At 41.8% G+C, this 72089-nt stretch overlaps 2 protein-coding genes across 4 annotated transcripts in view; both read left to right on the top strand.

Annotated features, from left to right (window-relative positions):
• Positions 1-2566: 2566 nt before the first annotated feature.
• GUCY2F (guanylate cyclase 2F, retinal) lies at positions 2567-42109 on the top strand. The gene is given in 19 exon segments (XM_027652460.1): positions 2567-3305; positions 5029-5324; positions 7080-7434; positions 11738-11822; positions 16199-16295; positions 16793-16927; positions 18214-18294; positions 19297-19473; positions 20400-20556; positions 21914-22063; positions 23930-24078; positions 25869-26032; positions 26329-26521; positions 26605-26779; positions 31622-31720; positions 33110-33204; positions 34251-34342; positions 39002-39086; positions 41970-42109. Coding segments are annotated over 19 exon segments (3351 nt in total). The 3' UTR covers positions 41997-42109.
• A 14915-nt stretch (positions 42110-57024) lies between these two features.
• LRRC32 (leucine rich repeat containing 32) overlaps positions 57025-72089 on the top strand; it is a 17864-nt gene continuing 2799 nt past the window's right edge. The window contains exons 1-3 of one of the 3 annotated variants that reach the window (XM_027669827.1): positions 57025-57128; positions 66667-66742; positions 71315-72089. The exon at positions 71315-72089 is cut by the window's right edge and continues 2799 nt beyond it. In XM_027669827.1, coding sequence (XP_027525628.1) covers positions 66671-66742; positions 71315-72089 — 847 coding nt within the window. In that variant the 5' untranslated portion in view covers positions 57025-57128; positions 66667-66670. Of the gene's footprint in view, positions 57129-58671; positions 59306-66628; positions 66743-71314 lie in introns of those variants that run through there. The other 2 variants (XM_027669906.1, XM_027669985.1) reach the window with 2 other exon arrangements.

The raw sequence follows: 72089 nt of genomic DNA on the forward strand, positions 1-72089 counted from the left end.
CCTGACCACATATTTTTCAACAAATTAGGTTTTAAGATGCCCTAGAAGTGAGTCACTGGAGTTTTGCAGCTACTCCAGGAGACTTTGAGACTGCTGATCTGAAGTGGAATTAAACTGTGCAGGCCCAGTGTTTATACTGAAAGAAATGAGATAGCAGTGAGCATATGATATATGGATAGAGATATAGGTATATCTGTATATGGATAAATCAAACTTTCAGGTTCAAATAATAAAAAAGAAGACTCCTAATTGAAAAATCTTTATTTAATTTTTTGAGTAAAACCTGGTGACAAACCATAATGAACTAGTAGCATACAAAGCAGTGTTCTGAGTTTAGACTTGATATTAGAGTGTGTTTTAGGCACTTTCCAAAGAGGAAGCTATATGATAGTCCCTGATGACTATCTTGAGCTGTAACAGTCCTCAATGAAGCACATGTCCAGGAACCTTCCTGGATCTGGGCCTGTGCAAGGAAATGAGTGAATGAGAGGAAACCGATGAAATTAATGGAGAGAGCTGAAGTCTTTGGGGCTTCCCTCAATCATTAGTTACAAAGAACTGCTCTTGAACACACACACCAATGACGTGTATAATTTATATGATATACTTGAAGTTAATACTGCTAGAAGGTTAAATCACAAATTATTCCCTCTAGACCACAAGCGCTGGTCCTCTGACCTCAGCTAAATTATTGCAAGGGGCTTCCTAGCTAGGACAGGCATGGAGACATCTGAGGTCTTTGCAGGATGACAGATTTATTTCCAGGGTGTCTGGGAGTGGTTCATTGGAGGGCTCAGCTCTAGGGAGGTATCTAGAGAACCCAGAGAAATAACCAAGAATCTTAGAATCATAGATTAGTTTGTATTGGAAGAAACCTTTAAAGGTCACCTAGTCCAACACCCAAGAAGGCTTTGATGCAAGTGTGTGTCATGATGGGTACAAAGGAAAAAACAGGAAAAAGGAGAACATAACACATCAGCAGAATGGTAAAGCCAAAAATCAAATATTTTACTTACCCCAAACCTAAAATAGCTCTTATCTCAGCTGATTATAAGGCAGAAGAGGAGCCATCTCTCCTGAGCTGCAGAGACTTAAGGAGCTGTTCTGCAGGGGCAGATCCCAGGAGCTAAATCCCACTAATCCGAAGGCAGAGCTTTAAGATGCTATCCCTACCGTTAGTGAGTTAGATAGGAGTACATCTCTGCACTGAGACAGTTCAGTGTGAGGCAGCCTTGGACCTTTGCAAGATCTTCATCAAGGCACTAAGGTGTTGGGATGTTATGCCCCAAGTTCTGAAGCCCTCAGGAGGAGGATGGCCCTCACCAAAAGTGACCTAGGAAGCTTTTGACAAGGCACAGAGGGTCCCAGAGCACCCACCCAGCTGGAATGGCCCATGCACACAAGAAGTTGACGGAAGTGGGCATCAAAGCAGGGGAAGCTGATTGTGTATCATCTATCCTTGTGATGGTACCCACATCCAAGGACAGCCACTGCTGAGAAACTGCTCTGCTAGTGGGTGGCTCCTTCTGGAGGTCTCCCTCCATCAGGCGAGAGGACCTGTGAGTGCATTTACAGCACACACTGCATTGCAGTGCTCTGTGTTGCATGTCTCAGTGGCTGAGGATCCAAGATACAAGTACTTTTCCAGTACTGAACAGGTAAGCTGATGTAAGGGGCCTGCTATTCTTAGAGCACAAACTTGCTGGAATCAGCAAAGTTTTTTAAGCCATGGGGTGACACTGCAGAGAGTTGGGGAGCCTGTTGTGGCTTTGCTATTTCTGTGCCTGGCTGTGAAGGGTTAGATGGCTATTCCAAAAAATCCCTCTATGGCTCCTCATATTCAACCAAGAGTATTTTAAGCCAAGAGCATACACAAAGTTTTTAAACTGATAGTTATATAGCAGTTCTTTATCCAAATTCAAATAATAATCCTACTTTTCCCTCATTTTCTGGTTACCTGTTTATCCACCTTTCATTTTGCCAGGTTTAAGAGTCTCTGCTATGAGTTGTTCTTGAAAAATTTTTTCAGGAAGTTTTAAAATCAAATGCATGTACATAAGTATCCCTAAGTATATGAACATAAGGGTCTGTGTGTGTGTGTGTGTGTATATTTGTCTTCATATGGGCTCTAATTAATATTCAAAACTCACTGTGGATTTTTGGCAAAAGTTGATGGCTTAATGTGTTTCACTTTTTTCTTTTCTTCTATGGGTGTTTGTGTGATTTTGAAATTATCTTTCTTAAGAACCAAACCCACAGTGTATCTGCAAGTTGTGCTTACTGCTGCAAACAAAGCAGACTCATTCTTCACTGCCTGGTGTAAGAATATATTGCAAAGCATATTAAAATACATGTGCATGTCCACGTGTCTGTGCATGGTTTTGGCTTCTCACAGACTTGCACCTTGAGAATGGTTGTGCAATTTGTGCTGACTCAGATGTATCTAAGCGCAGTGAACAAATACGTACGCTAAAAGGCGAAAGTAATCTGCTTTCCTTCCAGCCACTGGTAATGCACTGCCTGGCTTCCTCAAGAACTTGGTGCAGATCTACCCACCTGTAATACAATGTCGTTTCTCCTACGGTGCCCTAACAGCTTCTTCTGGGTGCTGTCGAGGCACATTAGCTTGCATCACCTCAACACTGGAAATTCATTCAAGACATTTTTCTGGGCTCTCTGGTGGCCGCTGTTTGGAATAATCCTACTTTTCTCTCCAGCACATTGTTCTGTCTTTAAAATTGGACTGCTTGGACCCTGGAACTGTGACCCCTTCTTTTCCAAAGCCTTTCCCCATGTGGCTGCCAGGTTAGCTGTGGGACGAATAAGCCAAGATCCTTCACTAGATCTTGGCCACAGGCTGGATTATGTGATCTTGCAAGAAGAATGTGAGGCACCAAGAGCTCTGGTTAGATTCATTGACTTTGGAAAGCTTTCCTCAGCTTTCATAGGCCCTCTGAACCCTGGCTTCTGTGAGGTGGCTACACATTTAGGGGAAAACTGGAATAAAGCTATCTTCTCATGGATGTGCAACAATTATAAGCTGGATTCCACCATCCACCACCCTGCATTTGCAAGGACTCTGCCCTCTCCAACCCACGTTTTGTTTACAGTAATGAAATATTTTAACTGGGCTCATGTTGGAATCATTGCGTCCTGTGAGGATATTTGGATGTACACAGCCAACGAGTTAGCAACTGCGCTCAGGAGTCAGGGGCTACCTGTAGGCATTGTTACATATGTGCATAAAGGAGAAAAAGGCATTGAAGACACTTGGAACAAGATTAAAGAAGTTAATGATGTCAAAAGTAAGTGCTTTAAGTCTCATTCATTTTTTAATTATCATGATTTTCTCTAGGGTGGTACTGCATTGTTATAGTTTAGAGAATGGAAAATTTAAAGTGGTTTAAATCAAGAACTTTACCTCTAACCTTAATGGAACCAGGTCTTCACATACAAGAGTGCTGGACATTTTATGTTTGATGAAGATAGAGCAAAACAGTCTCCTACAACAAGAAAGATTAGTTCCAGCTTACCTGAAAAAAATGATATTTAGTAGAGGATTGTCTGTACTTGACTTGTGTAAAGAGTAGTTTATAGGAAGGTTTTATATTAATAATGATTTGTATTCTGGATTATCAAAAATCTCACCCTTTGACACTGTGTCTTTACCACCTGTGTTCAGTGAAGATATCAGAATGGAAATTCAGTGTTACACAACAGTCTACTAAAGCAGAGGAAGGACTCTTTTTCATGCACAGCTTGTGGTAAAGAACGATCTTCTTTCTCTTGAGAAAATGGGTGGGGGGAAATGTCCTGGTTTTCTGGTTCAGAGTCTCATTAGGAAATCTGTGATGGAGCTCTGATCCTGGATGTACACCTCTGCAGTCATCATTGGGACTCCAGTGAGGATGCATTTTAGCTGACTTTGGATTTTACACCAAAGAATAACAAGGGTAGCAAAACGCTGTCTAACTTCAAGTTTTATCAGTACTCAAATCTGTGCTTGAGACCAAATCCACCTTGAGTTCATCTCCTCAGCAACACAGCTCTCCATGCGAGTTACAGATGATGGGCTCCTTTCATAATAGATGGAGAGAACCAGTCCCTTTTCAAATATCATTCATTTGACCAACTTAAGTTCTCTGCTACAGTATGGGATGAACCACTGTCAATAAGTACAGGTTTCTTTCCTGTGATTCAGAAACCTGGAAATACTCTTTTTCGTTTTAGCTTCTACTTTTCCAAGGATACTTTTTCTCCTAAGAAGAGAGCACAGCTACTCTAGGGATCCTGCTCTCTCCTGGTTTAGTAGCCATCAGGTCTCCTTTGCAACTTCCCTTTACATCATTGACCTATTTTTCTTCTCTCATTGACTTAGTCTTGAGATGCTATCTTTGATCAAATATCAGGAGTGATTCCTTTCCTGAAGGGCCAGTGAGCACCCAGAAAAGCCTGTTAAACAGATACACCTGTATTTCAATTCTCCCACCAGACATGGGGACATTGGTTCCATGGCATTTTGCGGGCAAAGACACAGACTTTGGGACAGTCAAGCATGAACCAGATGTTTAAACACAACACAGTGTCCAAGCTAAAATCTGTATATTTGGTGACAGGGTGAATGGGTGGAGGTTGGACATTGCTTGCAACGGTGTGGTGTCTGTCAGCTTAGGGCACACAGAGGGAAAGCTCAAGTCTCATGGTCAGTGACGACAGTGACCATAACTACCCATCATGTTAACCCATGCCTCACTTCTGTCAGAATTTCTCTCCATTCTTTCTTCTTTACAGTTCCAGAAATATGTACTACTCACAACCTTCTTTACTAGATATTGCAGACGTCCAAAGGCTGAACAAAACAGGTGTAACTCCCAACTTCCTTGAACGTAACATAGGAATCTGACCTGTAGCAGTCAGGAGTAGAGTAGTTCAGACAGCTCTTTTATTGGGAGGGGAGGGAGCTATTTTGTGTTGAAAACCCCACATAGATTAACAACACTCTCTGCTGTCCTTGTGTTCCAGTTATAGTCCTGTGCATGCATTCTGTTCTCATCGGAGGGGAGGAACAGGCCACCTTACTTACAAAAGCTCTGGAAATGGGACTAGCAGATGGAAGATACATCTTTGTTCCATATGACACTTTACTGTACAGTCTTCCTTACCAAAACAACTCATTCAATGTCTTTGATAATGACAGCAAGCTCCAAGAAGCATATGATGCTGTGCTGACTATCACACTGGAGTCTGGAGAAAGGACTTTCTATGAAGCATTCAGCGAAGCTAAAGAAAGTGGTGAAATAACCAGGGATTTGGAAGCCACACAGGTAAATATTCTTTCTCTTGGGCTTTTCTGGGACCTGTCAACAAGAGACATGAGACAAGCAATCATGGCTGGACTTCGCGAACAAAGATTTGGGAAGGGCTCTACCCACATTTGTTACAGGCACGTTGGTGGCTAAAAAAGCCAATACGAGACAGGCATGTCCAGTTGCAAAAGGCACAGCAGAAGGGCTCCTGAGGTGGTATTGGCAAGACACGATTCTTTCTGCGTTGTCTTTTCTCCTTGAGAGTGATCCTGCGTGTGTTCTCAAAGGAAGCAGCAGTGTTATAGATAGAAGCAATAGTTATAGAGAAAGCACAGGGGAGAATCAACCCAGACTACATGCTTTCGTTTTGAGAAAAATATGGTGAAATTTGAGTATGGTCTGCATTCATTTGGAAAGATCATTTCTCCTGGATGTCTGGCAATATAACTCGGTTCAATTTGCAGGACCATGCTGGGAATTCAAGAGAAAGAGGTTGTCTCTGAGCTTCTCAGATTTGTTTTGCTGTGTGCTAACTGCAGTAGATTCAAGTTGAAAAGGTGTCTCCTAAATTGGAAAAAGTCCATGGAGTTTGTAAGGAACCAAAATAAGATGTCCATATGCCTGAAAACTTGAGGGGATGAGACAGACTAATGAAATACTGGATGTTTAAGATGTTTAAGAGGGAAATGTTTAAGATCTTGCTGCCTTGTTCTTCTTAGCACTATAGTTAAAGTTACTGTTTGTCAGCTCAGTTATCTAAATGTCACCAGTAGCCTATTAAAAACTAAATCAGTTGCTACCTTGTAGACATTTACAAGAAGAACTGGGGAATCTCACACTGGTGAAGAGATGCAGGATTCAGCTGAGCTGATCTCAAATCTCCCTATGACCTTTGAAAAAATTACAAGTACTTTTAAGGCATGATTTATGGATGTCTACTTTAAAAGGAGATGAATCATGCCTTGAAAGCATTCATTTCTTTCCCTTCAATATAATGAGAGCCCAGGTTAACTATATGGAGTGTCGGGTTCTTCATTGTAGATATCTACATCTGAGCAACAAATCCCTCCACAAATGTCAAATTCTGTGGCTCCCAATGGCACTCTTCATTTTTTTTCACAGGTATTTGCCTCTAATCCCTCTTCACCTACCAGTTGTGAATGTCCACATGATTTCAAAAGTCACCATTTTTGTTAAAGGTTCCTAAATCAAGTCTGTCATGGAAGGGAGCAATGCAAAGAGAAAAGGCTCTGTTACCCAACAAAACAAGTTTGCCATGGCTCTGCTTTGGGATTTTAATATTTTAGGAATAAGTAATTTTCTGACAGAGAAGACCAATTATTTAGGCAATGACACTTTTCCTGTCTTGGTAGGGAGGGAGGCGAGCCTGTGACTTTGAACTTCTATTTGTAGAAGATGTTTAGCGTAGTGTTTTGAGGCAGGTTGTGATAAATTTCAGGTGAACATCAGGCTCAGAGTCCAGGCTTTTACCATCCTAAAGCAATTTTGCATGGTTTTAAAAATATTTTGAAATTGTATTTTGGGAAGCAACGGTAGGAAAAGACAGGTGTTCAAAGTCATGCATATATTGAGTCTATCCAGAGCTACCTTCGACCTGAGATTCTTCAAACCCTTTACTCTCAGAGCCTTAACGCTCAGCTGTCTCAGTACTTGACTTTACAGCTTAGCCAGTGGGACAATATTTCGTCACAAACCTCAGACTGGAAGTTGGGAGCAGTCTATCCTGACCTCAATTTCTCCATGTATTTTTAGGTTTCTCCACTCTTTGGAACAATCTATGATGCTATTTACTTCATGGCAATGGCTATAGACAGTACCCGGAAGAAAGGAGGCAGAGCCTCCGGAGCTAACATAGCTGAACACACAAAAAACTTCAGTTTCCCTGGATTTACTCACCAGGTAGAGACAGACAGCTGTGGGAAGGGGCTCAGCAACTATGTGATACTGGACACAGATGGTCATGGGAACCAGCTTTTCCCAACCCACATGCTGGACATGTCTTCAGACTCCGTGTTGTCCCTAGGCCAGGCCATCCACTTTCCCAACGAAGTTCCACCCAAGCCAGACTCCAGCTGTTGGTTTGATCCAGATGTTCTCTGCACTGAAGGTAAGGGGGAAAAAAACCCAAAAGTGTCAAATGTCATTGAGTGTCATTTCTTTCATCTTTCCTCTCACTCCAGGTGGTTACCCCTTTAAATTAGAACTCTCCAACAAGAAAAGTCTAAATTCAAGAAATTAATATAAAGATGTCCAGTCATCATCCTGTTCATAATGGGAATCATACGCAGAGATACCACCGCTGATCCAAAAGACTCTTTTATTGCTTGTTAGGTCATAGAATCATGGAATCATTAGAGTTGGAAAAGACCTTTGAGAGCATTGAGTCCAACCATTAATCTATTACTTCCAAGGCCACCACTACCATATCCCTAAACACCACATCTACACATTTTTTGAGCAGTTCCAGGGACATTAATCCCATCACTTCCCTGAGCCAATAAGGTTGTTGCCACTCCACTGTTGTGGTGTGCTTGAAGGGGTTTTCTGGGTCTAACAGTCAACATCTGCCTGTTTTAATAATAACCATTATATACCAGAGGCTCCACCAAGCACTATGTCCCTGTCCTTCTGAGGGATAGGGCACTAAGAGGATTTGCCTGGAAGACAGCCTTAGAGAGCTGCTCAACAGCAGATGCTTTCACCACCTCTCCTGTTAACCCAGCTTTTTTATCCAGTTGTGGCATTAAGGACATCAGAGCTCACCTCTTCAAGAAAAAATTACAATTATTACTCAAAATAGTCTGAGTCACTGTAGACAACAGAGATAGTAAACTAAGGCTTAGGGGTCAAGATATTTGTTCTGCTTCCCAGGTTGGTAAGATTTGGCACTGTTTTTACTTATTGTTTTTAATTTGAGGCAACTGTGTTGCAGTTTTAAAGTCACAGGGAAGCCAAAATCTCAGGGTAGGATACTTAGCCTCCTCTTGACATATTTACTTATAATATTAAGCATTTACACCTACTGCTCCAGGATATGACTGAAACAGACAAAATTAACCACATCTACGGAATACTTCATTCAGTAGCTGAGAAAAACATTCCCTTTGGCTCAGCCATAGCTGGTTTAAATCAGTGTCACTCTATGAAAATTGGAGATACACTGATCTTACAGCAGCTGGCAAGCTATAGAAGAGATAAATATAATACCATGATAGATCTAATTTTGCACTGCTACTAGGAACCATGTAGCAATTTAGAATCCCCTTCCAGTCTATAGAAAAATCCCACTGATTTTCAGGGAGATCAGATTTCATGTTGACACCTTTACAAAAGTATAAAGCTCTAGGCATTTTTCAGTGAAAGAGTACTTTATTATTATTACTAATATTTCAGAGACTGAATTTTATGACTAAAATTAAATCCAGGACTCACTCTGACTTTTGAAGTTAGGGTTGGAGGGGGATTTGATGTGAAGTTGTCAGGCTGCTGTGGTTCCTAGTTCCAGGTTCACCAGGAGTGGGGCTGTGTTGCTGTTCCCAGTATGTGGACATACACACACACACACACACATACACACTGCAGAGATAACCAGTCACTGTTAAGAGTAACAGATATAAGAGAGCAGTGTTTTCAGAGGCACCACACCTACAACCAGGATTGCTGAGACACGGACAACATAAATGGCCCCATCCTGTTCTCATGCACCACATAATTAGGCTCCAAGCTTGCTACTGGATCTCACAGCCCCAGTTCCTGCAGACTTACAAACGCACCCTCTGGTAGATGGTCCCAGCCTAAATTCCCTCTCAAACCGTTTGATCTCTGCAGAAGGTGACTTCAGACTAGTGGTTTCTCATGGATTGCAGGCTCCAGGACTCATCTTACCTGTTGTTTGATCAGTGTGAAGTCTGTAAACATCACGCGCAGTCAGACAGCACACTCACCCAGAAAAAAAAAGAAGCAATAGGGGTTAAGAAGAAGGTAGGAGAGATTGTGATGATCAGGTGCAAGGTTTGGCTGGAAAAAAGGCACAACATGATTACGTGTAACCAGCATCCCCATCCTCTCCCATACTTGACCATCCCCAGCTCATGCTATCTGTTCCTTTCCCTATTTTTACCCTTCCATCTAAAGATCCCATAAGAAGTTTCACATAGTCCCACAGTTCCCTTAAAGTATTCCCTAATGACTTTAACACAATTCCACAAGTTCCCTCAAGTATGCCGTAAGTTTGCTGTTTCCCATGAGCTCACGATAACCTTGTTTTCACTTCTAGTTAGTTATAAAGATCTGTTTGAGCTTCCTCAGGGTTTGCATGGTCCCTGCAATGCCCCTTCATCACTGACATGAACTCTCTGGTGTTCAGTAGTGCCTTTGCTATCTCTCATTCCTCAGGGTTTGTTTATCTGGCTGTTTATTTTTTACTTTTCTTGTCCTTTCAGTGTATGGTTCACTGCAGTGAATGTTGTGCTCTGACTAGCTCTCATTCTCATCAAATCCTGTTTCAGTGAATAAAATTAGATGGACTTTGGATGTTTTTTAGTTGATTAAGTGTCTTCACATCTGTAATGATGTAAAACTGTTCCCCTACTTCAGCAAGGGACACGATCAGGGAGAGACCCTTTGGTACTCCTTGATTTTCTGCACTGCATTTCAAGTACCACATTGCATAAGGGTCCTCTAAAGAATGGTCAAGCACTTGTAGGTTATTCTAGGCAATGATAACAAACAAAAGAACTTCTCTGGGAGTCTTTCTCAAAGGAGACTTGTTCAGAGAGTAGTCTCTGGGGGCTACCTAAGGAAGTTTAGGAGACAGGACCAGTAAAAAACCCTGATTAAATACAGAAGAGAGCATTACCAAACTCCAAATTATTCCTACCACACTGTGGTCTGGGTTACAGATTCTCTCTGAAAATGTTAGAAGGCCATGAAGGGATGTGAGATGGGACTTTCATACCTTCATCACTGGTTTGTCCAGGAGGCATCCCCTGCTTTGTCCAGCAAGAAAACCAACTCATAGCACTGTGGCTGGGCTATTCAAAGCTCATTCTCTCTTTAAAAATAAGTTTCTTAGCAGGTGACCACAACCCAGAGCACTGGGTTTCCTGCAAATCTGCCTCTAAGTGGATCCAATCCTTCTTTCTCCTTGCACGGATACAGATGAAGGTATCCAGGGCTAGATCCAGGCTGGAGCATGAAAACAGAGTGGCTTCTTTTACAGAATCATAACATCATAGAATCACAGAACAGTTTGTGTTGGAAAAGATCTTCAAATATTACCAAGTCCAACCTCACCTTTTATGGAGAGGAACATCTTTCACTAGAATCATAAAATAGTTTGGATTGGGAGGGACCTTTCAAGGTCATCTAGTCCAACCCCACACTAGACCAGGTTGCACAAAGCCCCACTGAGCCTGATCTTGAACACTTCCACAGATGGGGCATCCACAGTTTCTATGGGCAACCTGTTCCTGCATATGTGTAAGGACAATTAGAGGCTGGGGATCTAGGCTGAACCGGGAAAATTTCACCTAAAATACTCTGTCTTTTCTGAAATGGACACCACTTTTCAAAAATGTCTTCAGTTTTCACTGGGAAGGTCTAGGTTTCAGAGGTTGCAGATAGGGCTGTGACTTAGGTGCAAGTGTGACATAAAGTCATGAACCTTTTATTAACCCAAATTTCTCCATGTTTGTTTGCATTTATAGATCTCTGAATACAAATAGAATAAAATAGAAAAATCAGAAGACAGAAAAGGTAGACACAGCAAACAACTCCCCCTGGAATTCAGCTCATTCACTCATGTTGGCTTCCCTTAGCTCTCCAGTAAACACACTCATGAGCAAAGTATCTGTCTCCAGTACTTTCTGTCCATGGAATGTTGAGGAGAACATCAACATTCTGCTCCTCCTCTTCTGCTCTTTTCAGCATTAGAAATCTGTAGCAGAGAATGAAAAATCCCAGATGGGCCAGTAACTCACAGTGGCCATAAGTTTGGTACCACAAGATAAAGATTTTTCAGCATTTCAGTTCCTGGAGTGAAAAGGGTCAAATGTTAAAAAGTTATGAACTTTGCAGAAACTTTCTCTAAAACTTAATACTTTCCTGTGAGTCTAGTCTTTATTTACTTGAAGAAAAACTATTTTTCCACTGATCCAAGGCTCTAAGTCTGGTTTAGGGAAAAAAAGTGCATGGAAATAAATAATTAGAGCAGTTGCAGTCTTGTGTAAACAAAGTCAGTAAGTACTTGTGTATTCACAAGTTAACATTGCATAAAAATTTTCTTTTGGTATTCTCCTGGCTGAATATTTGGCTTTGTAATCTAAGGGTCTGATATTGATGTTTTTAATATTACTACCTAAATCAAAATGATTTTCTAATTCACTGATTCTTTTCTCCCCTTTGCACAGGGATTGAGACTGAAGTAATTACATTGGGAGTAATGCTGATATTTGCCCTGGTGGTGTGTGCTGTGGGCCTGGCTTCTCTCATCAGGTGAGGTTTGCAGCACATATTTGAGTTGGTGCCATTTTTAACTTCTGGGGGGGTCTCATGCTTTAACCAGCAGTTTAGACCGTGCACACAAAGCAGGTGTGATTGTGCTCTCTGCTCTCTAGCCACAAATCTCTTCATATTTGTAGTGGATTGACCCTGGCTACATGGGAGGCATCCACCAAATCCACTCTATCACTCCCTTCTTCAGCTGGACAGGGAAGAGAAAATATAACGAAAGACTCATAGTCAAGATAAGGGCAGGGAGAGATCATTCACCAATTACCACAATGGTCAAAATGGAGTTGACTTGGGGAAACTAAATTTATTAGCAGTTGAATCAGAGTAGGATAATGAGAAATAAAATCAAATCTTAAAATCAGCTTCTCTCCACCTCTCCCTTCTTCTCAAGGCTTCACTTTGCTCCTAAATTCTATACTTTTTCCCCACCAGTGGCACAGCAGCCAGGTAATGGGGACTGTGGTCAGTTTTTCACACGTTATCTCTGCTGCTCCTTCCTCCTCAAGGGAAGAACTCCTCACACCCTTCCCCTGCTCCATCGTGGGATACCATCCACAGGAGACAGTCCTCTGTGAATATATACAATAGGAGTTCTTTCCATAGGCCACAGTTCTCCATTAACTCTTCCAGCAGTCCTTCAGGGTGCAGTCCTTCAGGAACAGGCTGCTCCAGCATAGGTCCCCCACGGGGTCACAAGTGCAGCCAGCAAACCTGCTCCACCATGTGCTCCTCTTTCCATGGGTCTAAGGTACTGCCAGGAGTCTGCTCCACTGCAAGCTTCCCAAGGGGTCACAGACTTATTTGGGCATCCTCTTGCTCATGGATTGCAAATGGATCTCTGCTCCACTGAAAACCTCCATGAACTGCAGGAATACAACCTGTCTCACTCAAGTCATCACCACAGGCTTGCAGGGGAATCTCTGCTCCGTCACCTGGAGCACCTCCTCCCCCTCCTTCCTCCTTGATCTTGGTTTCTGCAGGGCTACTTCTCTCACATATTCTCACTCCACTCTGGCTGAGTTGCCCAGTTGTTTTTTTCCTTCTTAAATATCTTATCTCAGAGGTGCTACCGCTGTTGCTGATGGCCTTGACCACCAGCAAGTCCGTGTTGAAGCCAGCTGGCATTGGTTCCATCAAGGAGAATCCCCTCCTTACAAAGGGAAAGGTTCTAGCAGCTTCTCACAGAAGCCACCCTATAACCCCCAACTACCAAAACCTTGCCATGCAAACCAAATACAACTTTACTAGGTGACAGTGGCTTGAGTACTGCAGGCATTGGTTCTGCAGTCTCAGGAGCAGCCATTTTACTCTTAACGCAGTCCTGGCTTGGTAGAAGATTGCAGTCTGTTGCTGTAAGGATTAGCTGGATGATGGGTCTGAAGCATCAGGATGATTATCACTTTGGAAATTCAAAGGATGGCATATGAACCAAAGACAGGAATCTGCTATGAGAACATGGGGGTGGAGGCCAACTCTTTTTCTTACTCCAGATCACTCTTCCCCGATATAATCCTGTTTCCTATGCAAGGCTGACCCTCTGTATTTTCTCCATGTACTAAAGAGAAAGAAAATACCTCTAGAGAGGGTTTAGTCCAATTGTTTAGGATGCCTCTTTATTATCAAGCTGATTCATTCTCTGTTTTGAACTGGAGTTCAGATCCCTAATCATTCCCATTGTATAAATATTGGTCTGGGGATAGGACCTTTGGAGCAAATGCAGTAGTCGTCTGGGGAAGGAACCGTTTCCAATAATTGCATAGGTCACACTTGTGTCCCAAGTGTGTGTGTGCGTCCCACTCTATACCCAGGGTAGAAATCAGCCAGAATGGAGTGCTTAGTTCAGAAGCTATGAATTGATGTTTGGCAAGGACACTGGGGCCCCTGGAATAGTCTATCTCTGATTATTGGTGTCTACACAACTGAAATAAAAATGAAAATAGACTGAAAGTAGAAGGCATTTATTCAGCAGCAATGAGTTCAGCAAAGCAGGGTTCCTAGGTTGTTCCATCCAGCCTTGCTTCTCAAATAATTCCCAAATATGTTTTCTCTTCAGTCCTGAATCATCCCTCTGAACCCACATGATACAAGGCCACCCAGTAAGCAACACCCCAAACAGCTCCCCCACTTCAAGCACACAGCTGCTTCTGATAGCATTGCAGGCACTGAGGAGGTTGCCTCCATCCACCCACACTTTGAAACCCAGCTCTATTCCCTGGCTACCAGCCTCTACACTTAAGTAAACAGAAGACAATCTTTCTGCCTACTCTATTTGTAAGTTCTTCCACAAGTACCATGATTGGGAAGGCTCAGTCATGAGTAAAGATGTATGGCCATCTGCATGGCAAGAAAAAAGTCCAGCATGACTCAGATAATAATTTTTATTAGGAAAGGGCATGTCTGGAACTAAATTTAAACCACAGCATAGTCTGTGTTTAAATGTGAAAGCTCTGGTCCTAGCTCTGCCAGGGATCTGCTGCATGACCTCCAATGAGTCAGTCTACTCTCTATGCTTAGCTTTTGGCAGAGGGATGCTTTCCTCCGTGCTTGTGGGAAAGGATGTGATTGATCAAGCAAGGTTTTTCAGGTGGACCAGTGTAAGATACATAAGTTATGAGTTTTTTGCATGAATATGAGTTGGGTGGCTTGGGACAGTATGGTTAGAGAAAGATTATAAAAACATCGTCCCAGGTAAAGTCTGTGGTTACACGGATAAGGCTCCCTCTGAGCTCCAGGAAACTCTCTGTGCTCTTCTAAAATGCCCAAAATGGTACATGGAGTGGAAAAATGAATTGTGGTGATGCGGGGGTATTTTATGGAATGGAGTTCTTCTATAGTAGAGTTAGCAAAAGACATTCTATGGTCCATCTTATCAATATCACAGAATAGTCAATACCAGAGTATATTCTGAGTTGAAAGGGACCCACAAGGATCATAGAATCCAACTCTCACTTGAATGGCCAGGTGGGGATTGAACCCACAATCTTGGCATTATTAACACCATGCTCTAGACAACTGAGCTAATCTCAGTGTCAGAAAAGTCTTAGGAGAGTGCAGAGCTGACATATGCTTTAGTGTTAACAAAGTTCCTTAAACAAGAAAGTGACACTGAGGGCGATAGGGGAGCATTTCCTTCCCTTCTCTGCTCCTGCTTGGAGAGCTTTTGACTGTCTAATAGATATAGTCTGCTTTGTGCTCAGTGTTAGACCTTGATGTCCATTGAAACAGTGGGTTTAAAATGATGAGGTGTGATGTCACATGTGCCATACTGCTCATCCCATGTAGCTTTTCCCTCTGTGTAAGCTTGTGATCATTACAAGAGCATATCTTCCTCTGTGCTTCATACAACACAATACTACAATCTGGATACTCAGACAGCATATTTCAACAGTAACTTGTGTCCAGACAGCTTTTATAAATTACCCACAATTCAGCATCGGTTCCTAAGAAAGGCTGGTGTGTCTGAGAGTGGTTTGCTCACCAGCCAGGCCAGTTGGACTAATAAAACCTGTTTTTGTGTCCTAATGGAGAATGATTTGGGATATGACAAATAAAACTGAGCAGAACTAAACATGAATTACACACACATCCAATTAATATTTGTAACCAGATTAAATCAAGTTGTCTGTTTGTGATCACACCCTTTTAGGTGGTATCTTTTGTAGTCTGTAAAATGGATAACTCTTGACTCAGGGGATTTCAGTCCAAGAAAAGGCATTGTGATTTGTCCCCTGGTTTCACCAGTATCCAACCCCATTGCCACACCATGTGGTGTGGTACCTTAAAGACCATGTAGTTCCAACCCCTCTGCTATGGGCAAGGACACCTTCCACTAGACCAGGTTGCTCAAAGCCCCATCCAGCTTGGCTTTGAACATTTCTAGGGATGGTGCTCCCACAGCTTCTCTGGGCAATCTGTGCCAGTGCCTCTGCACCTTCACAGTGAATAATTTCTTCCTAATTTCTAATCTAAATCTACCCTTTTTCAGTTTGAAGCCATTTCCCCTTGTCCTGTCACTCCATGACCTTGTCCAAAATTCCTCTCCAGCTCTCTTGTATCCCCTTTCAGCACTGGAAGGGGCTCTAAGGTTTCCCTGGAGCCTTCTCTTCTCCAGGCTGAGCAACTGCAACTCTCTCAGCCTGTCACCACAGGAAAGGTGCTCCAGCCCTCTGAGCATCTGTGGCCTTCTCTGAACCTGCTCTGGCAGGTCCACAACCTTCTTATGTTGGAGTCCCCAGAGCTGGAAGCAGTACTGGAGGCAGGGTCTAATACTACAGGGAAGCCAGATGTGGGGAATTCAGAGGTGGTGCAAACTGGTTGCCTACCTAAAAATGATAACCTTGATTCTCCAAACCTTTCAGGCAGAGTATCTTGAACAATCAGCTTTTCAAGGGTCCGAACAAGATAATAGTGACCTTGGATGACCTCATCTTCATCAACCCAGAGTTACATAGGAAGGTAAGTCTTCTACTTGTGAAAGTAATCTGGTGGAACGCTAAAACAAGTTTGCTGTGTGGTATTTTCATACCCATGAAGCTCTGTGAAGGTATTCACTTCTCCATGTCATTTTTCCCTGCATATCAGAAAATTTCCTTATGTTGGGTGGTTTTGAGTCTCAGATTAGATGTCAGAGCTTTTACGATGATGTAAAACAGTATCCTTGATTGTGTTTATTCTAACTACCAGGGCTTATTCTTTGTTCTTGAAGTTGGATGGTGTACTATAGTGCATGTCCATATAGATAAATCATCTTATCCTCTACAATAAAGTGTCTGCATTCAAACCTATTGGAAAATGTTTCTGGTCTGTGCTGGCTCCTACCCAGAGCTGGGGACCTCCTGGGGGATGATCCCATGATTTACTTATCAAGAAATCTGTGGTCCAAGACAGAGCTGGAGTGGAAGTCTATATCCAAAGGTGGTAGCTGTCTTGCACCTGCTTTCCTTGCCTTCCAGAGGCTGACCTTGGACAGTCTGGCTGATGCAAACAGCATAGCAGTCAACTGCAGAAGCCTGAAATCTGTAACCCGCTCCTCTTCCTTGAAAAGCACAGTTGCCACCCACGAAACCTCCAATGTGGCTTTGTATGAGGTAGGTAGAGACCTCATGCAGCCTTCTCCCACTGCTTCTGTTCACTGAACTGCTCTAGTGGGAAAATCTTGGGTTACAGTACTGTAGGTCCCAGAATGGGAATTCTGTGAACAGACTCTAAGCATGAAAATAAGTTATTCCCAAGCATGGACTTACCAGTGATTAAGGTAAGTAAAGGTTGGAATACTCTACCCCAATCCTCATCCTGACACTTGGAGTCGTGTGGGATGGTGATATTCAACATCCATATGTAGCATTGTCAGGTCTGGTCCCTGTTAGAGAAGTCACCATCTAAAGGCACCATGAAGAACCTTTCTTACAAGACCGTCTTTAGCTGGTAACATCTCTAATAAAGAACTTTCTGACAAGACAGCATCCAAATACACAAATAAAGGCTCTCAAATTCCCCTTTGTACCACTAGGTCTATATGGAGCTTAAGCAGAAGCAATGGCCAAGAATTTTCACTCCGTCCATCAGTTCTTACCTGAAAATACAGCTTTTTGAAAAAATGGCACGGTAACTTTACCTGAAGAGGAGGAAAATAAACTGCATCTATCATTAATGACAGAAAAAAGATCTGGCCAGAGCTGCTTTCCTTTTTAATCAATTTATCATTGTTTATCAGATACTAATACACCTTCCAGGCATGAAGTTCTGAACCGGGTGAAAGCTCTGCCTCACCCCTTTCTTGAGGATTTGTGTGGATATTCTTATTCAGGTGCAGTGTAGAAATAATCTACTGCCAAGAACTTAAAAAATCCTCAACCACTTTGAAAGTGAAGGATCTGGAATTCACACCTGGGTCCCAATGTTAGCTGTTGCTCAGAGACTTGCTCTATCATTCATCCACCTGTACTGTGATTAGGGGACTGGAGCATCTCTCTTATGAGGAAAGGCTGAGGGAATTGAGCCTGTTCAGCCTTGAGAAACGACAACAGAGAGGGGACTTCATCAGTGTGTACAAATATGTCAAGGGAGGGTGCCAAGAGGATGAAGCCAGGCTCTTCTTGGTGGTGCCAAACAATAGGACAAGAAGCAACAGGCAAAAACTGATGCACAGGAAGGTCCATCTGAACATGAACTTCTTTACTCTGTGAATTACTGTGCACTGGGGCAGGTTGTCCAGAGAGATTGTGGAGTCTCCCTCACTGGAGATATTTGAGAACTGTCTGGACAAAATCCTGTGCCATGTGATCTAGGATGACCCTGCTTGAACACAGAGGTAGATGATCCATCAGTGTTTATTCCACCCTTACCCATTCTGTGATTCTGTGATTATGGACAGGGAGACTGGGTGTGGCTGAAAAAATTTGAGACGGGAGTGATTCACAATCTGCGGCAAAGCTCCACCAGCATCTTAAGGAAGGTAGGAACAGGAGATAAAGAGATGTGTGGAGGGAAGGTTTCTTTGGGGGGACTTTTGCAGCTTCAGGGTGTTCTTATTCTCCTGTTTATCCATTGAATCACACATCATGGTTGTCAATGAGTCTTGTCCAATCTGGTAGAATGGACCATGCATGACTGCATCTGACAAACTTACCAATGATCAATATGTCAGAGTCAGCAGTTTGTAAAACCTCACCCAGGACCTGCCACTTCAAAGCTGGTACAATGCTAAATGTACAATGAATCCTCCAAATGACCTTGCCTGCAAAGGCAGAGTGGTTTGGGGGAGCTCATCCCTACTCAGTGTGAGGCACTGGTAGACACTTTCATGTATTATATGTTGACAGTGTGACACAGAGACAGTTTTGCATTTCTCTGGTATTTGCTTTGTGTCTCCATCTAAGATGCCTGTTAGAAGTTGACTTTTAGTCTTAAATTTTATTATTGTTACCAAATGACAAGAAAATATACTTATTTTCCAAATCCAAGGCCATTAGTTTTTGACAGCTATCGCTAACATAGCAGTGGCATTTTAATGCATATAAATACAACAAATTTACCAGGTCATATCTCCAAAGGCAGTGTTGACAGATAACTTTGGACCCTCAAGTATGGAGTTGCTTTCCAAATCAGACCAGACCCACAGCAAGATGCCACAAGCTGAACTCAATCTACCCCAGCAAAGCCATTTTGGCCTATTGAAAGATTCGATCTGGCCTGTCTAAAGAGAAGACAAATTTCTGTTCAGTTTGCTTTTGCTATCTTTCTTGCTTTGTCTTAATGGATAGAAAAAGGAAAGCAAAGCTTGAAAAGAGCACTGAGTAGCCAAAAATAACCATCAAAAAGGTTGTTTGCTTCCCCATCCTTGTATGTAAGGCTGTTTGGGAGTACAAGAGTGATAAGGACATCTAACGATATCAAGAAGCTGCTAAGTAGATGTCTGGCTGACTTGGACTAGCTGTGATTCACTGTCTTGTTTCAGATGAAAGATCTGCGTCATGAAAATGTGAATCTGTTCCTGGGCTTTTTCTCTGACTGTGGCATCTTTGCCATAGTGACAGAGTACTGCTCCCGAGGAAGCCTGGAGGACTTGCTGAGAAATGAAGATATGAAACTGGACTGGATGTTCAAGTCCTCTCTTGTGATGGATCTAATTAAAGTAAGTCCATTACTCCTGCTGAGGCATGATCTGCATGTGACTTTTATATTGACTGAGTTATTTGATCCGGAACTTTGGGATTTTTATAGTAATGCAGGGAAAACCAATGTGAATGTAATTATACCGATACACAGCATCTTTAATGGAGAACTCTTACCCTTAATTTGTTACTATCTGAGAGAAGTCAACTATTTAGGGTAACAGGACTACAGCCACACAGCAGGATAAGAGGTTAAAACTATACATCAGGCTGCAACTGATCACCTAGAACAAAGAATTTTGTGACAAATTCATACTTTTCGAAGGCCCTATCTTATTGTAAATCAGAAATGCATCCACCATAGATCCAAACAGTGTCCATCCCCTGCCACAGGATGTCTGCACATATGGTCACTTTAGTAGAGTGTTCACATCCTTCCAATCATGTCCCATGTGTTTTCATCCCATAATGATAAACTACTAATCTGGAACACGCAGTGTTCAGAGGGTAGACTGCCAGAACTATTCTTGCAGCCTGTGATCCACCTTCTGAACCTCCTGCAGGGAGCTGGATAAGGGCATCCAGCTCTTTATGGCTTCCTTTGACCTAACCATTGAGTACTACTTGTGCCTGCTTTCTTACCCTTGCCTAAAAATGAAACTTACGAGTGCACCGAGTCCTAGGGCTACAGAGGGAGGCATCTGACTGTTCCTAAAGCTGTCAGACCTTTCCAATATTACTTGAGGGTGCAGACAATCTAGTTCATGTTCCTAATCCATTTCTGAACCTCCCCCATAGTTTATTGGTTTGATCATGACTGCATCTGACATAAAGTCAATGCTGTATCTGATGCCATCTAAGGTGACAATTTGGCTTGGTGTCTCTGAATGCTGATTAATAATATAAATCCTAAGGAATAGCCTTGGGTTTTTTCTGTGTTTCATAGGGAATTAGATATTTGCATCACAGAGATTTTGCCCATGGACGTCTCAAGTCTCGTAACTGTGTTGTGGATGGCCGGTTTGTGCTGAAGATCACCGATTATGGTTATAACGAGCTCTTAGAAGCACAGAAATGCCCCTATATTCAGCCATCCCCAGAAGGTAGGTGACATGAGGAAATATTCTTTTTGGAAATGTTTTTCCACTGATTTAAGAAATGTTTGTCCTAATACAATTTCAGGCCAGTGGCCACATAAGGATTTACATGCTCAATCTCATGACATCTTGTTTCCTGTATGTCATTGTTATACGAAAGGATAAGCTAAGTTTTTTTCAGACTTCCTAAACATGAATAACAGAGTGTCATTGTAAGGAAAATAGATTTTACTGTAAGTTGTGACAGAATGTAAGCTTTTTGCAATTGGAGAAGGATTTAACTGTCCCTGAAATCTTCTCAGTACTGAATTTCTGTGACCAATAGAATTGGCTTCACATGCTTAGACCCAGTCCTATATTTGAAGTTTTACACTAACCCACATGCAAATAGCCTTTTTGTTAAAAGAAGCTGTCTGAAACACAAAATGATGCAGATGTCTTTGAAATAGGTCCTCTACATGCCATGAGGCTGTCTCATGAGATTCCCACCACTTAGGAAGAACATCTCATGGGACCAGGTCTGGAGACTTTGACAGGATTTCTTTGACATGCCCCTTGTTTTGGGATTCCTCTGATATCTCAATTTATTCTTGAAATATGGTTTCAAGTAGTAGGTAGTGTTTTGATCCTTCTGTTGTGGGATTTGATGCCTTTGCATTTCCAGTGTCTCAGGCAGGGCAGTTACCAGATAGAAGACCTTCTCCTCCCTTATAGAAGTTAAACATTTTGGAGTAGTTGAAATGTTCATTATTCCCATTATTCAGAATGCACGGTTACCAGGGTAACAATAGCACAGTTTCAAGATTCATTTCTTGATGAGGCTGGATATGTTTTACAGCTGTGTTTTTCATCGCTTGAACTATTGGATTACAAAGACTGATTGTGCTTCAGATTGTCATGAACTGCTTTTGCAGAAACTACTTTCATCTAAGAATTGCTACATAAATAATGGTATTAATTGTTTGCTTTTTAAAAGAGCAACAACAATAACAAGAAATCCAGGCTTCAGTGCCAACATTTTGTCTCAAGGATATTTTAAATAAAAAAAAAAATATTTAAACCTTTTGGCAACGGTGAGATGACTTCTTACGCTGAAGTTCAAGGCTGGTGTTATGTGATAAAATTTGTTGGTACTGAACCTTTTTTTTTAAATGTAGAGTGAATCTGGCCAATTCAATTTTTTTGTCAGGATGGAAGTTTAATATTTCTGATACATCACAAGAAGTAAAAGATTTGGTCCAGTAAATAATGAAGGACTTTCCAACCTTTCCTCAAATGACTGAAATAAGGTATTCCCTTAAGCACTTACTTTGCAAGAGTCTGAGCTCAAGTGTAAGAAATGTGATGTTCTGGAATGTTTTAGAATTGCTCTGGACAGCTCCTGAGTTACTGAGGGACCCAGACATGCGCAGAAAAGGCACATTCAAAGGGGACATTTACAGCTTTGCAATCATCCTACAAGAAGTGGTTGCTCGGGGTCCACCATACTGCACATCAGAACTCTCAGCTGAAGGTAGGCAACAGTATATTTTTAAGGCTTTGGACAGAGCACTCAGAAAAAGTCTGGTCAAGCCCCTGGGTTAAAACATTAATATGGTAATAATGTATCAATCTCATGAGTTTTCTCAGTGACAAAAGCTTGTTTTCAACAAAATATTCATAATAAACATCAAACTGTGTAGTTCTGATCACAGCCTTGGGGCTCTGGATACCCCTCAAGATGATTCAGGGCCGGCCTCAGTCAGGCCACTGCAGCACCTCCAGTTCCCTGTCCAAACTCCAGACTTTTTGCAGTATGGGTTGAAATCTGAGGGTAGAATTTTCCATAGCTTCCCACTCCTTAACTTCCCATTTGACAGCCCATTTTTAGGTGCATCATGGGGGTTGAAGTTTTTGAGCTGGACCCCTTGCCAACATCCTATTTTGTCCACCTGCCCATCTATTTTTCCTTAATTCTTCTCCATTTAAAGAGGTTCTCTCTTCAACAGAGTTTGAAGTGATACGTCATTAACCTCTTACTTATATATATAAGGTGACTTCTATCGGAAATAGCAAAGATATAAGCTCCTTGGGAACTATTCATTGGTGCAAACATGTTGTGCATGCATGGAAAGAGTAAAGTCACTGCAGTCTGGGTCACATCACAAGCAGTTGAACAGGGAGGGACTGAGAACAATCTAAATTGAGCTGATTTTAGTGACAACCTGTTCTCAACACATTTTAAGCTGGGTGGTCACCAAATAGGGTATGACCATTCAGTATCTGCCACTTCAGTGCCTGAAAAAACAGGGCCTCGACCTTGTTGTGCTTGAAGATGGTACAACAATGCAATGACAATGATGATTATGGTGTATCCCATCCTGTAAATCAGAGCTGGACCTATGATGTAGCCTATGATGTAATTAGCTCTTACTCCCCTGCAGAATCTCCAGCAAATATGAACACAGTTCAGTCCAATTTCCTAGCCTGATAAAATGATGGATCTCTACTCGTGTTTTAATCCTCAAGGGGCTTTCACTTGTGGCGGGAACTTTAAAACAATCTGGGGAAGGCATTTTCCCTTGGCTGTCTGTCAACTTATTTGGACCGGGTGCTTCGATTAGTTCATTTGGTGGAGACTGGTGGGGTGAACCAAGAGCCTTAAAGTAAACTGTCAACACTGAAAAGCTTTGGGTACTCACAGCAACAGCTGTGGAAATGCAGAGCTCCTGCCAGAGAGAGTGGTTTTCACTCCATTTGACTGCTCTGCACTACACAAAATGAAACTTCCAAATACAATAACTTTGGTGGGGTTTTTTTTTAGAGACTGACTTCTCAGGGCTTAAAAGCCCAAGCCCAGTTCCTTATTAGTCTCATTTCACCTCTAGATAGGGAGTAATTTCCCAGATGTTGTTTTGAACCCAAACTCTCCCCCTTAATATTGTTTCCACTGTCTCCATTCACATAACCTCTTACATACTGGTTACCAGCTAACCAGGAAGTGTCAGAGGCTGCTATTCTTCCTGTCTGGGCTCAACCATAAACCTCTGCTGTTTTAGAAGACTGCCAGTCCTAGTGGAGACAGTCAGAGGGAATTTCATTAAACACAAGCCTGCAGGCTCACACATCCATCTGTCACACATTCTTCCCCCATCCAGCCACTTTATTGCTCATAACCTGGTTCTCCAGGGACAAGAAAGCAGATGAATCTCTTTTAAATCCTTCAAGAGACTCTTGACAGAGTAAAGCAGAAACCTCCAACTTCATTTGGCACAGACATTGGGTGCTGAGAAATAACAGTAATGGCTGAAGAAACAAGCAAGGGACAGGTGAAAAGTCCCTTGCCTCTATCAAGACCCTCCGTCTCACAACATGCTTCCCATTCTTCTCTTTGTCACAGAAATTATAAAGAAAGTGAAGAAGCCCCCTCCTCTGTGTCGCCCAAACATAGCCCCTGAGGTGGCCCCACTGACGTGCCTCCAGGTAATGAAGCAATGCTGGGCTGAAGCACCTGAACGACGTCCAACCTTTGAGGAGATATTTCATAAGGTTGGTGAATACAGCAGTAGGTGTAATTCCTTTGTTTGTACTTGGCAGTGAAGTGTTTTGGGTTTTTTTCTTTAACTGAGTTATTAAAGAATGAAGAAGTGGAAGAGCCCTAGACTTGTCCTGACCTTGAGGTGGTGAAGCAGCCTCGACATGGGCTTGATGTCTTCACATCTGCAGTGTACCTTCACAGATTGTCTCATGGAGACTATGATAGCACATTTATATCTTTTCCCTTTTTTTTTTTTTTATCTGCTGAAGAGTTTAAAAGGTGAGGAAAAGGAAAATTTGCCAAAGATTGTTAAACACAAAGATATAATGTTTGGCATAGGAGGTCTCTCAACTCCAGGTTGGTGGAGGATGGGAGAACATCCCAGGGAAATATGACTGTACCTGAGCCCAGTTTGAAAAGCTTTCTTAGATGTCTGTTACTGGCCAGTCTCATGGGCAGGCACTGGCAAAATAAGCCCTCTTTCTGATCCAGTAGTGCAGTTCCTATGTCCTTATAAGGTCACAGAATCATAGATTTCTTGAGGTTGGAGAAGATCTTCAAGATCATCAAGTCCAACCGCCAACCCAGCACCACCACTATGTTTGCCACTAAACCATGTCCTCAAGGGCCACATCCACAAGTTTTTTGAACACTCCAGGGATGGTAACTGCCACTTCCCTGAGCAGTCTGCCACCATGCTTTACAACCCTTTAGGTGAAAAAAGAATTTTCTTAATATCCAATTTAAACCTTTCTTGACACAACTTGAAGCCATTTCCTCAAACCAAGTGTTAAACCCCAGTCTAGCTTCACTGGGTGCACACTTTAATTTTAGACTTCAAGAGATTTTGTCCATATGAATTCTTGCAAACAACTCTGGTTCTTTGATACTTTGAGTTCATATCCAGAGAAAAGACTACACACTTTTCTCTAAGAGACTTTTTCTTTTTAAATTTTGTGAGAAAATAGGCATTTTGGCAAAAAGGGTTTTACAGAGATTACATGCAACTTCACAAAAGTATTACAACAGGCTGCTAGGACTTGCTATAGAGTAGGGAACACCCAGCAAACACAAACCCCTATACAACTTAGATGAGATACCTACAACTTTAGTGAAATACAGAAAATAGGTGTTTAAGTTACCCACAAGAGGAAGAAAAGAGTAAAGGAAGAGAGATTAAGAGAAGAAAGAATAAAGAGAGAAAAATATAGTTACCAGTGGAAGGTCACATGTTGACAACTTTGAGGAGACCAGGCAAGATGGAGACGTTATGTGTGCCTCTATCTACTGTGGCCCCCTCTCTCTAGGCAGGACCTTTGGTTCACTGACCACTCGAGTGTCTTCCTAGCCAAAGGGAGGGGTTCTGCAGCCAGTCAGGGGCTCCAGGGGGTGTGGTGTGGGCAGGTTGTAAGTGTTCCTAATACCCTGAAATTTGTACCTCTGAATGCAAAGATTTTCAAGTTACTCTAAAGACTGGTCATAGGATAAATGGGGTTGCAAACCTGCAGCCTGATAAGACTCCATAACAACAATGTTGACAACTACTGTAAGGTGATGTAAGGGAACTGTCACTGAAAGTTCATAGATGAGCGACATGCTCCTGGACAGCTTCCATAGGTATTGATGCAAATTCACCTTCTAATTTGCCTTTTTCCTTTATTGTTGAACTCTTCCCATTGATAAAGGAAGTCCTTAGCACTGAACCCTGAAAATAAGTGTTTGCTTTTCATTCCTTTCCAAACTTAGAGTGCTACAGTGGTGTAATGAGATGGACAAATAACTCTCCAGTTTTATTTTCCAGTTCAAAACAATCAACAAAGGGAAAAAGACCAATATTATTGACTCAATGCTCAGGATGCTTGAGCAATACTCAAGCAACCTGGAAGATTTAATCAGGGAGCGGACCGAAGAGCTAGAAATTGAAAAACAGAAGACAGAAAAACTACTGTCACAAATGCTTCCCCCGTAAGTACTGGTACTTTAGGTGGTATAAAAAAACCCCAAACCAAACCAAATAACCCATAGCTTGACTGGATAAAAATCTTCCCCAGAAGTGAGCAACACTGTACAGCTGACCTCTAATTTTGGCCAGCACCTTCCAATCAAAGTAAGAAACTTTAATCAGTACTTGTTACAGCCATATAGAACTTTCTATTAAGTGAAAGATACTCTGAACAAGTAGGACAAAAGAGTCTGAGCTCTTGGGCATGCAGTAGAAAAGGGTTTGTGCCCTGCCAACTTTGCTGGTGTTGTTATTTCAGATCAGTGGCAGAAGCTCTCAAGACTGGTGGCACTGTGGAACCAGAGTATTTTGACCAGGTGACTATCTACTTCAGTGACATCGTGGGCTTCACATCCATTTCAGCCCTCAGTGAGCCCATTGAAGTAGTTGACCTTCTGAATGACCTTTACACACTGTTCGATGCTGTTCTTGGAAATCATGATGTTTACAAGGTGAGAAGTAGTTTTATTCTATGTGTCCTTTCCATCTTTTTCAATTTTTTAATTTATTTTTTTAATGTAATGGTATTTGCTAGGTGGAGACAATTGGTGATGCCTACATGGTTGCTTCAGGACTACCAAAACGGAACGGGAACAAGCACGCGGCTGAGATAGCCAATATGTCCTTGGACATCCTCAGTTCAGTAGGAACATTCAAAATGAGGCATATGCCAGACATTCCCCTCAGGATACGAATTGGCCTGCACACAGGTAAGCAGCAGCACCCACCTGCACCTGAACATCAAAGAACTCCTTCACAATTGTATTTCCAGCTTCAAATGCTTTATTCGCTCCTGCCCCCCAAAAAACACTCTTACAAGACACGTTAAAATCTTCCATATCAACAGGGGCATTAAAATGGAAACACAAAACCCAAAGAGGGTTTGTGGAGGAGAATGGCTAAGTATCATTTCAGGGAGACATTGTGTATTCTGTCCCAGTTAGGAACTGCATCGAGATTATTAGTCACAAGGGTTTCATTGTACAGATAGATCTTTGATGTGCCATAAGATCTTCAGTGGTGGGATACAAAGACATCCAGTGATGTCTACTCTATTCTGAAATTAAAAAGCACAGAAAAACTGGCATATAAAGTGAAAGAATAAAAAATATGGTGATATTTATTACAGGTAGGACATACTGGAAGAAAAATATGATACAGATCTTAAGAAAAAGTTCTGTTATAAAGAAAACAAATTATCTCTAATGTAGAAGTCATAATCTAGTCAATTAACAGAAAAGTGGCTTGTTTAAAAAGAAAAGAGAAAGTTCTTTTCTTTTATATATCTAAAAAATATCATTAAACTCCAAAATAAACAAAAAAACAAACAAAACAAAACAAAAAACCAAGACTGCCGTTACATAGGCAAAAATATGATTTTTAAATGTAGGAAAATACATCTGCTATTATCATAGAATCAATATTTTTACAAGAGATATGAACCTTCATAATTTTATACACTTTGTAATCATCCATTAATAGATTTTTTCCCAGCTGTTTGTCACCAGACTTCTCTCGTCTTCCTCTACAGTATCAGGTAATGCCCATTGTGGGAAGCTAAACAATGAAAAAGACTGCCCAGGAATCTCACCTAATATTACAGGAGGTTTAATCCTCCTACCTATCTCATAATGTCCACATTTTTGCAACTGTGTCATGCAAGCATTTTACAGATGTCAGTATTCTGGTTTCTGTTATACATGTTGGGAGACAGAAGGAGAAGAAAGGAAGTATCTCACCCAGAATATCCAAAGAACAGACCTGTGACTTGAGCAGAGTTAAGATTAATGTTTCATATCTCCTAGACCTTGCAAGATCTTCCTTTGGGGATATCTCTTTAAAAGTCATCTCCCTGCTGTTTTCTTTGAAGTTTGGGAGCCTTAGCTGGCCTTTCACAGAAGTCTAAAGTGTTAAAGGAATGATTGCAGGAGGACTGTGTGTTTAATACTCTATCAGAAATTACGTGAGACTATGGCCCAGGCTTGTCTTGCCCAAAACAGGAGTCTCTGGAGGACAAGGAGCATATTTTCAACATGGAAAGAGAGGAAATTGATGTGCAACATCTGCTACTGCCTGTTGACAGCAGGTCTGCAATGTGTCTTCCATACAGTATGCCAAAAAATCTATCCCTAGGTGATATGTACAGGGGGTAGTTATATTTTTTCTTGATTTTATGAACTCTAGGTAGCTGGAATGCAGAATTGCTAAGAATTGTTGTATTGGGTGTGAGAGGAAGAGGGGGAGGAGTTGGTGTTTTCTTTCTAAAGAAGCAGGAATCAGATCTTGTTTTGCACAGATCTGGCAGCATAGTACTGTCATGGGAGCAACCACAATTCCATGTTCCAAAGCAAACCAGCTCTCTGAGGCACTGAGCTGACAGCAGAGTTTGATTAACCTTAGACCTTATTTCTCCTGAGAAAAGAAGCACGAAGAGGGAATCATCAGCATCATGAAAGCATTGAGGAGGCAGCTGGGGGAGAGGAGAGTTTGGCTGACACTTTCACTGTACTGGAAAGGATGGAGAATGGGTGTGACCCCCCAGTTGTGCAGTTCAACTGCTCTCTGGAAAGTGATGTCAAGAAAAGCTCGTGATCACCTCTTTGAAAAAGCAATAAATGCAACTTGGGCATGGGTTGCCCATGTCCTTTTCAACCCCAATGGAGAGCTGTACCTCTGGGAACTTCTCCTGGCCCATGTCCATGGTCCACTTACGGCAATGCATGGGTGAGGTAAAGAGGACAAGAAGACCAAGGTTTGGTCTGTAGTTTCTCCCCTGCTTTGAATGAATCCTGGAATCTTGTCTCTCCACTCTTGACTTCACTGCATGTCCAGGATAACTCAGCTGACTCAGCTGTTTCCATGCCATCTGTATCTGGGCTGGAGCTGGACAGCTGGGGAGAGTGGTGGTGAGAGGACAAGCTTTTCCACTGAGGCTGAAGATTTGTTTATTGGTCAGGCTCTCTGGCAGTCAGCCCTGTACTTTGCAGCACCACTGATGGTTGTTGCAGAGTATTAGCCAGAACCTCTCATTAACTGATCCTTGCAAGCCCTGGCAAAGAGCCATTTCAAAGCAAACCTGTGAACCTATGTAATTAAATAACTAGGCCATAACATTCTCATCACAGGGTGTCTGGTTTCCTCTGAAACTGGTTACTGTGGGAGATTTACCACTGGAAATTTTTACTAGCCTTTTGCTGAAGCTGTCTAGACAAGGGAGAACACACCCAGGCAGTGAAGGCAATGAGTGAATTAAGTCTTAGATACTTTCAACACAGAGAAGTCTTTTGGGAATGCTTACACTGTAGGGTTGGTTTTGAACTAGGAATTTCCTGCATAGGTACCTCAGCCTAAAAATCTGGCCTCTCCTAGGTTCACAGAAATGGCTAGATGATTGCACTGACTGAGTAGGACACCTGAATTTAGGCACCCACATGGAGGTGTTTCCAGGGTTTTTAGGGAGCCTGCATTCTTTTTGAGGACACATAAGTGAACCCTGGAGAACTGCTCAGGTGCAGGAATAGAAAGGCTCTCACAGCTCAGTTGACCAGATGACTTGTCTCCACTGACAGCAGTAGAAGCTTGACTGCCTTTACTTGTGCTTCTTAAGATGGAATCAAATCCTCTTCAGGGAGGACTGTTTTTTTTTAACAGGAACCATCTTTTTGTGTCCCTGCAACACCTACTACAGAAGGAGCTTTGTTTCTTACTGAGATTTCTGACTGCTGCTGTCATGTCATCACCACAAGAAAAAGAGAGGTGATGCTTTCTGAGAAAGCGTTTTCTCAGGAAAAGCTCTTATTGAAGCGTGAATTAAAAAGTCTCCAACAAGACCCTTTTTTATGTATATGTCACATTAGCATGCACAGATTAAAGACCACTTAGGTAAGTGTTAGGTCCTTGGCCCAGAAGTCTCAACAGTGCCCTTACAGTTATGCTATAGAAGTGCCTATAGACTAAAAACTGAAAAGACTTCCTGTGATGGATATAGCTCCTCTCCTGAAAAGCTTGAAACAAATTAGAATGTACTAATAAGGATGGGAATTAAATTGGAAGGTATTCTGAGGAACAGTGTCTTGTCCAAAGTTTGTTGACGGTTAAAAAACTCCAAACCTTAAATCAGGTTTTTATGATTTCCATCAGTCTCTGCATGCTGTGTTTGATCCAGATATGCTGTTTAAATCCTTGTAACATTTTTGGTATGACCCATTCTTCCTGTCTCTTTTTTTTTCTGATATTTAATCTAGCAGTGCTTCATCAGGTAAGAGTTAAAATCTGTCTCGCCTCTCAGTTTGCATCCTCATAAAGTATATTAAAATCTGGTAATTTTGTGTAGCAACAACTTTTCAGAGGTTACAACAATAGGGGTTCTTGCAAAGTTTCCTGTAGCTTTCAGCTACGGAGTTTCATTGTCCTTAAGATGTATCTGAAAGAATCAATTTTTGTAAATAAGGCTAAAATCACAGTAAAATAACATTGTACTAAAACAAGTACCTGATCACTTCTAAATTAGGCTGCAATTATATTTGTTACTGTTTTAAAAACAAATAATTTAACCCACAAAACCCCCAACACTTTAACATACAACCTTATCTATAGCATCATTTCAGGTACTGTTGATGATGTACAATGTTCCCATCTCTTGCAAACTTGCATGGTAAAAGATTTCCTAGATATCAGTTATACTAAATCTTAACTCAGAAGGATCAAGACATTGAAAAGGCAGAGACATATCTCATAAATGCATCTAATGGAAAATACTGTGCCTCCTGTCTTTTCTTTGCAAGAAACCCCACATCTCCTTACGTTGCTTTTATTTTGCAGGCCTGATATTTTATATTGTGGGTGATGAAATTTAACATCTTATCTTTCAGAGTGCAGTCTAAACATTATCTAAGCCATGTGCCATGGATGACAATTGTCTACGGTGTTTGTCTGTCACACATTTCATCTCTCAGTGTGTGCATGTTCTTGTGAATCCTGCATACACACTTGGCATCAATTCTTTGGAAGCTACTTTGGAAGTGAATGGATTTTGTACAAAAATTGAAATAAAAGAAAAAAACCAGGTTTTGGCTAGAAAGGCAAGCTAATGATGATTTCCTTTCCCAGGAGGGGACACAGGGTGGTCCAGAGTGCTGCTAGCAGCTCTAGGCTTCCAAGGCTGATTTTTAATCCTGTTTCATTGTGATACAGGGCATATCACAGGATCTGAACTTTCATCTTCTCACATGGAAAAAGGTCTTTTTAAAATGAGGTTATGGTAGTCCCTGAGTTTCCGTGAACTCTGGACAAACTTATTCCAGATGATGGTAAACTGAGGTCCTACCACGCATGACCTTTCTCAGGCATAAAACACCAGTGTGCAATCCAGACCAGCGCTTAATTTTTGATTGCTTATAGCAAGCACTAAGGTCAGTGAGATCTTTAAAAACTTTTCTTCTGTATTTACACGTGGCTTTTTGGATATCAGAGGAGAGGATGAGATTTGTTTGTCAGTGAGCCCCAAGATTTGTGCAATACCATCTGGGTTACACAGATGATATGTCTTTCAGGGCCTTGTGTGGCAGGCGTGGTGGGGCTGACCATGCCACGGTACTGCCTCTTTGGAGACACGGTGAACACAGCGTCACGGATGGAGTCCACAGGCCTGCGTGAGTATTTGGGACAGTCCCTGGGGTGGGTGGTTGAACTAACTTCTCAAGAGAAATGCACATCTGTAATTATAATCATTGCAACTGAAAAAGGGTAAGTCAAATGACAAAATTCAAAGCAGTCCGAAAGACAGGGCGTCAGCTTTGCGATTGTAGGTCAGCCTTTATGACCCTGCCTTCAAGACCCTGCCTTCCATCTCCAGTCCTCTAATTTGAATCCCATCAACTAAAATCAACATGAATCTTGCCCTAGTTTTCTCTGACACAGGTTGCATCTTGCTTTCAGTCAGTGCTGAGAACCCTTAATTCAGAGCTGTTCTTGCACAGTAAAATAATGCATTTACCTGTCACGACCAGTACAAAGCAAGGGTTGAAGTACACAAGGGCATTGCTTCCATCATACCCTTGGTTGTAGAAAGTCCCACTGAGATGGAGGCAGCAGGATCAATGCAGATACAAGAGCATTGTTATACATTAGTAGAAATGCATATAGATAAGTAACAACAGGAAAACTGTAGGTTAGTCTCTCAGGAAATGTAGCTCATAGCTATGAGGTCTTCCTCTACATACTCCAACTGATGTTCTTCTTTTAGATTATTATACCAAAAAAAAAAATTAATCGGCTCATCCCCCATCATTCAAGAGGGAAGGGAATTTGATTGACACAATTGAAATAAAAGCTCAATAAAAACAAAAAAGAAAAGTATCTTTGAACTTTTCTTTGAAAAAAAAGTTTTAGAAACATTGCCTGGCTTGTTCACACTAGCATAACAATAACAAATTTCAGGGAGTTCCAGCAAGGGCTGTAAAACAAATTGGGAGAGTTAGGAATTCAGTAAGGTTCTCCACCTTTGCCCTTTTTGTTCAGACTTAATGGTAGCTCTGGGTGGAATCAATTACTGAAAGCCCAGACAGATCTAGATTCATAGCCACATTTTCTTTATGTTCCCTTGCAAACTCTATCTCTCTGCTCTTCATCCCAGCTTTCTATTTATGTTGGGTGTCTGGAGCAGGACAGTTAGTTATTTTAGGGTTTTTTTCCCCATTCCCTAGTTATTCTGTGGCAATAGATAAAAGAGCAATCCAGCTGACAATGTCACTGGAAAATCACTTACTATCTTTGTTGAGCTGGGCTTCTGCAGTTAGTGTGTTTGGTATCCATCTGCAGGAAGCCCCCAGTGTGGATCTCCTCTGCCCCTGTGCTTGTTACAGCCCTGCCTGAAAGGATCCATCAGTCAGCACTGAACTCTATTTAGAGGAGCACCACACAGCTACACCAGCTACACACCTGCATGCTTTGGAGCACTTTTCCTCATCAGTATGAAGCAGTGGGGAATTTGCAGCCTGTGTGCAGCATACTGATTCAGCTGTTTTGCTTTCTGTTCCCAGCTTACAGAATTCATGTCAGCCAAAGTACAGTGGATACACTTCGGAGTCTGAATGAAGGCTATGAAATCATACCTAGAGGGAAAACAGAACTGAGGGTAAGAAGGGCTGGGGCTGTGTTAAGCACTTCACAAGGGAGTCTTCTTGTTTAGGGAATTCACATAGTAAGGTCTTGTTTGGCCTTCATCCACCACTCTTCTGATAAATCCTTCCAAAATTGTCCCTTCCAGTTGTTTCAGTACATGAGGTGGTGTTTGAAGCACTGTGGGAGTGGGATTGAGCAATCAACTGTATGCGCTGGATATAAGTATTTATTTAGTAGTCTATTTAGTCCACCTTAAGAGAAGCTGCTACTTCTCAGTGTCCAAACAAGAAAGTACTAAATAATTCAACCATCATTTCTACCCTTACGTAGTTAATAGACTTAGAATCTTTACTTGCCTTAAACACCTCGAATTAAAGCTCTGAATACAGCTTCGGGCCCCTCAACAATCTTTCATGAAAAGTGAATTCATCTCATCTGAGTTCGTATGTCTGCAAGTGGAGATCAGAGGTAATTATTCCAGGTTTAGTCAGTGGAAAGAAACCTTTACACAGTTAGTGCAGATAAATTGGCACTTTAGAAAATTATTAACCTGATGTACTGTCAGGGTCCAATTTATGTGAAGATGAATGTTTTTCTCCACTTCTTCAGTCAAGGGTGATTGACTCTGATATAAATGCCTACAGTTCACCAGATGTATCACACCTTAAAAACTAAATCATTAGTGGTGGGAGAGGAAGTTATATTCTGATAATCAGTCCAGAAAGAGTTGTAAAATCTCTCAATTAATAATGCTAGTGCTGCCAAATAAGGTGATTAGAGATCCTGTAGTTTCCCATTTCTGTTAAATTGTGTAGTTTCAATGACCCAGATCACAAGGGGTCATTTGTGAATGACAGTTTGAATAAGGATAATGAATATCCTGCTTTAAGATAATGAAATTCAAATAATCCCTGAGCTGTTTGGAAGGACAGCCCAAGATTTCCAGCCATGGTCTGTCTCTGGAGATATAGGAAGCCAGAGAAATACAGCCGAAATTATGTATTGAGTAGAGGGCAATCAGAAAGCTGCTCTTTATCTGGATTTTTGGTTTTATTTTAGGGTAAAGGAGTAGAAGACACATATTGGCTGGTTGGGAAAAAAGGCTTTCTGAAGCCCTTACCTAAACCTCCTGAAATAAAGCCAGGGTAAGTGTGACTTCATCACTGTTCAATACATTCATTATAAGGTCCTTTTTGGAGTTTGCAGGCTGAATACCTGTCTTTCCTTGTTATCTGTTTGCAAAGTCTCTGTCATTTTCCTTAGGTGACTTGTATGTCCAGGCATAGTACTGAGACTGAGAAGTTATGTGGTTTCTTCAACTCCTCTCCTTAGTTGCAGTTCCCAAGTGACATGGAAGCTTGCTGCTTCTCCCCTATACTCCCTTGGAGATTGAGCACCAGGGAGTTGCTTCCTTAATCTCCTTCATACTCTGTGTGCATATGGGAGATGCGCAGGTACGGAGACTTTTAGGTCTCTGTTGTCATCAGTGTATGGGTGACACTCAGATTTTTCTCTCCCTCCATCAAAATTCCTGCAGAAAACACCAACCTCATCCAACATATAAATATATTTCTTCCCTTTCACTCTAATATAAAAAAGAGGAGACTTTGTGTTATAAATTATGGCACTGTTAGGTAACTGAAGACTTAATGATGTTACCTCCATACAGGTGGTGGTGAGCAAAGATTGATCACACAAAATTCATTAAGTCATTTTCTAGCTTTGCCACACCTGACTTTGCAAACAGAGTACTCCCTGTTCAGCTGTTACTTGCTGTATGCCTGGAAAGGATGCTGGGGTCAGGACATACAAAACAGAAGTCAGATTTGTTTGACAAGAACAGCGTAGTCACCCACATTAAAAGCTGTCAGCTTTGACTCCCTTTATAGTCAATAAAGGCAAATATAAGCTATGGTGTCTGATTTGATTGACTTGCTTGGACGTCTGTATTAGAAGATGAATTGCCCTTGCAAGGTGCCTCTTTTGTTGACTGTAAAGAGATCCTACAGTGACTACCTCAGAGATAGATGTCTGACAACAAACAGAGTCTGTTTTAATGTGTCTCTGACTTCTCCTGATCAATCTTGTTCTAAGTATTACCTCATTTCCTCTTAGTAAAATGAAGACTTCTTTTTTTATCTCTCTCTGCATGCTATAGTCAACTTGGGAGGCTGCATACAGGGCAGTCCATATGCTCAGAGCCATCCCAGAGCTTTCTTGGAGTGAGGTGGAACTTACAGTATTACTGTACTTGGGGACATCATTTTAAAACTGTTTGGGTGTCAGTCAGGGTGAAAATAGAAGTTTACTGAAGGGTAATTTTGAGAGACAATATTTCGTAGGCCCTGAAGACATTTTACTATTAATATTTGATGGAAGTGAGCTATTGAATAATGTGTGTTGATACCAATGATGAATTATTCATGGGAAATATGAAACTTGGAGGAATTTTGCCATATTAGCAAGGTGGGCTAGCTTACCATGCAACCAAGGAAGCACTTAGACTTTTACTTCATGAGTAGATTCTTCTCATCCTGGTTTTATTATCTTAAAGTCATGATTTAAGCTTCTGTTGACTATTGAGATTCTTTTCATCACTTTCAAAGATTCTGGCCTCTGGTCATGTTAACCAAAGTCAGATTTATGCAGGGCTGAGCTGTTTCTAAACATGGATTGTAAATGGCAGAAAATAAATCAGGTCCAGGCACAAAATAAGAGAAGTAAAAATGTTCCCATGTGCACAGGATCAGAAGATCTTGAACATCTGTGTGTAACCACTGTAAAGTCCACCTGTAGCACTGCAGAGAGGGAGGTGGTCTTCTGCTCTTGTCCCAAGGCACAGATCTTCACTGTTCTTTTGCAGTGTCTCTGTCCCCATAGATCATCATGCAGCAGTTGAATGAATGTTACAGTAATCATAGGAAAAAGTAAAAAAACAGGTAGTTTTATCCAGAAACTTTCCCTTTCTAAGACTATTCTAAATTAGTTATGGAAAGTTAACTGGAGGGGAAAAATAACACAATTCAGCAAAGAAAGATACAGATTGTTGATCTTCTCAAGGGTTTTTAATTATGAACTCAGTGCCCAGGTAGATCACATATGAGAGTTTTTGATTTTTAACATCGAACCCAGATTCCTGACCTCACATGAAATCATGCAGTAGGTCTTAAGTCCCCAGGGGTCAATAGGTTATCCAGCCCACCACCATTCACAGCGATGAGTGCAGCCTGGCATGAGACATCACTGAAAACTGAAGATGCAGGCATGGATAGGAGTGAGTCTGGGGGCTCTCTCATCCTCACATACAGGAGGATCATCCCTGGAGGAAGCACTGAGATCCTTGTTTGAAGATAAATGGGTGAGAAATAGTGAAGGATGCTCAAAGAATCCATCTCCCAACACCAAATGAGAATCACCTTTTTATGAGATGGGAAAAAGGTACCCATTAGGAAAACATGGCTTTTTCTTCTACTCAGTACAAGGTTCTCATTGTTCTGTCTGTATTGATGCACCATGGTATGATCAGAGTTGATTGGTAGAGAGCCTCTGCTTTTGCTGTTGCTGCCAATGTGTCTTTCCCGGGAGAAAGGATTTCTATTCAGTCTCCTATTTGAAGCCTTTCACCTGATGCTCTTTTAAATCAGAAATAAAAGAGCTTGTGAGGCAAACAGCAGCAAAAAACTTCTGTTGTCCTTCCATAGCTGGACTTATGAAACAGTATCAAAATATTTCCTAGATAAACTTTATATAACATATAACAAGAGCTATCTGGGGAAATCCGAACATCCTCTGGCTCATACTCATAGACTTGATCATCGAATCTTAGGACACATGCTTTTTGCTTCACAATCAATCCCTTCTTTTCATATTGTTTCTGACCCCCTAACATGGCAGCAAAATAAAGAAAAAGGAATATTTTGATCATGGCTGTGGCATAATGATTGTGAGAAAGAAGAGTTTTCTCTGAAATCTGATTGAGGGGAGGGAGGGAATGAAAGCTGGTGACATCTCCCTTTGAAAAAGACTGTCTGACTTGTGATATGGTTCCTTCATCTTTTATTTTTAAACAGGCTCTTTTTGAGCAAGCTGAGGTTTCTGAAGAATTGACAGGAATATTAGAGAATTGGTGCTGATGGCAGGAAACCCTAAAAGCAGTATTCAGAATAGAAACAAAGTCAGGACTTAACAGATTTTCTCCTGCTGGCTTTGGAAACAAGGTGGTAGGAAGAGAGGACCTTGGAAAAATAACAGCTGTCTTAAAAAAGACAGAGGATGGGGTAGAGGGTGCAGAACCAGACCTTTCCAGTTGCTCAGACATTAGTGAGTTCAGGAGAGGTGCAAGTTCTATTTGCACAGGATCTTTCTTTTTGTTATGGAGCTGTGGATGAAAGTCAAGTCATTATCATAGTTATTTGATACTTGTGTGAGCAATGTTTGGAGGTGGACCTCAATCTCATACTGTGCTTCATCCCTAAATACCCTGATCAGGTCTTCACCTTCTGTGGGTCACAACCCGCTGCACTGTTGTGCAGACACAGGCAGCAAGATCCTCCACTCCTCTGCGGGTGAGTCCCGCCAAGTGGATTCAAGGAACAAACCACTCACACTCACCCTGTGGCTGAATTTTGCTACTGCTTGCAAAAAGGGTATGGACACAAAGATTCCTCTTCTTCCTCCAATAGTCAAGATTTAATCTTATTAAATGTTATTTGCCTCCATCTGATCTGGTCATCTTGCGCATCTTAAGAGTCAGTGCAGGGAAATAGACATTTCTAGGTGCAGATCTTCTGTCTCACAAAGGATAACTACTTTGGGATAAACCCCTGCTGTGTTCCAGCAGTGTCAGCTCCCCTCTACTGGCTGAGAAGGGAACACAAGATATTTGGCTCAGATGAAAATATCTCCGTTGCAGAGAGACAAATGGCAGGGAGCTAAATCCCACCTGAATTGTAGATTCCCAGAAGTCATTCCTCATTGAGCCCATCAGGGTTATATCTTCCTGGCTTCCCGGTCCTTTGGACAGAGCCCTAAATGCTCCAGCACTCATTAGGAAGTTTATAAACAGGGATCAATGTTTCTAAAAAGAAGAAGGATGTTCCCAGAGCTGAGGATTTAGTTAAGGAATGGGAGGACAACTTGACTAGACATTTCCATCTGTAGAACAGAACTGACAAAAGAGCTGAAACTTGACTCTGATCTCTCTCAGGAAAGGCTTTTAAATTTGTGCTAAGCTTTCAGAGACAGCTGGCTATCTCCAGGGACAGTTAAATAGGATTTCCATTAGGAAATTTGCCCATAATTTTGAGAGATGAGATCTTCTGAAAGCAACACCTCTGGAAGACCAAAAGGCACTGAGACAGGAACTGAACCAACCAAAGGTGAGGTCTTCACAGCAGTTTTGTTCTTTCCTTTCCTTTAATTAATGAGGAGAAGGATCAGTGGAATAATGGAATCATTCTCCCAGGATTCATCTTGTCTAATAGATTCTGAAACAGTCATGATAGTCATATAGTTTGTGCTCTTCAATCAACAAAGTCATTCATCTTGTCCTGGGAGAAGTGTCTAAGAGTACCAAGAGACCTCTGGAAACTTAAAATTTAATTAGCTGACCTCACTTTTTGCAGTATTTCAAGTTGAAAGGATACAAAATGGGAATAAATAAAACCAGGACCAGGACCAATATTTGTTTTCCTTTTTCTCACCAGAAGACACTTAACTTTCACTTAGTCTACATTACAGTCTGTTCTTTATTACAGATGAAACTGAACTGGTTCTTTCTCTAATGGCCTGCCTGTTCACTGCAGGTATAGAGCTCATGGGTTACTCCCGGAAGAAATTGCAGAGTTCAAAAGGAGGAAAGCTGAAAAAGCCTTGGCAAAAGGGCCTAGATCTGAGGTAGTAGCTGTAGGACAGTCCCAATGTAGCTCTTCTGCTTAGTGTCTGCTTGCATGTCGTGTGTCTGCACTTTGCTGGTTTTAGTGTCTTTTTTTTCCTTTTTAATTTGTTTTTCTTCCTTTCTATTTTTTTAATATGTTGTATTATTATTCTAAAGTGTCTCATTCAAAATGTGTTCAGAACAGCAGTAAAGCTGTCTAAAGATAGTGGTAGCCTTGTTGGGTGATTTCCTAGTGAATTTATGCTCTACTATCATATTAATTCCTGAAAGGCATACAATATTACTGTGTTTACCTGCAGTGTATTATCAGTCCATTGAATGTTGATGTGCACTGTGCCAGGAGGAGACCACTACATGGTAAACACAATGATAAAATTGTTCAAACCTGGAAAAATCCAAATTGCCTATTGTTGCTTTCCTGTAATGTATATCTCCTGCCTAGTATAATCCCATATCTCATGACATCTAAAAGGATGTAGCTCTGTTATTAATCATTATGATACCTACAAGTACGAGACATAATGGATTTAGGGTGATTTGGGTGAAATTCAGAAGTTGCATGGAGTATTACAGCATGACCTGAGGTGTCTGATCAAGGAGGTATTACCAGAGCAAGGCTGACGTGTAAGCATGCACACCCACACATGCACATGTATGGTGTCCCCTGAAAATGCTGTATGATTAGATTTTCTTAATAGTATCTCTAAAAACAGCAATAATGCTTTTGCTCAGTTCCTCTGAACTAATGTGTATTTAATTTCCACTTTCTTAAAAAAAGGAGAGGTAGATGAAAGCCCAGAGTACCTAGATACAGGATGGTTACAAACCCCTAAGATACATCATATCAGGCTGATAGATTACTACGAAGACTAAAGCTCCATCTAATTTTCTCATAAGGATAAAACCCAGCAGATAACTTTTGACTGTGTTCCTCCTTCCCAACCACAACTTTTAAAGATTCAGTGTGTGTTACTAGGCTGGTTTATCTCCCTTAAAAGATTTTTAAATTTTGAGGTTCTCCCTGTCAAGGATCTGGGCAGAAACTCCTCCTTAAAAAACTAAAACTAAAATAAAATAAAGGATTTAAATATGGGGCCCAATCCGCAGAGAGCTGCAATAAGCACTACCATATGAGAACATTGGCTGCTAAATATAAGCTCCAAGGTACAGAAGACCACCCTGCTGATTTACACCTAAGAGTACCAGCTAGTCCTCCAAGGCCAACGACAAAGAGCATCTCTCACTGGGGTTAACCCTGCTTGACAAAACCTGCACATATACTGATACATAAATATTTAGTATTTATATCACCCACAGGCTGATTAGTAGTATATTATGGAGAAGAGAAGGTCTTTACTAGCCAACTTGGCTCAATCTATGGGAAATAGCTGAAAAATCAATAAGGCATTCATACCTGGATCTTATCAACGGTCCTAGTTCAATCCTTCTTGTGTGCATGAAGCTTTCAATGGAGGCAATTAAGTCCTCAATAGCTAGTTATTCCCAACATGCCTGCTTGGTGGTTTAGTGATGTTTCCAGCTAAGCTACTTTAAATGCTTATGGTAAAAGGGAATATGCCACCAATAACCTTGTTTTTCCTTGACACAATAAAGGAACACTTTCCACAGATCTCAGATATAGCGGTCCATAGTCCATTCACTCAGTGTATGATCCTATTAGTCTGGGACCATAAACAGCTGACAGTCCCAAAGGGTTCTTGCTGCAATAGGATAGGGATCCCCATCTTGGAGTAATTATATTTAGGAGTATTCATCTGGTCTGGAGTCTAGAGGAAGGTCAAGACTCTGCTCTTCATGCTCAGGAATCAAATCCTTTAACCTTGAAGGAGTGGCTGTGGACTCTGCTGTCTTTAGTGGACACCTTATTTCAAAGGGAAGTGATGGTTCTGGATGGATCTTGGTAAAAATGTTCATCAAAGCATGAGGAACACCTGAGTGCATCTCCAGTTACCAGAAGATAAACCCCTTGACTATATCACTAGTGAATCTTATACTTTGTCCTGAGGTAGGATCTGTGACCTTAACACGTACCTTCCAACCCACTCATGTGAGTGGGATTCAGCCCAGAGCATCATGTTTGTAGAGACACTTGTGCAAGGCTGTAGATGAAACAGCAGCTGAAGACCACGTAGGATAAACCATGGCATCTCAAACACTCCCGGATAATGTCCTCAGGCAGATGAATCCCACCCATAGCATCTTAAAATACTTCTGATAAGGAGAAAGGGATTTCTCTCTTTAAATTCAAGAAACAACAGAGAACTGTTCCACAGAGAGGTCAGACTCCCTCGGATCTGTGGATTGATCTCACTTTGGAGATGAGACTTAAAGTCCATGCAAGTCAGTCAGAACTCATTTTGGAGTTCTGAGTGGTGAGATTTCACCCCAGTGTGATGGTTAGCTGTTATGTTTATAGAGGGATCCATGGCATATGAATCTTAGTACGGTCTGTATTGCTCTTTGCTGACCTTTAGATACATAAGAATACAGGTAGAGTATCCTGCATGGACAAAAGTCTGGGATTACCCAAAAATACAGAGTTTCAATTTTTCAAGTTATTTTCTCTCCTTTTTTTTTCCTTGTTCCTCAAGAATTTGACTCTCCTTCTGTTCTGATCTCTCATGCTATGAACTCAGCTTAGTGACAGGAGATCCTTCAAGATTCTTTCTTGTTCAGGAAATACAGTAAACGGCCAAATAATTGCATGTTGCTGGCCAAACCATAGACTAGCAAGGTACAGTTGACCAGCAGATAAGATCATAGAGTCATAGATTCATAGAATGCTTTGGGTTGGAAAGGGTGTTTCAAGGCCATTTAGTTTAACTCTCCCCTCCCCTCCTTTCCCCTCTCCTGTTTTACAGCCACAACTGGCCAGATGTACTGACTAGGAAACTCAAATCTGTCCTGAGGGACACAAAGAGAACACTAACAAAAGCAACCTTTAAAGAGCTGGGGAACATGAAGGAGTCTGATATAAGTTTCGAAGAGGATGAAATTTGAGAAGAGCACAACAAAGAATTAGTAAGATCGAGATGGACACCTCGAAGCAAATCCAACAGAGCTCACTCTCCATTTAGTTCCCAATCACCAAAAGCAGTATAATTAATGAAGCCTCTTGGCTCTTGCAGAGGATGAACCTGAACAGGCAGATGAATCCTGACCATCTTCTCTTGTGAAACTGGGAACCAGCTCAGAGCTGTATGTGTGCATTTTTTCTGGGGGGAGGGGGGTCCACTGGGGAGGAACGTGATGGTGATGATGATGGTAGTTACAGCTCTTCATGAGCAACTGTCACAAGGATGAACTCGAATATTTTAGCTAGGTCTGCAAAGCAGGACAAACAAGTCTGACTGCTCTTGGGCCTTGATTTGAACAATAGTGCCAAGTGCTAAAATGATTTAACTGTTTTGCATTAAATAATTGTTTTCCTTTTGTTGTAGCAAACTCTGGTTTCATGAAAATCATTGCAATTGAGAAAAAAATGTTTTGGCCAACAACAAAAAATATTTTTACTCTCCCACAAGTGGAAATTCTGAATCAAAATGTTTTGTTCCTGTATGTCAATTTAAGCTGAAACATTCTCTTTTAAATTGACATTTCAGCTGCAAAAGCCAATTTAATGCTATTTTCAAACTGAAATGACAGTTTTGAATTGAAACAGTTTGGTATGAATCAATATTTATTTCAAATGCCAAAACGAGATTCTGCTCAAAATGTCAAAATATGTCATCTTTGTAAATCCAGATCCAACTGCAAGAACATACACAGGATATCTAAAACATTTTATGCGTTTCATCCCAAAGCAAGATGAAAACAGAATGCCAAGATATTGCAAAACTGAAATGCAGTTCCATTAGCTGAGTAATGCTAACAAAATACACTTTTTTTCCTGAAAAAGTGGGGCTGATGGAACAAAGAGTACATCACTAAAGCAGTTCAAAGCCTAAAACCCATCAATCTTTTTCCTTCCCAATCTCCAAGTGGTCTCTAAGGCACTTGTCTATAAAGGAAGCCTCCCAGTGGGTAAAAGACTTTCTGTAAAGGGTCAACATTTGGCCTGTAGGCACTTCTCACAGAGCACACTTCATCAAGGTAAAATAATTTTGGTGTTGGTCCCTTCTTCTTCTGGCTTTTTTATTCCTGTTCAACATCTGGCTTCTAATAAACTTCTGGGAATTATTATTCTCTCTTCTTCAAGGCTGAAGAGAAGAGCAGGTACGTTAATTCAATGAATATTACCACCAGAAGGTGCTCACTGTGGACACTGAGACCTTTCTCAAGCTCAGTTTGCACTCTTCTCATCAGAACAATCTAAGCAGATTTTTACCATTCAGATAATAAATAAGAGTCAACAACCACTTGGCAAACATTCTTGGGATATTGCAAATATCTTTATGGAACAAGGCTTCATAAAGCTGAGGAACATAGTGTTTTCTTTACTGTATCAAGAATAAAATGTACACTGTCAAAGTAGGAGCTGTTTGGAGTATAAACATCTGAAAAGCAAAAACAGAAGGGAAATCCATTAATACTATTTAATAATAAGATTATACTCTATGGTATCTGGTTTTGTGAAAGAAGTTTTGCTTATTTCATGATGAGAGTAGATATTCCAGGTGGGAGAAGTTGGCCCTTGAATGACATCTGTTAAAAGGCTCATACGACACTTGAGCTGTCAAATTAGGATTAGGAAAGCTTTCACTTCCTGCCCTCTGCTCACCCTCTGTTCGAGAATTCATTCAGAAATGAAGTCCTGTGGGAGAGACATGGGGCAGGTGATTCTGACACAATATACCTCAGTATACAGTTCGAGGAGAGACATTACTGGGGTTGGTTTGTACAAATGTGAGTTTAAAATCAAACAATTTCTCCATAATTCATGTCTTTTCCATTATTTTCACATGTAAAAAACATTTACCAGTGCTGTCCTGCTACATAGCACAGTGGGTTAAATCAACCTGAATTTTCCATCTGAAGATGACTGAAACAAGAGGATTTCAATCTATCCTTCTGCACAGTTTTTTCCTTCAGCCTGTAGTCTTCTAAAATAAACAACATTCTTTGAATTTATTTTAGAAAATAAGATAGTAAATCTGTGGGAAAGGGTAGAAGAGAAGCAAAGTTCTATTCACTGATGACTTTAGTAGTCCCAGGATAATTCTTAATTCTCTTTGAAGCCAGTGGTATTTTTTTTTCCTCTTAATTTCAACAGGAAGAGGCTAAGGACTCATCCCTGAGTGTGACCATCTCTACTGTTAGAAACCCATAAAACATATTTATACTTTTCTGACATTATTCTGTTTAGATAGATTTAGGTTCACTCATGAGATTTCTTCTAATACGAACTACGATTACTATATAAGCCTCTAAGTTTGTTAGTTTGCTCCTAAAACTAGTGTTTGGATGTTGCAATGAGGAAGACGTGGGCTGGAAGCAGCAAATATAAATTTTTGTAACTCCACACGAGACTTCTCAGCTGACTGTGGAGAAGACAGTTGGTGGATTCTTGGGTAGTGAAGTGCACACTGTAGAAACCACTATCAACAAGAATCTATCACATGATTGCTGGAGGTTTTACCACTGATGTTATAGAGTGAATTTTAATACAGTTGTGCAAACCCACTGAGAACTGTAGAAGCTGTATTTGTATGCAATAAACACTCTCTGAATACAGTTCATATTTCATACAGTATTTTCAGCAGTCAATTTATAACATGACAAAAAAGATCCTTGAAGACATATACCTCCTCCTGAAAATCTCATTCTAGTTTGTATATTTACCTTCAGCTGACTTCTCAGCTTATTTTTCAGCTCTCTGTGCAGATAAGGCACCTGTAGAGCCCCCTGTTCACATATTTGCTTGATTATACAGTAATTTAGAGGCAGGTCTCAAAATGCACAAGTCAGAGGCAGGACAGTCAGGGAGAGAAGGTATGAGATGCAGAAGAACCCCAGGAAGATATGAGGCAGCCACAATGTGGATGGGTGTCCAAACAGCTGCAAGGGCTCATGTCCGGGAAAAGTTCTGTGACAGGGGATATTAATGCAAAGAGGGGGCAATACCACTCCCCACAGCACATTTCTTATTAGAAAATATGAAGGTGTTTCTCTGAGTTATGAAATTACAGCCAAGTGAATGCAGGTATAGAGCAGAAGGTGAGTAATCCCAGGATAATTCTATGATTCTGTCCTCACACCAGCAAAGAATCTGTTAAATAAATGCGTGGAAAACATCACATCAACCTGCTCCTTTCTGTCCATTCAAAGGACATAGTCTGGCAAGGGCCTATGCACAGGCAGATTCTTATACTGCCCTTTACCTGTACACTCACACACAGTGGTCATCAGCTGGATGTATCACTGATGAAGGTGTGCTAAGGATTACCTACTGGTGTAGCCACACATCCTTTCTTTCCTCTTCAGGCATGCCAGAAAGCCCTACTATGGTACTCACTAGCCTCATCTGTGTTAAAAATAATGGTTTGAATCATATAAAGAAATTATAGAATTGTTTACATTGGAAAAGACTCTGAGGTCATCTAGTCCTATCATTAACCCAGCACTAAACCATGTCTCCAGGTGCCACTTCTGCATGCCTTCTAAATCCCTCCAAGGATGGTGACTCCATGACTTCCCAGTTCCAATGCTTGACAACCCTTTCAATGAAGAAATTTTTTCTAATATCCAGTCTATCCAAACCTCCTCTTGTATAACCTGAGACTGTTTCCTCTTGTCCTATCGTTTTTTATCTGAGAGAAGAGACTGATCCCCACATGGATACAGCCATCTTTTAGGTAGTTGTAGAGAGTGATCAAAATAAAAGAATACATGGAAGAAGGCAGAGAAACTGCAGCTCTTCACACACAGACTCAAGCTCTGTGAAATGATGGTGTTAGATAAAGCTCTTACAGATAAAACTCAGCCTGATGAAGAGCTATAGGCTTGCTAGGTCAGCTGTAGAATACAGAGAGCTTGATATACAGGGAGGTTGGATTAGCACATAGAGTTGAAGCAGACCTCCCAAAATGCACTGAGAGTCATTGCATTAAGGATCATTTCCACACCTTGGATGTTTGCAATCCTCTCCTCTAGCCTTCTGAAGCTGCTGGGTGAGCAGCAACACACAGTGCTCATAGGCCAGCAACTGCTGAAACAAGTGAGCAGGGAAAGCTTTTCTGTATTCATCCCACACCAGGATACTCCTCCAGCCTTCTTGCAATGACCACAGGAGAGAGTTCCCTGAGCTGATGAAACCAGGTCCATGTTCTCTGCGGTGTAAGAAGCACCTGATGCTTTTCCTCTGATGCTCATTATTTACAGATGTTGGTATTAAATTTCATTCACCAACCTTTTTCCTCATTCATTAGATTTTCACAATCCTTCCCAAGCCTGACTTCATGCTATTTGCAGATGTTAGCATCCCATGCTTCTCCTTCCTTCCCTGAACATCCCTAAATTCTGTTAAACAGCACAGGACCCAGTGGAGGGACTATGAGGACCACCCGCCAAAGTTCTTGCACAATGCATCCTGATCATGCGATTCTCTGCTTGATTTCCTGACTCCACATCAGTCATGATCCACTTTATCATTGCTTGGTACAATGAAGCCTCCTTTTCTGCGCAGGGTCGGTTTGGAATCACTTGAAAATCAAGAAAAATTTTATCAGCTGGTTCTCTTTTATTGCCTGTTTTCATTGACACATTGCAACTATTTTATTCAAAGGAAATAAATTCCCCTTTTGCCATGGCCTGTTCTCAACTTGGGGCTGCCCAGGAGCCAGACTTGATAGCACAGACATCAGGCACAGTTAAAAAACTAACAGATGCCGAAAATAAATACACTCTTTTTCATAAATCTAGATGTCTGAACCGTGTTCATTAACACATGCAGAGAAATGCAGGAAAAATTGATTCAGGGCCAAGGATCCATGCTGAAATATGTTATATCCACATAGGCCTGATGCCCAAATGGAAACCACAATACAGTGTATGAAATTCCAGTTGGTCTTGAACAGAAGGCATTTATTAAGTGCTGAAGCCTGTTTTTTCTATTGTTGTTAAAATTTGCCAAGTTGCAAATGTTATGCAGTTTTCAAGTGGAAAATGGTCTGGTTCTCGGACAGTTTGTTTCCCAGACACCTCAGCTGCCCATCTGCTGGGCTATTCCCGTCACCAATTCCAAAGCAACCCTGGAGGCAGATGTCTCAACTCCAATCTCCACATACAATTTCCTCCTTTATTTATTTTTTCATTCAAATGCTGGAACTGAAATAGTATTTCAAAATATTGAAATCCTGCAGGAAACCAACTGACCTTTCTCCACACTCACCAGAAAAATGTGGGCAGGAAGAGAAGGCAGCAAACAGACTCTACAGCTAAAGCTCCAACCTTGAAGTCTTTTCTCACCAGAAGAAATGCACTGTCCGAACAACACAGAATAATATCTGATGGTAGATGTACAGCAATTAACTGCTTTAATAACCATGGCTTATCAAATATTTCTTCTGTTGTTCTACCAGAGGTGTTAAATCATGGACTGATAGTCTAGTGCTATAAAAAATTGCTTACATTTCGCTGCATGTGATCTCTGCTTTGGTACATTATTGCTTCAACAGACAAAGCTAAAAACTATTAATCTGAACAATTCTGACTTTAAAGGAAGGTCAGACTTGGCTTGGAACATGCATTTTGTGACTCAGGGCTGTTTGCAATAAGAAAGCATCACAGGAGCACAGCATTCTTTGCCAGTCCTTGTTTTGAGCTGTCTGTGAAATCTTGGCACTGTGTACCAAGAACACTGTGTTGAAATAAAACTTTTGTTTAACCTACTTGTGTGGGCTCCCTGTGGAGGTGACTGCCTGTGCTGCCAAATCTGTAACTCTTAGCTCCCCAAACACCATCAGCACATAGAAAGAATCAGAGGGAATAACCACAGGTTGTTACCCAAGTAAGGCGCCAAAGCTTATTCAGGGGGAGATGTCATCAAGGTTGCTCAGGATCACTGCACCTGTCAGGACTGCAACACAGTCAGAACAAAAGGAAAATATGACCTAATGCTCATGGTGGGTCCAAGGCTTGGGTCCAGTCTGCATTTCTCACACTGTGGAGGGAAGGGATCAGCCTGAAAACCTTCTCCTCTCTACCCCTGCTGTTGTACTTTTGTCCTTGTGGCTGATATTGGAATGGGTACAGGCTATCCAATGCTGGTGTGTGTGTGGAGAGGAACCAGTCACCAGAAGGTGGGCAGGTGGAAAGGAACTGAGTGAAGAATCTCCCCAGATGGGTAATCCTCCAGCCGTGGTGGAACAGTAGGTTTCATATCCTGCAAGATCTCAGCCAAAGTATTCCCTGTATCTGGAAGAACAGGAGGTCCTAAGCATTGAGAGGAACAACCCTTTCATTGTCTATCCAGACATTAGTGAAGCATTTGACACCATTTCCCTGGAAAAACTGCACTGTTCATTGCGTTAAAAATTGGTTGGATGTCCAGGCTCAGAGAGTGGTGGTGAATCCAGTTGGCAACTGGTCACAGGCGGCATTCCCCAGGGCTCAGTACTGGGGCGAGTTCTGTTTAATATCTGTATCGATGATCTGATTGAGGGCATCCTCAGTCACTTCACAGACAATATTAAGTTGGACAGAAGTGTTGATTTGCTGGAGGGTAGGAAGGCCCTACAGAGAGATCTGGACAGGTTGGATCAATGGGCTGAGACCAATTGTATGAGGTTCAACAAGGCCAAGTGCCAGGTCCTGCACTTGGGTTGCAACAACCCCATACAGCGCTACAGGCTTGGGGAAGAGTGGGTCCTGTGGCTGTGGACATCATCTCCATGTTGCCTAATGCTACAGGGGTCCAGAGACACAGTGTGCTCCTCTCTGCACATAGCTTCAAGACAAATTCAAAGGCAAATATGTAATCAGAATAATAATCTGTAGAAGGGTTTGCACGTCTCAAGGGCTACAAGGACTGAAGGCTGTTCTCCCAAAGGCTAAGTCTATAGTTTCACTTGGAAGTGCTGAGTGGTGAATTAAGATGTTGATGAGAAGCTTCTCTGTTTCACTTCCCTCTGGACATAGACAAAGCTCATCAATATGAATATCACCTTTGCTATCCTTCCCAGTGCAATAGGCCATCCGAAGAGAAAAGACTGGAACACTGTGTTCAGCCTCTTATATTTATGTAAGTCCTGAATGCTGCATTGTTGAATGCATGTATCCTCGCTATCTCATGCCCAGGTGCTGGACTCATTTCTAGAAGCTGTGAGAGGCTGCATGGCAAATCACTCTACTCTTTGCAACTACGATGGAAAAGGAGTGGAAATATGATACTGAATCTTTGTTGAACTGAAAAAAACCTCACCAAGTGTGAATATGTCCTCCAAGATTTCACCTTTCTCTCTGTGCCCTCCCGCTATCCCAGACCGGCATTATATGGGGAAAGGCACATCCATGCTGTGGCAGTTATCTTTATGCTGTCCCATATTCTTTATAAGAACTGGTTCTGGAAAAACATTTTGTCCTTGATTTTGTACAGCTCACTCAGTTTCAGCAGTTTATTCACAGAGAAGAAAAGGACACAAGAAGACCTCACTGGTCTATCAAGCTGGAACAAATATTTCACTATACTTCTCATATTTTCATTCTGAAATATTTCAACTGAGCTAAATTTTAAAACAAACACAGGAAAATCTTCAGCCTTAAAAAAACCAGTTACAGCCAATGACAATAATTAACTACTGCTCACATCTGTAACATTCAAATTCAAGGTACAACTCAGATGTAATCACTTTATGCTGTATAAGTCATTGCATATGTACCCAATACATATTCACATATATGTATGTGTATATATAAATAGATAGGTATGCATACAATTATTCAGCAACCATTCACCACCAGAGGGCAGGCAAAGAATACGAAAGTCTATTGTCCTGTGTGATACTGCACACGTCAATAAGCAAACTGTTCAGTGGCCAGAAAGGTATCACCACCGTTTTCTTTGTCCATCTCCAACAACTTTCTTATCATAGAATCTTAGAATAGTTTGGGTTAGAAGAGGCCATTCAAGGTCATCCAATCCACCCCTCCTGCAACGAGCAGGGACACCTGCAACTGGATCTAGTGTCTCAGAGCCTTGTCCATCCCGATCTTGAATGTTTCCAGGGATGTGTCTGAGGGATCCTATTCTACACTGATGCAGCCTCACCTTGAATATTGTGGCAGTTTTGGTCTCCGCAATATAAGATAGGCATTAAGCTCTTAGAAAGCTTCCAAAGGAGGGCAACAAAGATGGTGAAGGGCCTTGAGGGGAAGCCGTAAGGAGCAGCTGAGGTCACTTGGTCTGTTCAGCCTGGAGAAGAGGAGACTGAGGGAAGACCTCATTGCAGCCCACAACTTCCTCTTGAGGGGAAGAGGAGGAATAGACACTGATCTCTTCTCGGTGGTGACCAGGGACAGGACCCAAGGGAATGGCCTGAAGTTGTCAGGGGAGGTTTAGGTTGGATATTAGAAAAATGTTCTTCACTCAGAGGGTGTTTGGGTGCTGGAACAGGCTCCCCAGGGAAGTGGTCACAACACCAAGTGTGACAGAGTTCAAGAAGCATTGGGACAATGCTTCCAGGCACATGGTGTGACTCTTGGGGATGGTCCTGTGCAGGGCTAAGTGTTGAACTTGATAATCCTGGTGGGTCCCTTCCACCTCAGCATATTCTGTGACTGTGATTCTGTTTGATCAGAAATAGGTCATCTCTTTCACCTATGACATCATTCTGGGGTTAGAAATTTTTATGAGAAAAAAGACATAGGAGTTTACTCAGCTCTTCAGTGCTGCTGCCCTCACTACTTCTACTTGTGTTTGATGGGAGGCAGGGGATACATGTTTGAGCATAATTACCAGTGCTTCTGTGTTCCCCATATTTCACCATTCCAGTGCACTAAACCTCCTAGTGGAAGTGTAGCCTGTGCACTAGCTTCAAAGTATTTTCTGAGTACACCCCACTTTTGAAATCTAGAAGGGGATGTTCAGGAGCAAATTATATTTTCAGTGTTTGGAAAAATCAAAGAGATAGATGAGCAGGGTTGTTTCCTTCAGGTTGTTGCATTACATCTTCTTTCTGTCTCCACTGAAATAACTCCAACCTTCCCCTATGTCTCCCATTGTATCGCCTGCTTCATTATTTGGTTCAGAGGGGTTGTTAGATGGTACAGGTACCTTTCTCTTTCACCAGTATTTTCCAGTTGAAGTACTACACACAGGGACTGCCATGATATATGGTTTTTGCACAGCAAGGACCGTACTCAGGGACTAAGTAAGGATTAATATATTTTTCCTTCATGCAAAAAAAAAAATCCCAAATACATCACTGGGGGTAGGAGTTAGATTATTCATGAAAAGCCAACACACTGTGCAGGAAGCAAAGACATTTTGGAAATAACTCAGAATCCAGCTGTGGGATATAAAAAACCCCCATGATTTCAATAAGTGATGACATAGTGGTGGATCAAGGGGCTATGGGAAGGATCAAAGGGTTTAAGGAACAGGACAAAAATAGAGCATTTCTAACTCAGTTCTCCTCTCCCTATGGTTATGAATGCAACCTTTTTTTTTTTTTTTCAGCATTTGCCTAAAAAAAAATAGAAGGAGCAAAAGACAGAATAGATCACACTCTCCACTCTAACTGTAGTGAAATCCTTTTCTGCAGGACCTGAAGATTACCTGTATCATGGTCAGCTTCAAGGCCTTGTAGATATGATGGCAGTAATCCCTTCACTATAGCTTCCCTGCAATAAAACACCACATACCCAAAATAAACACAGTAAAGAGGTGGAAAGAAGGGACAACTAAAAGGAAAAATTTATTATTTTAATGGTGGTTGACAGCTTAAAGTCACTTTTGTAAGCTCTGATTCAATAGCAGGGACTGAAAATGCTGAGGGGATAGACCAACTTTCCTTTTCATTCTCCTACTCAAAAGCAAACAAAAAGAAGGAAGAAGAATGGATGAAATTTCACAATTTAAATTAAGCAGGAGATTTAGAAACAAACATGATCTTTAACCTCACTGTCACAGAAGACAGAGTAAACAATTTTGCAGCTTGTCTGGCACCACCTGATTCATAGATCCTCCTACTAGTGCAGTGGTACAGCAGAGGTATAGGAAATATTTGCAAGAGAAACCACATCAGTCTCACTTGGTTTGCATTTCAAGATGAATCATATTTGTCACATGCAGCACAGTTTCCTGAACCTGTTCATAAAGCTTTGGGGTGTTTCAAGCAGAGGGTAGAAGATGTCCCTGGAAGTGGCAGTGGAGGGTAGAAAAAGTCCAAAGACACTTGAAAAGTCTGTGCAGCATGCATTCTCCCTCCAACCAACGGGTAGGGCAAGTGCAAGGCAGAAGGTCTCTGCCTTTATTTCTGTCTTCTTGAGATGTTCACCTGGCAACTTTTCTTGCAAGCCATACCTCAAAGTCTTGCTGGACACTGGTGTATGTCTGAGGACCACAGGGGCTGGAAAATAAAACCAGAGGACCCTGGAAATAGGGTTTTTTCCCCCCAGAATACAAATAAAAATTCCATTTGCCCCATATCAACCCCTCAAAAATTAGGGGATTCTCTGAAACCCCTGTGATTTGAGTTTACTTATCTGAGATTTTTGCCCACATTTTCCTTCTCTTTTTTTTTCTTACTGCCTCACTGCCTTATGCCCCCTCAACCTCCCCATCTGGCATTGTTTTCTCCCACACTTATTTTTGTTATCTTCTGTGTTCTCTCAGAAGACTCTGCAGAAGGCCCATATCACCAAAGTCACCCCATCTATATCCTGTGGTGGTACCTGCTTAAGCTGGAAGTTTCCACAATATCTGCCACTCCAAGTGATGTACAGCATCCCTCAAGCATTCTATCAATGTCTTGAACATCATTATGTGCATTTTGCTTTCTTGCTCAGTTTTCTGGCACTGTCTGCCTAGATGCAAAGCAGTGCTTGGGGATCCTATCACCCAAGACTAACAAGATGAGCCGGGACTTTGCCAACCCTTCAAATCCCTGAATTGTAACATGGATGCAGCTAACTTCTCATAGCTGGTTATATGAGGCTGGGTAAGTGTGGAGTGTCCCAGAAGAACTGAACATGGGTAAATTTCACAGCTTTTTGGGTGAATTTCCCAGCTACTTAGGTTACCGTTAGCTAATTTGGAGTTAGCTAAGGTATGTCTACTTTGCAGTTTAAAGTGGAACTGTCTGCATCTTGCAATGCCAATGATTTCATGGCCCAAGGCCAGGTGGACCTGAGGAAGGCTATGGTTGGCACAAAAGGGACTGAGCCAAACCTAGTCCAGGGAAATGCCAAGAGCTGTAACTTCTTTGAGTTCAACTAAAGTCACAGTTCCTGAGATCTGCAGGCACCATATGATGAGGCTGAGATAGGAGAAGAATCACAATTGACCTGGTGACCAGGACAACTTCACCATTTTACTCACCACCAGCACCAACCCCAAGGCAAGCCAAAAATTCAAAGCTTGAAGCATCATCACAATCCCAGCAGCAAAATTCCCTCAACAACAGCAAGAACAAAAAGAGTGGCCAGAACAAAGCTCTTGGCCCTCTTTTCCTCATGTATTTTTTTAAAAGAACAGGCTGTAATCAGAGCTGGAGGAAATGAAGCATAAATATCAAACTTTGTTTAGTCTGGGGAAATATCATTTATAATTAGACATGGGCATCTTGTTGACAAGATACAACCTATTTTAATCATTAGGTAAGCACACAATCAACTTCTAATCTTTTGCAGGTGTTTAAAAACTGCCAGTTCTTCCTGGTTGGTTTCTTTCCTTGCCCCCCCCCCCCCCCCCCCCCCCCCCTTTTTTTTTTTTTTTTAGTGTAATTTCTAAAAAAGTAACTGGGCTAACGTCAATTCAAAATAATGATGCTTATACTGGCAGGGATGTCTTGGAGCATCTCAGTAGCTGGGAATTCTGCTTTCTGTTCATGCACTTCCGTTTGTCTCCATACCAGCCCCACAAACCAAGCCTGTTTCTCTCTTCTGTGAAACAGTAGGAATCTTCCGAGACTTTGAAGGGGAGGAGGTGGCCCAGGGTTGACTGTATGACCAGCACTGACCTGTGGCCTTTTTTTTGAAGTGGGATTTGCTGGTTCCCACATCCTACTGCCCTATTATGGAGGCATCTAGGATTTGTGCATGGCAGGTACTAGCAGAAATTACTGCAGGACTGGTGCTTGTAAGCAGTTCCAGTGGCACGATCCTACAGGTCTTTGGGGTATGGTGTCCCTCCTAGTGTCCTCAGGTTGTTTCATGGGGTATGCATGGGTACATTGATGCTGTTAGATAACCTCTTTCCCCACAGTCAACCACAATGAGGGTTAGCTCTCTTGTGGGCACCCATCCCCACCAAACCAGCCTGTTCCCTTCAAGCTGGGATTTCCTTCAGGGCCTGCATCAGGTTTGGTTGCTTCTGCTCCACACAGTCCTCCTATACTGTTCCAGAGCAGCTTTGCATGCTGTCCCCACATTATTCAAGGCATTCTGAAAGAAAGTTAACAGTGAAAGAACAGTCTCAGGGCTGTGCAGGCACCATCCAGAGGTAGACATCTGAGTGCTATACAACTGGACATAGCCAGCCTGCTCTAGAGAAGGGAAAGGTCTGTGTGGATTAGGCCAGGGATCACTCTGTGTGAATAATTTCTTCTGCTTTCATATAAGTCTGAAATTTATTATTGGGAGACTTCCAATCCATTCTGTGACAGGCCATTTTCCTGTTAGCACCACTTGGAAAATACAATTGGACCCACATCTCTAAGCAGCAGGTACACAGCCATCCTCTAGGCTTGGCCACTGTGACATAAAGTTGGCCATCAGGTTGGCCTGATGTGGTTACATACGAGGAGGGGATACAGTATCTCCTTGTGCTTTGGTGAACTCCCATTATAAGTCCCAGCCAAATAAGCTCGACTGAATTATGAGGTGAGTTTCATCTTCGGCAGGAGATGTACATAAACACATCAATATTAAGTTGATGCCAAACCAAGCATCACAGCCATATTCACTAGGCACAGCGCCACACGATGGAGTGATAGTGGTCTCCTAGTTTATACATGGCACAGGTTTGTTGTGGCTTTTGTACCACATGATTGCTCGTTGGTATTGCCCTGTATTCTTGGGACCAGCTACGTCAGGTAAAAGTGCTATTCTGAGGTCATCAGTAAGGGTTTGGAACTGCTGTACACAGGCAAGCTCCTCCAGATAGGCTTCTGTTGCCAAGACAAGTCAACAGGAAATTGTTCACTTACTATTGTTAAGGCATTTGGCCTTTAAAAAATATGCTATACATGTACACAGGCAACATCTATTGGGGTATTAAAATTTTTATTGTTTACTTCTTTACTATTCAATTGATTATCCTTGTTACATTCTTACTGCAATAACACGTGCAAAATGTACTTATTGTGATATTTAACTAACCACATCTTTCACATCTGTAGACGTTTTCATCTTTAATCACCCAGTATGGTGCAGACTTGAAGTAACTCTGACAGGAGCTGGTATGCTACAGAGAACAAACAGTAACCTGTTGCAGAGAAATAAAGGCTAGAGCCAGCACATGTTTAGCAGAATCCATAAAGCTGTTTGGTACATAGTATTAAAGGTCATGGCTTTTATTTGATTTTAACAAGCAGATCCAGGAAAGTGGGACAGAATTGATTCTGTTCAGGAGAAGGGAGTTAGTACCTTCTTTTTTTTTGGTCCATCCAAAATCCTTGGCCATCATTGATCTCAGTGCAAAGTGTGCAGAACACACAATGCTGAAGACAAACCTCTCCTTCAGGGTGGAGGTGGAGGTCACTCAGTGGAGATACTCTTCACATACCCAGGGAACAAGGTGGAAGGTGTGCAGTGGTCCCTGGGAGATTTGCTTTGGTGCCTGGTGCCCGTGGGAGCTCCCCAGTGGGGTGGCCCAGGGGAGGTCATGTCCTGGCTGCTGAAGCCAGGACTCATTTTGATCCTAAGACACCCATGGAGGAGCTGGCAAAACTCCATTAGAAGTTTGCTCTGCTGCAAACTAATGTGAAGAGTCCAGTGTACACCTGCCCAGGTATCAGGGCACATCTAAGCAGAAGAAGACAACACAGGCAATGCACAGGTCTCCCACTGATTTACACAAGAGCATTTCTTCTGAAATAAAAGGGAGCCTCACATCCAAGGAAAAGAAAGAAAAATCCATCCCATTCACTTTTCTAGAAGGCATTTATGTTATTACTCATTCAAGTATTAAACTGAATTTATCCTTTCCCCCAAGGGTGCATTTGGTCATCCCACTGCTGTGCCACAGGGACACACCTGAGTTGTTGAGACACCAAATGTGAGTTTTCCCTACTGTGAAGCTTCCCTCCCATATACCATTTTCCTACACAATCCATCCTGCATGGCCTTGGAGTTTAGGGTTTCCAGCTAGCTCAGTGTTCCTCATTTACCCCATCTCCTGAGAATCTGCAGGCTGACAGCTGTGGAGTAGGCATAGATAACTTCAGAGACAAGCACATGACCCCAAAGCCTGCAGATAGAATTTTTTGTGGTATTCACAGACTTTTTCATATGTCAATATGAGAGGAGCATAATTACCAGCTGAGAAACTGCAGGAAATAAGCCAAGATTGAATGAACTAAATGGAAAATAAAGAAAAGCACAGAGGACACACACATTTTAAAACAATTATGGAGGTATGTATTCACGTGCTCATGGGAGCCTGGGAATATATAAGAGATTATGACTGCAAAGGAATGAATTCAAGGACCAGTCTGTGGGGAGTATTTTTTTTCCCTGTGACTTCAAACTTCTCTCGGAGCACACAGAATTTTAGTCAGCTGGCATGCAATAGAGGTACGACTCCCCTAAGGAAACTCTTCCTCAGCTTACTCTGGAAAAGCTCCTGGGAGAGCCTGGGAGGCAGAAGGCTGCAAGCAGAGGCGAAACCTCCTCCTCATTCTCCTTGAGCCACTGAACAGGTACGTGGAGATGCGTGTGAACGCGGGAGAGTGGTGGAAAGTTGAGCTTTTGACTGTGGGAGAGATGAGGGCTCCAGTGACTTAGAGCTGCAGCCTTTAAAATTAACACAGATGAGGAAGTTACTCAATAAATAAAATATTCTGTGTTTATGAATAGGCTGAAGAACTGGCTAAACACACTGTGTAGATGGCTTTATCCACACAGCTGTATATTTAATCCATAAGGGACTTGCACTGCAGCAAGTTAGATCCCTTATGTTAAGGAGGCACTGGTTAGTTTATAACAACACAGTTGTCATATGCAGAGTTTGTTATTCTTCTCTGTGCTTACAGTAATGAAAGATGGGGACATGTTTGGGCATTTTTTCTTTCTTCACAGGACTTCAGTCTATTTATGGTATCACTGCATTACAGTGCTGTGAACCAGGAGTATTGCAGAGATCAGCATTGTGCACTGATTAAATGCCATTCGCCCATCTCTCCGAAACTGAATCCTAATATAGCCTTGGGCAAATCACACAGTCCCGGGGAAAAATGACCAAAAGACTGTTTGGCTCATCTGCTCTTCTTACTATCAGCACTGTCATTGAGCTCTCCCCGTTGGGGCAAGAGGTGTGGGATGGCAGGATTATTTTGCTACTCTTAAGATCCTGACAGCTTGAATGTCACCTTGGGTGAACGATGACTTACTGAGAGGGTTTTGCTGCATCTGGACTGTTATCAAGGCAATTAACATTTAGACAATACTTGGAACTGGTAAAGTTTTAGAAAATCCTAATTTTATAAAAGTCACAGATAAATTTATAAAGCCAAAACCTCTTGTATTTTTGATAAAAGTGCAGATAAGTTTCCCTTAAATAGAATCAAAAGTTTGACTTTTCACAACAATGGAAATCTGTTTGTGTTTTTTTGTTTTTTTTTTTTTTATTTTAAATCAGATGTTATCATTTCAACTTTGAAATCAACTTATTACTCTAAAATGCTAAAATATGTTAATTTTCAATAACAAAAATTCACAACCAGTCATCTCTTTTTAAAGCAGATGGTTACATCTCATTGACCGTATAGTTGCTTGACCTTTTACTAATACAACGATGGATGGTTTCAATGGGGAATATCAGTATCGTGCAACCAAATCTATCACAAATAATTTTCCTCACCTCATTTTGTCTCCTGTCAGGTCATATAAATTAAATACACCTTTTCCCAAACACTGACTTAACTGCCAATTAAAATAAAAATGCTGAATTAAAAGCCTATTTTTCTCCTTTTTTCTGCACTAGGATAAGATGGTAAGAAATTATTCTGTTTTAGTTCCTGAATTTGAGTTTCCCCCAGAGCTTTGGTCAACAGGGGAAGTATTTCATGGTCAGATAGTTTAATCTGCAAATGTCACTTTTTGCTGATGTGTCTTCATTTTCCCATTTCCTACTATCCCTTCACCCAACCCATCATTCAATAACTCTCCAGGCCTGTGGGTTTCATGCAATGTTGGTTCATTTAAATTTTCTTTCCTGGAAAGAGGAGTATTAAAACATGGTAATAAAATAGGGAATCTGGCTAAACTCTGTGTGTCTGATTAATTGAAAACGTTAATTTTTAGTGGGGACATGCTGTTGGCTAAACACTTAGTACAGGTGCAGATGAAGAGAGGTGCAGAGAGAGAAAGGAGGAAGACAGCAGCTTCCAAAGACAGGAGAAAAGTCATGTTGGGGTCACAAGAGATGTAGAATGCCTTATTTTGACATGTGGACTTGACGCCAGAGAGGTATGAGGCTGCATCTGCCCATGACACACTAAGCAAAATGAACTAGGAGAAGCAACTCCTGGAGATGTTGTAGGGTCTCAAGAGTTGGAGCTGTGCCTCCTTCTCAAAAGCTGTGGCTGAGGATGACATCAGCTATTTACTTTTTTTAATAGGGTTAATATTGAAATCTCCAGCTCTCTGGTGGGACCAATCACCAGGGAGCTATTCCAGCTGAAAGGGAGCAAGACTCATACTACTTCTGCACTTGCAGTTCAGACCCACTTTCTGAGGCAAAAGCTTGGGTTTTTTACTTAACTGATTGTGAGATACTGGATCTGAATCTCGCTGAATTATTGATATGAGTCAGAACCAACTCACTCTGTGTGTGTGCGTGTGTGTGTGTGTGTAAGGATTGGGCCTAGACCCACAGGTACGTGGTAAGGCCTGCACATCAAGCCTGCTGGGAGCACATGGCAGAGCTGGAAGGCCTGTGGCCAACATGGCTGAGCCCATGGAAAGCACATGGCAGAGCTGAAGGCCATGCAGCTGAGCTGTCAGTCAAGGCAGACCTGTCTGGTAGCCCACACACACACCCACACACCCCATGCCCCTGGAGCCTGTGACTGGCACCCCTTACTCTGGCCTTCAAGGCACTGGAAGACACTGGAAGGCCTGGGAGGGAAAACTAAACTGAGACTCCGTGTGAGCTCTCTCTTTTCTCCTGCAGCCTGCACCATGTGAATCATTGAATCTGTCGGTAACCGTTTTTCCTTTTCTCTGTCTCCTTCTCTCTTTCTTCTCTCTTTCTTTACCTTTTTAATCTCTTTTCTTCTTTTACTCTTTTCCTTTTCTTGTGAGTAACTTTAAACCAACTAATTGTGTTTTACTAAAGCTGGTATATTGATTCAGTGGAATGGGTTTTTGTGCTGGGTGTTTTAATGCAATGCTTTTTCTTGGTTGTATTTTACACCTTAAAAACTGTTTGCCAAAAAATCTTATTTTTCTCACTAGATTGAAATACTTTCTCTTAGAGAAAAGTGTATGATTCTTTCTCTGGATGCAAATTCGAGGTTATAACAAACCAAAAGGCTTTTTAAAAGTCTTAAATGAAATGTATCCACTCTGGGCAGCTTATAGCTTAAAATCTGGAGCGTAACACTGATGTAAACTCTTCTCTGAAGAGTTTGATTCATATGGCTCAACACAGGACTCAACCCAGAAGCAGTGCCTTAGAAAACAGCAGTGTTATGGATGGACAAACTCTAAAAGTTCTGGAGGTTCAAGACACATAATAATCAAGACATATTTTTGTTTTACTGAAACCCTTAGGAAGTTGCAGCAAATTACAGTCCAGTTGGTGAGAGTCAGTGGCTGGGATTTGCTTTTCCTTCTTGCTCTGGGCCACACTGGGAAGAGGGTTTGGAGGAGAGGAGATGTAGGTCTAAGGAGGTGCCATTGGCTTCATGCGGTATAGGATGTAATTCAGCTGATGTTGACAGAAACCAAACAGGCAATGACTGCTAAGGAGACCACTGAAAAATCAGGAAGGGCCTGATTTCACACAGTCACAGGTGTAAACCCTTTGACATCAGTGGAATGGGAGAGCCCTTGCTATTTTGTGCACAAAAGAGCTTGATTCTCCACTCTGCCAGATGGAGATGAGAGTGGCTGGCTGTGGCTCTAAGCAGCTTGGTCTAGTGGAAATTGTCCTTGCCTATGGCAGAGAGATTGGAACTAGATGATCTTCAAGATCCCTTCCAACTCAAGCCATCCTAGGATTCTGTGATTCTATGACCCAGTCTGTCTGATAAAGGTGACACTTGCTTTGCAGACATGGCTTACCAAGCCCATACCACGCTAATATTTCAACATCACTTCAAGGTGTAAACTGCTGGGTAGTCCAAAGCACAAAAATTGTGAAAATTGGAAATCAGCCAAATGCTTCAGGGTCTTTGAAACTGGTTTCTGTCAGATCCCCTTTAGAAACAGACAAAGGTGGTAAGGACAGCACTGATTTTTCCCAGTGCAGCTGGTGTCCTCTGAGGCTGTGACTTTAATGAAGGAAAGTCCTGAACAGCAGAATCAGTGCATGCCCTTCCCTCCTGCTTTGGCATTTGTTTCTGTCCAGGCTCTTCTTCACAGTTCAGATGGCACAGCTGCTTGGCCACTCGGTAAAACAGCTTGAGGAGCAGAGCTGGCTTATTAAAAAGTGCAACCAACAAAACCTCTACTATTTTTATCCCTGCAAATCCAAACTTCCCAAAGTTCTCTGAACATCCATGTGTAGAAAGTGTGAAGTTACAGTCATCCTGGTTACTCGCTGCTCTTCATTTCAGGCATATTAGTACTCCAAATAAAAATATCCTATTTAATTCTTTTTTTTTTTTTCTCTTTAAGGACTCAAATAATTGAGGTTTTCCTTGCAAAAGTGTCTGTGCATGTTAAGTGCTATTGCACACTCCTGACAAGGCAAACTCTAAATATAGAGCATCCAGAAGGAATTTAAACCTCTGGACGCCAGTCCCCAACTTTGACAAGAGTTTTCTGCTTATCCCAAGGGGATTGCAGATAGAGAGCTTAACTTCAGGAAGCATGCCAAAGGGATCAAGTGAAAAACAGCACTGCAGCCAGTTGCAACCTAGGGAAGCTCAAGACACAGTGTACTTGGGGGAAGGTGATCAAAATTAGTCTGATGAGAACCCAGTCAAGGACAACCAGTCTGGGGTTGTGATAATCCCACTGGCAGGCTGTTCTCCTGAAAACTTAATGTGGATTTGTGTTGGTTTAAAGGTAAACCAGTAGGAGAAATGAACCCAACTCAAAAGAGATTATAAACCAGAATTACAATTTAGTAAAAATAATATAATAAATACAATTATTCAGATGAACAATTGGTTTTAGCCCACAAAACCCAGATGTATAACCCAGTGCCCTGGGGCACGAACAGAATGGTGTTTGTTGGCCCCTGTGCTGAGCCCCACATGATCCATAGAGTCCAAAAGTAAAAGGAGAGGAAAAACCTGTTGGTGCGAGTGATGGCCGCAGTCCGGTTGAGAGTGCTGGTCACAGTCCGGTCGAGGTTCTGGTCTTCCTCTGGATCTCATAAGTGGTACCAGAAGTCCCAAGACCCTCAGGTTCAGGCAGGAATGCCCAGTACCTCCCCCAGGGCAGGCAGTTCCACAATGAGTGATCGTGAGTCGTGAGTGTGAGGACAGGAACATCCTCCTATCTCACAGGCCTCTTAACACCCAGCTTATAGCCAGAGGGGTCAGATGTGCTCTGGGCAGCTGCTGCAAATGGTCTATTGTTAACAGTTTCTGGGAAATGACATGGAGGGTGTAGAATACACAATTTGGGTTACATCCACACAGTGATGAACTGGTCCCAGCTGTTCTAACTAGGACAGGATTTTTCTGTCCATTGCACATAATCATGACCTAGCCTGTTGTTTTTTTCATAATGTCTTCATAACTAAACCAGCAGCCTGGTCTAGAGGAAGGTTTCCCTGTCCATGGCAGATGGGTTGGAACCAGATGATCTTTTAACCCAAACTATCCTGTGATTTTATGATTCTATGATTTTATGATTCTATGATTTATACCTCTCATTTCAGAGTGCATTGCAAAGCAAACAAGATGCTTAGAGCCCATCTCTGAACAGAAAAAGAGTTCTTTAGTCCAGGACAGGTTTCTGAATTCTGGACCTTATATTTATCAGCCATGAATTTTAAACTTTTAATCCTCAAGTGTTGTTTCTCTGAAGATGCAGAGAGAGATTTAGGTTCAGGAGGCCACAGCGCCCCCAGGAATGTAACTCATAGACACAAAACCCTAAAGTAAACACATTGCCGTGCCTCACACATGCAGGCAGACAGTGGCAGTGGCAATAATAAGTCATTATTCCCCCGCCAAACCCATGGCCCAGTCATGGCAGTTCCTCTGGCAAAAATCTCCCCATTTCTCAACTCCTGTCCCATGGAAGGGCTTCAGGATGTTGCACAGCAGGCAACTCTATTCAGAGAGGAGTGTGGAGAAAGACAAGCAGCATAATTAAAACAGACACTGTTCCAATTAAGGTTATTTCACTAAAAATGCCTCTGTTCTGAACTTATGAGTGAGTGACTTGGCATCCTCAGAAGCTGAAGAACAATTCCATTGATGCCAGGACTGAATCCATTTTGAAGATCTGGATATGGTTTTTAAAGAGATAGTAAGTGGTGTTTGAGGATGCAAGAAAACCTTGAAACAAGGTAAATGTGAAATATTCCATCTTTTTAGCCCTGAAGGCTCTAACTTGGCAGTTAAAAGTCTTGTGTGGAAAAGGATCAGACCCTGGGGAGTTTGGTTTGTGTTTTGTGTGTTCTCTTGTATTTAACTCTCCTTGGCACAGGAGGACATCTGTGTTAATTGTCTAAGCAGTAACAAAAATTACCTGTGGGAGAAATTTGGAAAGTGCTGCTGTTATTAGCTGCAAGCAACATCTATAAAGTAGTTTCAAGGTTATTATTGTAGTAGGGATGGAGACAAGTGTTGTTTGGGAATGGGAAATGGGAAAACTGGGATTAAACCCTAGTTATTCCATGGTTTCAAATGTGTCTTGAGACAAATGACTGTTCTCTGCCTTTGCCCTCCATTTGTTAAGCGGACATGCTGACGTGGTTTGCGTACCATGCTTTTTCCAGGCATTAAATTGTTTTACACACTTAATAAGACTCCTTGGGGATGATGTTCACTGATCCCACTTATATTTTTCAGCTGAGGATGGGTGATTTTGAAGTACTGTGATGGAAAGCAGTGACACTCAATAGGTTTTATAATTCAGTCTTTCTCTCAGGTATGCTGGGATTTTTATCACAACTCCAGTGGGAGCAAAGTGGCACTGAACAAGAAGCTGCTTCACGTCTGGGAAAGCTTCAGAGCAGTAAAAGCTCCTTTAGGTTGAGCTGTTGCTACTGCTGCTCCCAGATTGTTTTTGTAAGCTGTGGTTACGGACATCAGTGCCAGCAGGCAGGGCTTAGTGGTGACGCTCTCTGACACCAGGGTAATTGTGGCCCTGTGAGCCCTGAGCTCCACACTGGGGGAAGTGGGGGGTTGTTCAGACCTGTCCAGAAGGTAGAGAGGAGGGGGATGCAGTACTGTGTCACACTAGGTGTTACTGAGGAAGGTCTAAATGTTGTCCAGAGAAAAGCTAATCAGGAAAAGCTCCTCAGCTGGACAGAGAACTGAAAACCACCCTGGGAAGGGAATCTTCATGTTCAAGGAGCTTGGGGTGTATCATGACAGTTCAAGGGGAAATAGCCTTAAAAGATGTGTAGATGTGGTACTTGGAGACATGGTGTAGTGGGGGTCTTGGCCGTGCTGGGCTAATGCTTGGACCTGATGATCTTACATGGTTTTTCCAACCTAAATGATTCTATGAGGAGTGGCTTACCTTACTCTGGTCAGAGTCCATGTGGTCTCATGTTGGAAGAGACCACCATGTCCTAGTGCTTTAGGGTGTAACAGTCACCTTAGAAACACCTTGAGAGACAGCATCCTTGCTTACTACAGATCTGTCTTACACAGCAAGCCATTACATCAGATTTTTGTGTTTAAATACATAAATTCCCCAGTTGCTTTATAAACTTGAAATGCAGGAAATTTCAAAGCATGTTAAGATCCTCGAATGTGTCAGGTTTACTATTTAAGAAGCAATGGGATGATTTTTTTTTTTTTTACTGATGGTGTGACAAGGGAACACATTGCAGAGTGCATGGGTCACATGCTGTCCAGCAGGATGGTGTCCTGTTGTGGGTAATATCCTCAACTTAATTCATTGCATCTAAACAGAAAGCTTTTCCATTTGAGGGCTCTTAGTAAAGCCTTGTAAGCAGTGGTATGTTTGTCTTTTCTCTCTATCCCAGCAAACTAATACTCAAATGACAAAACTAATTTTCTACTCTTTAGGAGGCATCCACTCTAAACATGGGGAATGAGGAATGGAGGGGGGAGGCAGAGACAATATGGGTAGTGGCATCAGCAATTCCTCCTTCCACAGGATGATTTCAGTGTATTTTGCAAACATTAATTAAAAGGTCAAGAATTTACATCATTGGTGTTGTTTTAGAGTGGAGGAGCACACTTCTGATACCACTACTGACAACCAAAGACAAACTCCAAATTCTTTCACCTTGGGGTCCCAGATTATCATTCGTCACTGGTTGTTCTTGTGAAACGAAAGGAGTTTACAATCTGCAAATAGAGTAGCTGCGGTCTAATCCTACCAGTTTCTCTATTCCTAGTACACAACTCTATTCTCTGGCAGGGAAGGGGAGGAGTGGGCAGGTTCCCATTGTGAACCTGTTGGCAGTACTGTTCAGCAACTGCCATTGCTGTGAAAGACCATGGCCATCCACTGCTTCCCTCAAAAAGTGACTAAGTAGAGGGATTTACACCAGCCAGGAATGATCCTATCTCTTTTGTTTCCAGTCTCCTGATGCTCTCCAGGTAGAAGCCACCGAGTAACAGTCCATTGATACAGGACTTTTCTGGCTCATGTACATGGGATTGGTGTGTGTTTGGAGCTTGCCAGATCCAGGCTTGTTCCTGGGACAACTTAAGAGCGGTGCTAGCTAAGCAGCGCTGCACGGCTTCCAGTTGTGAAAGGGTGTGTGTCTCACTGGCCCTGCATGTGGGCAAGATCAGCTCAGATCTGTCAGCAAGAAGCCGTACAAATACAGGCAGAGTCCACGTGTTTGCGACAGGCTGACATAAAGAACTGATATCCTGAGCTCACATAAGTGCTGACCACAGCAAGAGACCTCATTAGTGTCTGTCTAGAAACAAGCTGCTTGGAGGAGAAATGCTTTCCTTTGGCTTTGATTGTATTTTTCTCCCATTGCCCAGTGACAGGCCTCCCAGTGGTTTTTTGCTCCTTTTGCAGTTATTTCTATGCTCTTTCCTGGAGTGTTTTCCAAACACTTAAACTCTGATGAATCCGTTCATTCACACAAATACATTCTATTTCATATTTGTCTCTTCGTAAGGCATCTGTACCTGCCCATGGCAGAGGGGTTGGACTAGATGACCTTTAATAGTCCCTTCCAACCCAAATTATTCTATGATCTCCTTTCAGATGTATTTAAAAGTCTGCCCTGACCTGAGATGTGTAAAAAACTAGTAAAAATGTTAGAAAACTAATATTTGGACAGAAAGTTCTCAGTCCATTCTTTAAGCTGCTTGTACTAACTCAACAAGGATGAACATATAAAAGCTCTTTGGCACCCTGGGACTAGATGAGTAGAAAATGCTGTGGATGGAAGTGGAAACTGTTCCCAGTGGTAGTTGTTTCTGAGAGGTACCTGTTCACTTTGCTCAGAACTTCAAAAACCCCAAAACTCAGAACCCCAAAACTTCAGCCTAGTGGAAAGCACCTGAGCTGCCTCTATGGGGAGAGTGTGGGTAACTCAGTCTTGAGTGGTTGTCCTTCTCCATGATGCCAGATACACTGCCCAGCATGAGCATCTGGACTTCATTGGGTGGCCTGAGTATCATCTAGGCAGCAGCTGAAATCACACTGGGGCAAACCCATTAAATGCCTTGGACCTTCCTTGCAAGTGCTCATATAAATCTCTTTTCCCACCAGACTTGAAGGAATGCAAGGCTACAGAGGTAGGTTGTTAAGCTCAGAGATGAGTTAATTTATTGCACTGCTTGTCCATCTCCACACTTGATGATGATCTGGTGCCAGCTTTCACATGTGTTGACCACTGTGTCCCAGCTGAAATCTAACAGTAATTAATTTTACCTGCAGAACCATGAAACTGTACATCATCTTCTTACTGGCAGTGGTGAACACAAGAACCACAGAAGGGACATCCTGTGAAATGGTAAGGCTTTACTTAGGCCCCTTGAAATCCTGAATGAGGCTGAAGCTGCCTTGTTACAGGCACTGTACAAACAGCTATAATCTCTGAAAATGGGAATCCCCCAGGACCGGACTCTCCAGGATGGCAGAGATGGGATCTGTGCTGTGTCCTTGTTGTAGGGACAGCACATAAGAGAGGTGTAGTGGGTGAGGTTGGAAGAAGGGTCATTATCTCCATTTTTCTCTAAGGGGGATCTGGCTAAAAGAAATCTGATCTGATTTCCCCAAGACCAGACAGGGATTCTGTGACTGAGACAGAGAAAGAACTTAGACCTAAAATCAACTCCTTTATATAAAGCCCATGTTCTTTGTGCTTTAAATAAAGTATCTTCTGTGAAATGCATCTATACCAGCCCTTTTGTAATAACAGGGAGACTGACTTCCTCTGCCGTGACACAGCATTGCTGCCAGGGAAGTTGTACCTGACTTCTGCTGGAGGGAAATGAAATGACAAAGCCTCTTGACCTAGTACAAAATTTGTTCCTGGAATTTTTGTGAGCACCTGGAACAGTACTATGAATGTTATTCATAGTACTGTTCAAAGCTGAACTTCCTCCCTTCCCTATCAAAGTGCTTCTGACTGTAACAGGCCATTTAAGAATAACTTTTTTTTTCTGAACATTGAAGCTGTTCAGCACAAATCCTCAAGAATTTCCAAAATAGGGAAAGAAATTATTTGCTAGCTATACACAACTCCCTTATGGGACTCATTCCATTCCTGTCCACCCTGATGTTTTGCTGCATTTCCTGAATTCCAAAGGAATTAAGATCTAGTATATATAAAAAGATCTTGGGAAGGTGTCTGGGCAGCTCAACTCATTGGCTGGAGAAGGAAGACTGATGAAGCCACTGTCAACATGTCAGCTCAGGTCCCATGTATCATAGTCATATGAAGGCTGGGCAAGACGTGCAATAACCCAAGCAGATTCATCCCCTCTCTTTTTTTGACGGGTCACAGACCAGGCTGACTGCTGAGGAGTAAACACATGCTTGTTTCCACCACTCCTTTGCTTTCATCAAGCCAACAATCCAGGGCTGTGTGCAGCTAAACTGGGATAAATTTAGCTCTGACAGAAAACACACTGCAGTCAAGGTCTGGGATGTTCATCTGATATAAATTAACAGCTCAGCATTGCTAATTTCTGATTGTCTTCCTTCAGACAATGTTTGGTCCAATGGAAGGTGGGTGTAAATCCAAACACAGCTTAAAGAAAGAGGGAGCTACTGGATGAACTGATGGTCCATTGAAGTCCTGCATTATTATTTTTCATCACAGCCTTACTGTTCTACTTGGTACCTTCCCTGTGATCACAGTTTAGAATAGCAAAAACTCAGAAATGGAAACTTTCATCCCAAGTCTCCTGGAAGAGGGATGAATATGAAACTTATACCCTTCTCTGACTCACCACTGGTGCTCCTGTCATTGAACTAGAGTCCTAAAAGAGGAATTGAACACTTCCTACCAGACCCCCCCCCCCCCCCCCCAGGACTGACATGCACTGATTTTACCAGTTATGGCACATCTACTTATTGCAAGACAACAAGGCACAGCTTAAATTTCAGGAGCTTCTTACTAGCTCATGTTGCCTTCCACAGGCAGGTAGGGCTTCAACTAGATCATGTTCACTTCTCAGAGAAAGATGTTTCTGCTGTTTCGTTTTAACTGGCAAAGGATAAGCTTTGAAATAATTTATAGAAGGGAGAGGATTTTAGGGAATTCTATTTTACCTTGCATTGAGGTGATGCAAGAATATGTGCATAACTGGTTATCATAGGTCAGCTGATGTGAGGTACCTGGGCAAACTGCTAAGGTTTGGTTGTGTAGCTGGGGAGTTCTTCTGAGACCAGTAATGGACACCATTCAAGTGCAGGTCATTGCCAAGTGGCTCCAGCCCAAATTCTTTGGTTCACATGTTCATAAGTTAATAACACAGAACACAAGTGAAGGCTTGGATCCAGCCACTTTTTTGTAGGGCTCTTACTAAGGTGAATGACAACTTCCACACAGTGCTGAGCAGTGAAGAATTGGAGTCAGAATCCAAATGATACTCAGCTTTTGAACTGTTGGGTCATTTTTTGCCAGCACATGAATGGGACCAGACACTGAAGGGGTCAAGTGCTCCTCACCCTGCAGTACTTCTTGCCAATGGATGTGGAATAAACTGATGACAGCAGTGGCAAAGATGATGAAGTCAGAACACGAGGAAAAAAAAGCCTGAGACTTTTCCAGTCTCAGGCTGCCAACCCTTTGGGCTAAGAGGTGAGAGGAAGAGAGATACACCAAACAGATGCTGTTTGCTCCAATCCACTGAGATGTACTTCATCTTTTCTTTCTACTGCTGATGAGAATGACATTCATGCTGTTTGAACCTCAGGGGAAAAAAGATGGTGCAAAAGATAAGAAATCTGGTGAGGATCAAAATAGTCAGTGAAAAGGAATGAAACTTTAAAAAAAATAATGGGAGAGGGAATGTTATAAGAACAAATATCAGACAGTGGGAGGTACAGATTTGATCAGTCTCTTTTATTACTGGGAAGGTTCCATGGATGTAAATTAAAGGCCAAATCCTGCAAGATGCTTGGTGATCTGGGACTGACTTCTCACCCATCAACTTCAATGAAAACCAGCCAACTGGCATCAACATGAGCTGGATCAGTACTTTGATAAGATATTCATTGCCCACAAGGAGTGGAGGGGGTTTAACACTCGTTGAGATCTGGCTCAAAGTGTGGGAAGAAACCTGGCATCTGCCTTAGGCTGCAAAGCACCTGCTGCTTTCTCACTCTGTATTTTTGTATCCTTCTGGCTTCTCCCTCTTCAACAAACCAAACAAGAAGAGGCTTCCTTCTTGTGCCTTGGAGCTAAGCCAAATCAGGGCATATTTTAGCTCAAAATGAGCAATTCTATGGGGGCTCTGCAGTAAAGAAATAATTTCAGGGAGAAGCCAGAAGATTTCCTTCTTTTTTTCCTAATTTTTTTATCTGGGTGAGATTTAAGTGACTTGGAGGGAAAAAAAAGGAAGGCGTTCAGTGTTTAATAGTCAATTACTTGGGATCTTTGGGAAAAGACGTATCACATGAAGGAATGCGGAGCAGTCTGTATATATCTAGGTTTGAATAAGCACTTAATGCTTCTCTGGCATATTTTTGTGTGGTCTCCAAAATTCAGATGATGCAAAAGAGATTCACAAAACATTGACTAGTGCCCCATTTCTCCTAAACAGTTAATTCACCTCAAAGTTCACATGAAACAGAAGGAGTTTAATATTTTTGACTTTAAATGTTTCTTTAATGTCTGAAAAGCATTGTGTCATGGAATCTGGATTCTACTTCTCCACTGAAGTTAAGATTCAACAGATCTCTTTCTTTACTTCTTTCTTTTCTGATCTTTTCATGAACACTGCATGCCCCAGACACCCAAATATATTCATAACAGGAGTTTTCCTCCAGTGAATTAAATGCTGCCTAAGCCTTTCACATGCCACTTCCTCACACTGCTGTATGTTCTCCTTAATAACAAAATATAGCTTGACATTTATGCAAGGATGGTCATGTTCATGTTTCTGATCTTGCTGATGAATACACACTCTAAACTTTGGTCTGAGCACAGACTCAATCCTAGCTGCAATTAAACAGAGTTGCATCTGGAAGATAAATTTGACTTTGATGCTTGTTTTTTTCGTATATCTGCTGCTGAGAATTGACCTGAAAAGACATCACCCTCACTGCACATCACAGCTTTTTCCCTCTCAAAAGCTGGCTTTACATAATTTGTCTTTTCGATATTGTATCACGGGTGTCTTGTATGGCTGGTTTCACAAGGTGTGCTCCCCATGCAAGAAGGAAACTGGAGCCTTAGGAAAAGGGTAAACATGGATAGTAAAAGAGTTTAGAGATTTTCATCAGAAATGCTTCAGTTGTTGAATGACCAATTTGGTTAAAGATGCATTGCTTAACTAAGCCATGGCTAAAGGAAGACATGATCAAATATCTGAGGATGTGAATATGAAGGGAAGACGGGGTTTGGGCTATAGGATCCTTTTATGGTTTTCCTCTTCTTTGCTTTGGGACCCATGCTGCCAACAGAGTGAAGCTCTTCTAAGTAGTACTTAATATTTCAAGTAGAGTTTGAAAAATCTGATGCAGTGACAAAAGTAAGAAAATTAAACATCAGAACTAAAATGAAGAAATAGTGCTTGATTGCAATGAAAAAAAGGGCAAAACTTCTTCACTTGGGACTATTAAAATGAATCCAGGATAAAGATACAAGAAGGAGAACATTTAGTAGGTATCACATGCAGATAAAATGCTATTGTTGTAAGTCAGAAATGTCTTTAAAATGAAATAAGTGCTGTTAGCTGCAAAGAAGTGTTAGGATTGTTGTTCTTGCTGTCTGAGTGCTCAGAGAAAGTGGTGTGATCAGCGTTTCAGAAGAAAGATCTACCTGGATGCTGAATGTTATTTTCCTTATATTTAATGCAACCATGTTTTTCATTCGTTGTGTGACAGCCCTTCTTCTCTCTTTTTCTGGCAGGCAAACTCACAGGCATTTTGCCACAACAAAGACCTCCACCAAATCCCTCATGAGCTCCATTTGAATGTAAACAAAATAGATCTGTCTGGAAATCTGATTCAAAGCATCCCTGAAATGCCATTATCATTTTACACTTCCCTCCAGTGTCTGGATTTAAGTTCTAACCAGATAAGCTTCATCATGCCTGGAGTGTTTGCACACATGACGAGCTTGCTGGAAATAAATTTAGCCAAGAATCACTTATATGAGCTTGCTCAGAATGGAACAGAGGGAATTGGACTTTTACCCAAGGTGGAAATAATGGACTTGTCCCACAACGGTCTGTACAATGGGATGGCTGAGTATTTCATTAAACAAGCTCCAACACTGCAGTATCTTTCCCTGGCAGACAACAGTATTGTAATGATATCACACAAGATGTTTCAGGGATCTCCCAGTCTTGTGGAGATAGATCTTCAGAGTAATATCATCATGGAAATAGAAGAAGGTGCTTTTGAGACTCTAGTGAACCTTTCCAAACTCAATCTCTCCACAAATTCGATTACTTGCATCTCTGATTTCAACCTCAGGCAGCTGGAGATACTTGACCTTAGCAGGAATAGCATTGAGACCTTCCACATTACAAAGTCAGATGATGAATATAGCTTAAGATGTCTGGATCTGAGTGAAAACAAATTGCTTCACTTCCCAGTCTTCCCTCAGGTAAATAAACTGGTAACTCTGAATTTATCAAATAACTTAATCCAGCTCACTGCTGAATCCCCTCATAATAAAA

This window comes from Corapipo altera, unplaced genomic scaffold (assembly GCF_003945725.1).
Source record: "Corapipo altera isolate COAL_440 unplaced genomic scaffold, ASM394572v1 0, whole genome shotgun sequence".
Lineage (NCBI taxonomy): Eukaryota > Metazoa > Chordata > Aves > Passeriformes > Pipridae > Corapipo > Corapipo altera.